Source organism: Triturus cristatus, chromosome 5_1, assembly GCF_964204655.1.
Source record: "Triturus cristatus chromosome 5_1, aTriCri1.1, whole genome shotgun sequence".
Classification (NCBI taxonomy): domain Eukaryota; kingdom Metazoa; phylum Chordata; class Amphibia; order Caudata; family Salamandridae; genus Triturus; species Triturus cristatus.
This window is the reverse complement of record NC_140587.1, coordinates 345199362-345271450: the sequence shown is the minus strand read 5'-3', so window position 1 is coordinate 345271450 and position 72089 is coordinate 345199362.

The following is a 72089-nucleotide window of genomic DNA, read 5'->3' as shown; positions in this document are numbered from 1 at the left end:
CAGGTTCCGTGGAATACATTTCAGTTCTCCATGACTACGGTACCAATATTCATTAGTCCCACGCTGACATGCCATCAGATTAATCAACTGAGATTCTAAATGATCATCTCTATAATGCACTTTATCCATAAAATCCTTTACAGTAACATTTTGCAGATGCATTCCAGTTTTTAAAATGTGATTTACTGCATATGAAAGTCCAGACAAGTCACTTTCAAACAGAAGATGAAACATATAAGGGATACATTGTTGAAATCTTGGATCTTCTGCATATAATCTTGTTGTCCGATATTCAGATTCTTATTCTTAGTAGGAACACCATTAACTAGAATGACTAGTGGCTTATTTTCTGCATGGTCTACACCAATAGTTTCAATATTTTTCCTTAAATCTAACGGTAAATACACAACTCTTCCTTTCAATCCTTTTTGCAACTCTGATGGAGGTAATTTACCTGTTTTAGGCTCCATATGAACAATAGCCTGAAACGGATGAACACATTGAATGAGAATAGACTCATACGTATTTAAATCTATCAGCTCTGGAGGAATAGCAACCAACTCTAGATTATTATGAACAGCTCTAGCAGGCATTTTATTCTCATCTAATTTGTTATAACAATATTTGCAAATACGCTGCTCAGATCCCAAATCAAAACAATCCTCTACCAACAAATAAGTTGCAAATTCCATCCACTTATCATTATCTTCTATTTCACTTTTTAAATACAGATTGACACCCCTAGTCTGATTTTTATAGTGAGTTCGCCGACAACACATACAAGAAACATTTGGTCTTTCACCTGAAATTACCTTAAACTTTGTGATTTCATCCTCAAATTTTTTTGTAATTACGGTTTCTACATTGCCTTCAACATTTTGTTCTACTAATGTGTCAGTTTCTGCACTCTCTTGCTGAGGACCAAAGTAACAAAACTCAATATCATCACAAACCTTCTTCACATCTGATATTGAGCCACGCAAAAGAGCACTGTTCAACTCATTTAACTTTAGTGCTGGACTTTTCGGATAATACAATCTTCTCACTAACTTCCGCATTTGAGTATGATGTACTGCCAGCATCCTGAAATGGTGAAAAGCACTTTGACAAACTTTCCTAGAAAGACAAGCCAGAGAATGACCTTGCAAACCAGTATTTTTTCTCACTCTGCAAGGGTCTAGTCCTTGCAACACCTTAATCTTTTGTTTAACACTTTTTTTACTATATGCTCGTAAAAAACTACATAATTTATCAATAGATTCCTGTCGTACACTACAAATACTACTGCAATCCCAAGTATACACAGGGTGTTTAGGGCGTCTCCCTAGAACTTCATCAGCTATCACTTCTTCTGCATTTCTTTCAACCATTTTCTCTTTCTCAATTAGACAACCATCTCTAACTTCATAAACTCTACCACTGGTGTCAACTGCAAACATTAATTGTTTGCTCTATAAATAACTCTCTTCATTAAAGAAAGGCTCTGAACTGGAATTGTGTTTCCATTCTCCCAAAAAAACATCCCACATTTTTTTTCTATTAATTACTCTTTTCCTCCTACTTTTGGCATTCATTAAATGGATTGGTTTATCTAGTGATCTCTTTTTATATTTCTTCACATCTTTCAGCAAATTATGTACTACTCTCTTGCAAAATATTTTTTGCGAAATTCGCTTTTACTGATTTTGCCTTCTTTTAGTATACTTTGTCTCCTTTGACTGAACATTTGTTTTTTTGCTTTTCCTCCTATTTTGAATGTTTTTTCTAGTTGAAACATTCTCTGTGGTTTCAGCATTCTGTACATTCTGTTTGGTCCTACAAACATTTTTAATAAATTGTTTTGTGATCTTACAGAAGATTTTTTCTTTTTAGCCACATTATCTTGTACATTCAATACTTGTGGTTGATGTTTCTTCAAGTAATTCTCCTGTCTCTGTTCTTTTCTTTTTCTTTTTTTTTCTGGCATGACTTCTCTATTTCAACGTTGAAAAACAGTATCTGTAAAAAAGAATCACAAATAAAAGTATATTAATAACTTTCAAATTTATACTACTCTATTACTGTAGAAACACATTTTATATAAAAACTGACTAAGAAACTATAGCCCTGAAGCACAAATGTGACTATGGTTAAAACACTACATGCATAGTGCATACTACTTTGAAGTAGTTCATGCCCTTATGCCTACCTCACTAAAAGACTACATGCTAACTGACTAAATGATTACAATACTATAAGGAGACACACTGGGTGAGTGACAGGGTGTTTCCTAGAAGTGTATGAATACTGACATGGATATTGATGGTGCGAAAGACAAGTGTGTAGGTGATTAGAGACCTACATGCATACTGGACACATGTTTGAATCCATCCATATGTTAAGGCCTGTCTCAGTCCAATAGTACTTGGATACTGACTGAATGATTAGACTACTGCAAGGAGAGTGCCTGGGTGAATTTATAAGTGTTCGGGTTTTGGCACAGTGAACGGATTAGTCCATGGTGCTGAATGGGTCACTAGTGGACTGCAAGGGGAGTGACAGGGTGTTTGCTAGAAGTGTATGAATACTGACTAGGGAATTGAAGGTGTGAAAGACAAGTGTGTAGGTGGTTAGAGGACTGCATGCATAGTGGATAGGCATTTGAAGCAACTCATGTGCTAAGGCCTGGCTCACTGCATGAGTACTTGGGTACTGACTGAATGATTAGAGTACTGCAAGCAGAGAGCCTGGGTGAATTTATAAATGGTTGACTTTCTGCGCAGTGAATGGATTAGTAAATGGTGCTGAATGGGTCACTTGCGGAGTGCAAGGGGAGTGATAGGGTGTTTGCTGCAGTGTATGTATACTGACTGGGGAATTGAAGATGTGAAAGACAAGTGTGTAGGTGGTTAGAGGACTGCATGCATACTGGATAGGCGTTTGAAGCAATTCATGTGCTAAGGCCTGGCTCACTGCATGAGTACTTGGGTACTGACTGAATGATTAGAGTACTACAAGGAGAGTGCCTGGGTGAATGTATAGGTGGTTGGCTTTCGGCACAGTGAATGGATTAGTACATGGTGCTGAATGGGTCACTGGAGAAGTATAAGGAGAGTGACAGAGTGTTTGCGGGAACTGTATGAATACTGTCTGGGATATTGAAGGTGTGAAAGACAAGTATTTCGGTGGCTAGAGACCTACATCCATAGTGGATAGACGTTTGAAACAGTACATAGAGTAACACTTGGATCACTGCAAAACTACCTGAGTACTGACTGAATCATTAGAGTACTACAAAAAAGTGACTCGGTGAATCTTTTTAAGATTTTGCATTCTAGTGCAGTGAATAGGTTAGTACTTACTGCCAAATGAGTCAGTGGAGGTGTGCAATTAAAGTGACAGAGTGTTTATTGGAGTTTATAGATACTGACAGAGAAATTGAAGGTCTGAAAGGCAATTGTGTTGGTAGTTAGAGGCCTCCATGCATACTACAAACACGTTTGAATCAATCCATATGCTAAGGCCTGCCTCACTCCATTAGTACTTAGGTACTGACTGAATGATTAGACTATTGCAAGAAGCGTACCTGGGTGAATTTACAAGTGTTTCAGTTTTGGCGCAGTGAATGCATTACTACATGGTGCTGAATAAGTCACTGGAACACTGCAAGGGGAGTGACAGGATGTTTGCTGAAAGTACATGGATACTGACTGGGGAATTGAAGCTGTTAAAGACAAGTGTATAGTATGTTAGAAGACTGCATGCATACTGCATAGACATGTGTAGCCCTCTATGTGGTAATGCATGGTTCACTACATGAGTACCTGGAAACTGACTGAATCATTAGACTACTGCTAGGAGAGTGCCTGGGTAAAACGTTTAAGTTTTTCAGTGTTGGCGCAGTAAAAATATTAGTACATGGTACTGGATCAGTCACTGGATGAGTGCAAGATGAGTGACAGGATGTTTATTGAAGTATATAGATACTGACTAGTTAATTAAAGAAGTGAAAGACAAGTGTGTAGGTGACTAGAGGCCTGTATGCATACTGGATAGTCGTTTGAAGCAGTCCATGTTGTAAGGCCTGGCTCGCTGCATGAGTACTTGGATACTGACTGAATGATAAGAGTCCTGCAAAGAGAGTGCCTGAGTGAATTTATAAGTGTTTGGGTTTTGGCGAAGTGAATGGTTTAGTATATGCTGCTGATGGGTCACTAGAGGAGTACATGGGGAGTGACAGGGTGTTTGCTTGAAGTGTATGGATACTGACTGTTGAATTAAAGGTGTGAAAGAGAACTGTGTAGATGGTTAGAGAACTGCATGCATAGTGGATAAGAATTTGAATCAATGCATGTGCTAAGGCGTGCCTCACTCCATTACTACTTGAACATTAACTGAATGTTTACAGTATTGCAAGGACAGTTCCTGGGTGAATCCATAAGCAATGACTGCCTTCTAATTCTACCAAAACTAGAGAACAGGAAAGTTTTTAAGCAGTTATGCGTATTCAAAGATATGAAGTACCCAAATGCTTCTCTCACAGTGGTTCCCAAATGCACACAGACTCACAGTGTGATTCTAGACAAGCAACACTATCCCTAGGAGTTTACCAAAACTCATTCACTACTGTGCAAGGGGTAAGGGGACTGCACACAATCTACATGTTTCAGTACTGCACTTTACTGTCAAAGCCTGACTCAGGCTATCAATGCATAAGCAAAGACTGGCTTCTAATGCCACTAAAACTTGACAATATGACAGGTTTTAAAACAGTTATCTGTCAGAAAATACACAATGTTACCAAATGCTTCTCTCACAATCCTTTCCCAAAAGGAACACAGAATCACAGTGTGATTTTAGACAAGCAACACTATCCTAGGAGTTTACCAAAACTCATTCACTAGTCTGGAAGGGGTAACGGTACTGCACACAATCCACATATTAAAGTACTGCACTTTAGTGTGAAACCTGACTCATTTTATCAATGCATAACCAAAGACTGGCTTCTAATGCTACTAAACCTTAACAAAATGAGAGATTTTAAAAAAGTTATCTGTCAGCTAATACATGATGTTACCAAATGCTTCTCTCGCAGTGGTTCCCAAATGCACACAGACTCACAGTGTGATTCTAGACAAACAACACTATCACTAGGAGTTTACCAAAACTCATTCACTACTATGGAAGGGGTAAGGGGACTGCACACAATCTACATATTTAAGTACTGCACTTTAGTGTCAAAGCCTAACTCATTTTGTCAAAGCATAAGCAAAGACTGGCTTCTAATGCTACTAAAACTTGACAACAAGACAGGTTTTAAAACAGTCATCTGTCAGCAAATGCACAATGTTACCAAATGCTTCTCTCACAATCCTTTCACAAATACACACATACTCACAGTGTGATTTTAGACAAGCAACACTATCCTAGAAGTTTACCAAAACTCATTCACTACTATGGAAGGGGTAAGGGTACTGCACACAATCTACATATTTAAGTACTGCACTTTAGTGTCAAACCCTGACTCATTTTATTAATGCATAAGCAAAGACTGGCTTTTAATGCTACTAAAACTTGACAACATGAGAGATTTTAAAACAGTTATCTGTCAGCTAATACATGATGTTACCAAATGCTTCTCTCACAGTGGTTCCCAAATGCACACAGACTCACAGTGTGATTCTAGACAAACAACACTATCACTAGGAGTTTACCAAAACTCATTCACTACTATGGAAGGGGTAAGGGGACTGCACACAATCTACATATTTAAGTACTGCACTTTAGTGTCAAAGCCTAACTCATTTTGTCAATGCATAAGCAAAGACTGGCTTCAAATGCTACTAAAACTTGACAACAAGACAGGTTTTAAAACAGTTATCTGTCAGCAAATGCACGATGTTACCAAATGCTTCTCTCGCAATCCTTTCCCAAAAGGAACACAGAATCACAGTGTGATTTTAGACAAGCAACACTATCCTAGGAGTTTACCAAAACTCATTCACTAGTCTGGAAGGGGTAACGGTACTGCACACAATCTACATATTAAAGTACTGCACTTTAGTGTGAAACCTGACTCATTTTATCAATCCATAAGCAAAGACTTGCTTCTAATGCTACTAAAACTTGACAAAATTAGAGCTTTTAAAACAGTTATCTGTCAGTAAATACATGATGTTACCAAATGCTTCTCTCACACTGGTTCCCAAATGCACACAGACTCACAGTGTGATTCTAGACAAGCAACACTATCACTAGGAGTTTACCAAAACTCATTCACGACTATGGAAGGGGTAAGGGACATGCACACTATCTACATATTTAAGTACTGCACTTAAGTGTCAAAGCCTGACTCGTTTTATCAATGCACAAGCAAAGACTGGCTTCTAATGCTACTAAAACTTGACAACATGACAGGTTTTAAAACAATTGTCTGTCAGCAAATACATAATTTTACCAAATGCTTCTCTCACAATGCTTACCCAAATACACACAGACTCACAGTGTGATTGTAGACAGGCAACTATCCCTTGTACAAAACACATTTACTAGTCTACAAGATCTAAGGTGATTGGACACATTGCAGAAAATCTACTACTACATATTAGTACCAAAATGTTTCTCTCAAAATGATTCCTAAATGCACACAGACCCACTGTGTGATCCTAGACAAACAAAACTATCCCTTGCACTATACCAAAACACATTTCTTAATCTACAAATACTACATTTTAGTGTAGAAACATGACTAATTTTGCAAATGTATAAACAATGACTGATTTCTAATTGTACCAAAATATAAAAACAGCACAGTTATCTTTCTGCAAACACATGAAAAACACAAATGCTTATCACAGAATGATTTCTACATGCACACACACTGTCAATAAGATTGTAGACAAAAAAAAGTACTCCCTGCACTTTACCAGGAGAAATACATTAGTCTGATTAAAATCAAAATACAGGACATACATTCCCTCACAATTAAATAACTCACCTTTCAAGTTGTTTAGTAGATTAAGAAGTATATCAGTCACTCACCAGATTTTCTTATTCAGAATCTCTGCACTGTGCACATGTCAGCAAAACCAAAGAATGGCAAAGTTTCCCTCTCATTTTCCACACATATACATGTAAACATCAAATCACATTCCTTCCCACATAAATTCAAAAGCAAGCACACATTTCTATTGGTTAAACATTTCAACCCTTTCCAAATGACATAAATTTGAACCCTACCCCCAATCTGCCTTCTGCCTGTTACCATAGGAACAGGTCATGGAACACTGAACTGAGCACACAGGTCACAAGTTCAGCACACAATGTTGCTAATCAAACAGCAAGTGTGCTTGACTTTTCAACATATCAGCTTATCATATATAATGTTCCTTCCGCTCTCTTTTTGTTAACCAATTAGAATCATGTGTTTAAAAAACAAAAAAACATGCACCCTACCTTTTAGTGTAGAAGGTTGTCAAACAACCAATAATTTCTTGTCTTTTTTCAAAACTGCATCTTAGCCACCATTTTAGAAAAATCTTACTTTTCAAACTGCCATTTCACTTACAGAGACCATCTGAGTGCATCCAGACCTCCCTTCAAGATGCTTAGAGTGTGGATTGTGGGACAAAGCTATATTTTCTGGAGCCAAAGGTATGCAGAAAACAAAGGCATTCACAAAGACCTAGGTTTGCGTAATGTAGACATTAAATGGATTGGACAGAGAGGGTTAAAGTGGCACCAATTGATGCCATTGGTAAAATCCTTTATGCATATCCAACACCCTGACCTCATAATAGTGCACTGTGGTGGCAATGACCTAGGCACTTTGACTGGGGTAGGTCTGGAAATGCTTATGAAGGATACCTTTGCAGAATTGATTGAACTTTTTCCCAAAACTGCCTTTGTGTATTCTAACATATGCCAAAGGCAGACATTGAACTGGTCCAATCATTGTTGTCCACAGATTGAGAAAGCTAGGAAACATGTGAATAAATCTGTTTCTGCTTTTCTCCGAGACTATATAATGGGGTCCATTTACAATAACAATCTGCGCTTTCACATGCAAGAGATGTATAGGAGAGATGGAGTACACTTTACTGATGAAGAAAACAGAGTCTTCCTCAACAACTTTAGACTCTGTATAGGTACTTACTTATAAGTACCAAAAACTCTCAATGAACACAACGGCTCTTTTTAGAGCCACTCAAGAACAAAACAATTAAACGAAGAGACTCCTGCCCTCTCATAGCAAATAACAGTGTCCTGGGGGTGGGCACCCCAGGACACTGTAGGAGCCGGCCCTGGGGGGTGGCGGTCCCCAGGGCCCTCGAGGGCTCCAGGAGGGGGACCCCCTCCCCCTATTAATTTTCCAACATTTTGCCCACGGGATTTGGCCCACCCGGGGGCTAATTAACAACGAAGTTCGAAGCCCGCGCTTTGGGGGTTTTTTTCCCGGCCGGATCCGCGCACCCTGCGCGCATTACGCCGATTTTTTTTTTTAAAAAAGGGGCCCCAGGGGGTCCTTCTGGGACCCCCTAAGCAACACTAGAGGGTCAGAGTATTTTTACCCTGCCCCCTTTATATGTTTTAAACACTTATTCCCCTTACTTCTTCAGCCTCGCTTCTACCGAGGCACAAAATGGCTGCCAACAGTTCCTGGTTTCGAATGTAGACAGACACTTCACAGCCAATTAGCATTCAGCACGTGATCGGGAGGGTGCGCGCTCGGTTCGGGGAGGGTGCGCTTAGTGTGTGCACAGGATGCGCGGATCCTCCAAGGCTATAGATATATCTATGTTTTTTAGTCTAATTTTCTCAGGAACTACTGAACAGATTTACACCATTTATGCAAAAGGCACAAGTCTGAACTAAGGACTACCTCTTTGCCAAATTTGGTGTAATTCGGGCTGTAGCTGCGTCAACAGGTCCTCTGGGAAATTGCATGGGGAAAACGCATTTTGGGACCCCGCTTTTTTCTCGTCCCCCGCTTGACGAATCACCACAAAACTTTCAGGATAGGAGTGGACCAGAGCTGGCCAAAAGTTTGGAAAATTTCGCGAAGATTTGTCAACCGGCGCCAGACTTATTGGGAATAGAATGTTGCGGATTTCCTATGGAAAATAGTTCCTAACTATAACTACCTACTGGCGACCGCCAGTAGGTAATATAATATATTTATATATATATATATATATATATATATATGTATATATATATATATATATCCAATACTCGTCCACTAAGGCTAATAAGGATTGTTATTGCAAACTATGTACCTGACCTTCCCAAAGGAAATAGTTCCTCTCGTATGGTAGGACTCAATGTCCCAGAAGACAATGGATAAACACGCCCAATGGGGGCGGTCATACCGATGAAGTAATTAAAAGGAAACAACATTACCACGAGAGCTTCAGTTGCTTTTTTGCTGCCCATGAAGAAGGGATTTGATATCCTGAAACGCGTCGGCATTGAATACAATTTTAAGGGAAACAAGACGGCATGCTGCATTCTACAGCGAACCAATGTCGAGTGACCTCCTATGCGCAAAGGCACATTGGTTAAAAGATTTTACACGGCGGCCAGCCGTGGGGAGGAGCACCATCACAGGCTGGGGGAGACGTGCAAACCAGCTTGTGAGACTGCAGTTCTGAACTTTCAGGGCTTTGACAGTACAGCGCTTCATATGCAAATTGAGCCTGCAATCATGGTTCCACCTACTAAGGATAATAAGGATTGTTATTGCAAACTATGTACCTGACCTTACCAAAGTAAATAGTTCCTCTCGTATGGTAGGACTCAATGTCCCAGAAGGCAATGGATAAACACGCCCACTGGGGGCGGTCATACCGATGAAGTAATTAAAAGGAAACAACATTACCACGAGAGCTTCAGTTGCTTTTTTGCTGCCCATGAAGAAGGGATTTGATATCCTGAAACGCGTCTGCATTGAATACAATTTTAAGGGAAACAAGACGGCATGCTGCATTCTACAGCGAAGCAATGTCGAGTGACCTCCTATGCGCAAAGGCACATTGGTTAAAAGATTTTACACGGCGGCCAGCCGTGGGGAGGAGCACCATCACAGGCTGGGGGAGACGTGCAAACCAGCTTGTGAGACTGCAGTTCTGAACTTTCAGGGCTTTGACAGTACAGCGCTTCATATGCAAATTAAGCCTGCAATCATGGTTCCACCTACTAAGGCTAATAAGGATTGTTATTGCAAACTATGTACCTGACCTTACCAAAGGAAATAGTTCCTCTCGTATGGTAGGACTCAATGTCCCAGAAGGCAATGGATAAACACGCCCACTGGGGGCGGTCATACCGATGAAGTAGTTAAAAGGAAACAACATTACCACAAGAGCTTCAGTTGCTTTTTTGCTGCCCATCAAGAAGGGATTTGATATCCTGAAACGCGTCGGCATTGAATACAATTTTAAGGGAAACAAGACGGCATGCTGCATTCAACAGCGAAGCAATGTCGTGTGACCTCCTATGCGCAAAGGCACATTGGTTAAAAGATTTTACACGACGGCCAGCCGTGGGGAGGAGCACCATCACAGGCTGGGGGAGACGTGCAAACCAGCTTGTGAGACTGCAGTTCTGAACTTTCAGGGCTTTGACAGTACAGCGCTTCATATGCAAATTAAGCCTGCAATCATGGTTCCACCTACTAAGGCTAATAAGGATTGTTATTGCAAACTATGTACCTGACCTTACCAAAGGAAATAGTTCCTCTCGTATGGTAGGACTCAATGTCCCAGAAGGCAATGGATAAACACGCCCACTGGGGGCGGTCATACCGATGAAGTAATTAAAAGGAAACAACATTACCACGAGAGCTTCAGTTGCTTTTTTGCTGCCCATGAAGAAGGGATTTGATATCCTGAAACGCGTCGGCATTGAATACAATTTTAAGGGAAACAAGACGGCATGCTGCATTCTACAGTGAAGCAATGTCGAGTGACCTCCTATGCGCAAAGGCACATTGGTTAAAAGATTTTACACGGCAGCCAGCCGTGGGGAGGAGCACCATCACAGGCTGGGGGAGACGTGCAAACCAGCTTGTGAGACTGCAGTTCTGAACTTTCAGGGCTTTGACAGTACAGCGCTTCATATGCAAATTAAGCCTGCAATCATGGTTCCACCTACTAAGGCTAATAAGGATTGTTATTGCAAACTATGTACCTGACCTTACCAAAGGAAATAGTTCCTCTCGTATCGTAGGACTCAATGTCCCAGAAGGCAATGGATAAACACGCCCACTGGGGGCGGTCATACCGATGAAGTAATTAAAAGGAAACAACATTACCACGAGAGCTTCAGTTGCTTTTTTGCTGCCCATGAAGAAGGGATTTGATATCCTGAAACGCGTCGGCATTGAATACAATTTTAAGGGAAACAAGACGGCATGCTGCATTCTACAGCGAAGCAATGTCGAGTGACCTCCTATGCGCAAAGGCACATTGGTTAAAAGATTTTACACAGCGGCCAGCCGTGGGGAGGAGCACCATCACAGGCTGGGGGAGACGTGCAAACCAGCTTGTGAGACTGCAGTTCTGAACTTTCAGGGCTTTGACAGTACAGCGCTTCATATGCAAATTAAGCCTGCAATCATGGTTCCACCTACTAAGGCTAATAAGGATTGTTATTGCAAACTATGTACCTGACCTTACCAAAGGAAATAGTTCCTCTCGTATGGTAGGACTCAATGTCCCAGAAGGCAATGGATAAACACGCCCACTGGGGGCGGTCATACCGATGAAGTAATTAAAAGGAAACAACATTACCACGAGAGCTTCAGTTGCTTTTTTGCTGCCCATGAAGAAGGGATTTGATATCCTGAAACGCGTCGGCATGGAATACAATTTTAAGGGAAACAAGATGGCATGCTGCATTCTACAGCGAAGTAATGTCGAGTGACCTCCTATGTGCAAAGGCACATTGGTTAAAAGATTTTACACGGCGGCCAGCCGTGGGGAGGAGCACCATCACAGGCTGGGGGAGACGTGCAAACCAGCTTGTGAGACTGCAGTTCTGAACTTTCAGGGCTTTGACAGTACAGCGCTTCATATGCAAATTAAGCCTGCAATCATGGTTCCACCTACTAAGGCTAATAAGGATTGTTATTGGAAACTATGTACCTGACCTTACCAAAGGAAATAGTTCCTCTCGTATGGTAGGACTCAATGTCCCAGAAGGCAATGGATAAACACGCCCACTGGGGGCGGTCATACCGATGAAGTAATTAAAAGGAAACAACATTACCACGAGAGCTTCAGTTGCTTTTTTGCTGCCCATGAAGAAGGGATTTGATATCCTGAAACGCGTCGGCATTGAATACAATTTTAAGGGAAACAAGACGGCATGCTGCATTCTACAGCGAAGCAATGTCGAGTGACCTCCTATGCGCAAAGGCACATTGGTTAAAATATATATATATATATATATATTACCTACTGGCGGTCGCCAGTAGGTAGTTATAGTTAGGACCACGTTTCCATAGGAAATCCGCAACATTCTATTTTGAATAACTTTGGCGCCGGTCGACGAATCCTCGCGAATTTTTCAAAATAGGTGGGGCGCTACGCTCCGCTCCTACCCTGAAAGTCTCGGGGGGATTCGTCAAGCGGGGGCTGAGATAAAAGGGGGGTCCCAAAACGCGTTTTTCCCATGCATTTTTCCATAGGACCTTTAGACAGGGCTACACATCGAACGGCTGAACAGAATTACTAGAAATTTGGCAGAGAGGTAGTCCTCAGGTCAAGGAAGTGCCTTTTGTAGGTTTGGTGTAAATCTGTTCAGTAGATTCTGAGAAAATAGCCTTTAAATCAATATATATATCTGAGCCAGCTTACGGTGCGCTTACGGTACGCTTACCGTACGCGTACGGTGGCGTGCGCGAGCGCGATTATGATTGGCTCTTAGATCTTAGTAAACATTCGAATCGGCCGAAACCAGGAAGCGGCGGCCGCCATTTTCTCTCTCGCACTGAGAGAGATGATTAACAAACAAAGCACAAAAACATTTAAAGGGGCTGTTTTGACAGCTCCCACACACATAGCCATGTACAGGGAGTCCCCAAAGATCCCCCAAGGCCAAAAACGGAATTTTTATTTTTTCGCTAATTTCGCCGATTACGCTTACCGTACGCGTACGGTAAAAAAATATAAAAAAAAATAAAATATCCACACTAACCCCACCCCGTGTGCAATTGGTGACCGAAGGTCACCAATTGTGCATGGCTTATCACATAAGTAAAAAACGAAAAGATTAAAAAAAAAAATATTAAAAAAAAAAATTATCCACACTCTCTCCACCCCGTGTGCAAATGGTGCCCGAAGGGCTTATAACTACTGCGAAAAATTAAAATATTACCTTTAAAAACGAAGTGCATCATATGTCCTCCATGTGCGCACGGTGCGCGAAGCGCATCGTGCGTACATGGCCCATCTAGCGTAACGTGCGCGCACGGAACAAACTGCGTTAAGTGGGCCCGCACGCCACGAATGGCGTAAAGTAACTTAGCATTTAAAAAACCGTACAAATTCACTGAAAAAACCATAGGTTTCACACACGTTATAGTTAGGAATTAGCATTTAAAAAACCTTGCAAATTCACTGAAAAAACCATAGGTTTCACACATGTTATAGTTAGCGGAAATTTTACTGATAAAAAACCAATGAAATTTCCCCGTTATAGTTAGTGCAGGCAACTATAACTCACGCGACCGCAATCTTCTGCTGATGACATATGTGTCTTTATGAAAAGAAAATATTTGTAATATATGTATAGCTAAAAATGTATGGAAGAAGACATGGGTAAATAAGTGTCTAAATACAGTATTAGCATCAGCAGAGGATTGCGGTCGCGTGAGTTATAGTTGCCTGCACTAACTATAACGGGGGAATTTCATTGGTTTTTTATCAGTAAAATTTCCGCTAACTATAACATGTGTGAAACCTATGGTTTTTTCAGTGAATATATATATATATATATATATATATATATATATATATATATATATATATTACCTACTGGCGGTCGCCAGTAGGTAGTTATAGTTAGGACCCCTTTTCCATAGGAAATCCGCAACATTCTATTTTGAATAACTTTGGCGCCGGTCGATGAATCCTCGCAAATTTCTCAAAATAGGTGGGGCGCTACGCTCCGCTCCTACCCTGAAAGTCTCGGGGGGATACGTCAAGCGGGGGCTGAGATAAAAGGGGGGTCCCAAAACGCGTTTTTCCCATGCATTTTTCCATAGGACCTTTAGAACGAGCTACAGCCCGAATGGCTGAACAGAATTACTAGAAATTTGGCAGAGAGGTAGTCCCTATGTCAAGGAAGTGCCTTTTGTAGGTTTGGTGTAAATCTGTTCAGTAGATTCTGAGAAAATAGCCTTTAAATCAATATATATATCTGAGCCCGCTTACGGTACGCTTACCGTACGCTTACGGTAAGCTTACGGTACGCGTACGGTGGCGTGCGCGAGCGCGATTCTGATTGGCTGTTAGATCTTAGTAAACATTCGAATCGGCCGAAACCAGGAAGCGGCGGCCGCCATTTTGTGTGTTTCACTCAGAAAAAAAAGAGTGAAAACAAGAAAAGGGGGCAATGAGGAGAGTTACAGACCCCCTTACATTTGTGAGGGGGTCAAAGAAGGACAGAAAAGTACAAAGAAAACATTTATGGATTTAAAAAAAAATCACGGGGTACGCGTACGGTAAGCTTACGGTAAGCGTACGGTAGAAAAAAAAAATAAAAAAAGAAATGAAAATCAGATTTAAGTGTTTAGATATTAGGGGGCTCTAAAAAGAGCCGTTGTGTTTATTAAGTGATTTTTTTAGTGGTACCTACAAGTAAGTACCGATGCAGAGTCTAAGGTTCAAGAGGAAGACTCTGTTCCCTTCATCATTGAAGTGTACACCATCTCCTCTATAAATGTCTTGCATGTCATAACGCAAGTTGTTGTGGTAAATGGCACCCATACCATAGTCACGGAGGAAAGCAGAAACAGATTTGTTGACGTGCTTTCTTGCTTTGTCAATCTGCGGACAGAAATGATTGGACCAGTTCCATTTTTGCCTTTGGCATATGTTGGAAAACACAAAGGCAGTTTTAGGGAAAAGTGAAAACAGTTGTGCAAAGGTGTCCTTCATAAGCATTTCCAGACCTACCCCAGTCAAAGTGCCTAGGTCATTGCCACCACAGTGCACTATTATGAGGTCAGGGTGTTGGATTTGCATGAAGGATTTCACCAATGGCATCAATTGGTGCCATTTTAACCCTCTCTGACCAATCCATTTAATGTCTACATTTGGCAAAGCAAGGTCTCTCACCATATCTGTTTTCTCTGCAAACTTTTCACTCCAGAAGACATAGCTGTGCCCTACAATCCACACTGTGAACATCTTCAAAGGAGAACTGGATGCACTCAGGAGGTGTCTTTCAGTAGAATGGCAATATGAAAAGAAAGACAGTTTGGAAATGGAGGCATACATATTTTTTACAAAACAAAAAGAACTGATTGGCTGTTTCATACCATTCTAGAATAAAAACTAGGCTGTATGTGTAAATTAATAGAAGCATGTTTTGTATTGGTACAAAAAAATGTGTTACCAAAGAACAGTACTATGGATTTGCTGTTAGGTTTGAAAAGTCAAGCACTCTTGCTCTGTGGAATTGAAACATTGTGTGGCGAACTTCTGACCTAACTCCACACAGCAGTGTTCCATGAGCTGTTGCTATGGTAGCAGGCAGAAGTCAAGTTGGGGGAAGGGTACTAGGCAGAAGTCAAGTTGGGGGCAGGGTACTTTTGGAAAAGGGTTGGTTTTCAACCAATAGAAATGTGTGATTACATTTGAAAAAAAGGGGGAAGCACTGAGATTTGAAACTTACATGTTTATGTGTGGAAAAATAGAGGGAAAGTTTGCCATTATCTGGTTCTGCTGAGAGGAGAGAGGTGAACAGAACAGAGATCCTGGCTCTGATAATCTGCTGTTTGAGTGCCACATTTCTTTCACAACTAACTAATTTTAAAGGTGAGGATAGAGTTTGAGAGGAGATGTATATGGTAAATTAAGAAATGAATAATAGAAATGGAAATTCTTTTTGTTGAAGTTGCGTTTATCATTTTCTGTTTTGGGAGAAATTTAAATGTGAGGAACATGTAAAATAATATGGACTATGTTTTCACGATAAATTAAGGTGTACTGGAAAAAAAAAAGAATAGTTTAAGGGTTTGAGGTTGGACTCAGTAATGCAAATACATTCAGCATCACTAAGGCTGGTTGCCCTTGCTGGAATGTAGGCAGCCACCCAGGTTACACATGGTGGTGGTCTGAAAAAGCAGTTTGGACATGTGCATTTAAAAAAATCAAAAAAGTGGTTTCATAATGTGTCAGTCTGTAAAAGTGATTTTCACTTGTCAAAAAAAAAGAGCAGTAAGTGTGCATTCAAATTGGCAAAGAAATTTCGTTTTGGGACTAATGTGAAAACATGACTCTGTGTGGAAATAGGAATTACAGGCAGAGATTTATTGCGTTTTTTTCTGGTGATTTCACAGTTGCATTAGTAGGAAAAGGGGGGAGCGATTTTTTTGGGGAAGAAGCAGACTCTTAGCACACACCCATCTGCTTGCCATGTGGAATCATGCACAGTATTTACAAGCGAGTGGGGTTTTCAGGTTTCAGTCTGTAATGCAAATACATTCAGCATCACTAAGGCTGGTTGCCCTTGCTGGAATGTAGGCAGCCACCCAGGTTACACATGGTGGTGGTCTGAAAAAGCAGTTTGGACATGTGCATTTAAAAAAATCAAAAAAGTGGTTTCATAATGTGTCAGTCTTTAAAAGTGATTTTCACTTGCCAAAAAAAAAGAGCAGTAAGTGTGCATTCAAATTGGCAAAGAAATTTCGTTTTGGGACTAATGTGAAAACATGACTCTGTGTGGAAATAGGAATTACAGGCAGAGATTTATTGCGTTTTTTTCTGGTGATTTCACAGTTGCATTAGTAGGAAAAAGGGGGAGCGATTTTTTGGGGGAAGAAGCAGACTCTTAGCACACACCCATCTGCTTGCCATGTATAATCATGCACAGTATTTACAAGCGAGTGGGGTTTTCAGGTTTCAGTCTGTAATGCAAATACATTCAGCATCACTAAGGCTGGTTGCCCTTGCTGGAATGTAGGCAGCCACCCAGGTTACACATGGTGGTGGTCTGAAAAAGCAGTTTGGACATGGGCTTTTTAAAAAAACTGAAAAGTGGTTTCATAATGTGTCAGTCTGTAAAAGTGATTTTCACTTGCCAAAAAAAAAGAGCAGTAAGTGTGCATTTAAATTGGCAAAGAAATTTCGTTTTGGGACTAATGTGAAAACATGACTCTGTGTGGAAATAGGAATTACAGGCAGATATTTATTGCGTTTTTTTCTGGTGATTTCACAGTTGCATTAGTAGGAAAAAGGGGGAGCGATTTTTTGGTGCAGAAGCTGACTCTTAGCACACACCCATCTGCTTACCCTGTGGAATCATGCACAGTATTTACAAGCGAGTGGGGTTTTCAGGTTTCAGTCTGTAATGCAAATACATTCAGCATCACTAAGGCTGGTTGCCCTTGCTGGAATGTAGGCAGCCACCCAGGTTACACATGGTGGTGGTCTGAAAAAGTAGTTTGGACATGGGCTTTTTAAAAAAACTGAAAAGTGGTTTCATAATGTGTCAGTCTGTAAAAGTGATTTTCACTTGCCAAAAAAAAAGAGCAGTAAGTGTGCATTCAAATTGGCAAAGAAATTTCGTTTTGGGACTAATGTGAAAACATGACTCTGTGTGGAAATAGGAATTACAGGCAGAGATTTAATGCGTTTTGCTCTGGTGATTTCACAGTTGCATTAGTAGGAAAAAGGGGGAGCGATTTTTTGGGGGAAGAAGCAGACTCTTAGCACACACCCAGCTCCTTTCCATGTATAATCATGCACAGTATTTACAAGCGAGTGGGGTTTTCAGGTTTCAGTCTGTAATGCAAATACATTCAGCATCACTAAGGCTGGTTGCCCTTGCTGGAATGTAGGCAGCCACCCAGGTTACACATGGTGGTGGTCTGAAAAAGCAGTTTGGACATGGGCTTTTTAAAAAAACTGAAAAGTGGTTTCATAATGTGTCAGTCTGTAAAAGTGATTTTCACTTGCCAAAAAAAAAGAGCAGTAAGTGTGCTTTCAAATTGGCAAAGAAATTTCGTTTTGGGACTAATGTGAAAACATGACTCTGTGTGGAAATAGGAATTACAGGCAGAGATTTATTGCGTTTTTTTCTGGTGATTTCACAGTTGCATTAGTAGGAAAAAGGGGGAGCGATTTTTTGGGGGAAGAAGCAGACTCTTAGCACACACCCATCTGCTTACCCTGTGGAATCATGCACAGTATTTACAAGCGAGTGGGGTTTTCAGGTTTCAGTCTGTAATGCAAATACATTCAGCATCACTAAGGCTGGTTGCCCTTGCTGGAATGTAGGCAGCCACCCAGGTTACACATGGTGGTGGTCTGAAAAAGCAGTTTGGACATGTGCATTTAAAAAAATCAAAAAAGTGGTTTCATAATGTGTCAGTCTGTAAAACTGATTTTCACTTGCCAAAAAAAAAGAGCAGTAAGTGTGCATTCAAATTGGCAAAGAAATTTCGTTTTGGGACTAATGTGAAAACATGACTCTGTGTGGAAATAGGAATTACAGGCAGAGATTTAATGCGTTTTGCTCTGGTGATTTCACAGTTGCATTAGTAGGAAAAAGGGGGAGCGATTTTTTGGGGGAAGAAGCAGACTCTTAGCACACACCCAGCTCCTTTCCATGTATAATCATGCACAGTATTTACAAGCGAGTGGGGTTTTCAGGTTTCAGTCTGTAATGCAAATACATTCAGCATCACTAAGGCTGGTTGCCCTTGCTGGAATGTAGGCAGCCACCCAGGTTACACATGGTGGTGGTCTGAAAAAGCAGTTTGTACATGTGCATTTAAAAAAATCAAAAAAGTGGTTTCATAATGTGTCAGTCTGTAAAAGTGATATTCACTTGCCAAAAAAAAGAGCAGTAAGTGTGCATTTAAATTGGCAAAGAAATTTCGTTTTGGGACTAATGTAAAAACATGACTCTGTGTGGAAATAGGAATTACAGGCAGAGATTTATTGCGTTTTTTTCTGGTGATTTCACAGTTGCATTAGTAGGAAAAAGGGGGAGCGATTTTTTGGTGCAGAAGCTGACTCTTAGCACACACCCATCTGCTTACCCTGTGGATTCATGCACAGTATTTACAAGCGAGTGGGGTTTTCAGGTTTCAGTCTGTAATGCAAATACATTCAGCATCACTAAGGCTGGTTGCCCTTGCTGGAATGTAGGCAGCCACCCAGGTTACACATGGTGGTGGTCTGAAAAAGCAGTTTGGACATGTGCATTTAAAAAAATCAAAAAAGTGGTTTCATAATGTGTCAGTCTGTAAAAGTGATTTTCACTTGCCAAAAAAAAAGAGCAGTAAGTGTGCATTTAAATTGGCAAAGAAATTTCGTTTTGGGACTAATGTGAAAACATGACTCTGTGTGGAAATAGGAATTACAGGCAGAGATTTATTGCGTTTTTTTCTGGTGATTTCACAGTTGCATTAGTAGGAAAAAGGGGGAGCGATTTTTTGGTGCAGAAGCTGACTCTTAGCACACACCCATCTGCTTTCCCTGTGGAATCATGCACAGTATTTACAAGCGAGTGGGGTTTTCAGGTTTCAGTCTGTAATGCAAATACATTCAGCATCACTAAGGCTGGTTGCCCTTGCTGGAATGTAGGCAGCCACCCAGGTTACACATGGTGGTGGTCTGAAAAAGCAGTTTGGACATGTGCATTTAAAAAAATCAAAAAAGTGGTTTCATAATGTGTCAGTCTGTAAAAGTGATTTTCACTTGCCAAAAAAAAAGAGCAGTAAGTGTGCATTCAAATTGGCAAAGAAATTTCGTTTTGTGACTATTGTGAAAAGAAATGTAGTAATATATTTAAATAAAATAAAGGAATTTTTTTTTTAGTTTTTTTCAGGTATTGCTGAAGAGCAGTGAACAAAATTTAAGATGCCTACAAAATCCAGAGTTCAAAAAACGCTAAAAAAAAACCTATATTTGAAGACAACTAGAGGACCAAAGTTAGTAGAAGATGCTGATGTTGGGAAAAAGAAAAAATCTTCTGGTAAACAAAAAAAACAATTTCTTAAAAATATATTCAAAAGAATGAAAAATGTACAAAATGTCTGTACTCGAAAGGATGTTTTTAAAAAAAAAGAAGAGGAAACAATTGACAATTTAGTTAATGCAAATATACCTTCAGCAACTGAAAAGATTTATATAAATAGAAAAACAGCGTTTAAAGAGATACGTAGAAAAATGTTTCAGAGAAGAGTTATGTCTAATTTGATGAAGGATGTGAAGAAATATAAGAAAAAGACAAAGTTTTATAAAAGAAAAAAAGAAATAGAAGCCATTGCAGCAAAGGCATTAGAATTAAAAAGGAAACTATTCATATTAATTTTGAATAGGATGCGTACATTAGACAAAATGGTTAATGTACTGAAATCACATAGCAAAAGGAAAAGAGTAGTGAACAGAACAAACTTTTGTAAAGTGTTTTTAGGCAAGTGGATGCATAGTTCAAGTAGTGAACCTTTTTTTAATGAAGAAAGCTATTTTCAAAGTAATAGTTTGCTGCATGCAGTTGACACCAGAGGTCGTTCTTACGAAGTAAAAAATGGTTGCATAATGGAGAAGGAGATAATGGTTCCAAGAGATGAGGTACAAGTGATGGCAGATGAGGCAATGGGGAGACGTCCTAAAGCCCCAGTGTACACTTGGAATTGTAGTAGTATTTGCACTGTGCGTCAGGAATCTATTGACAAATTTCGAGAGTTTCTAAGAGAATATAGTAAAAAAAGTATAAAACAGAAGATTAAGGTGCTTCAAAGTCTGGATCCATGCAGAGTGAGAGAGAATACTGGTTTGCAGGGTCATTCTCTGGCTTGTCTATCTAGAACAGTGTGCAATAGTGTTTTTCATCATTTTAGGATGCTGGCTGTTCATCATACTGAAATGAGAAAGTTTGTGAGACGGTTGTATTTTACTAAAAGTCCAGCAATAAAGTTAGATGAATTGAATAGGGCTCTGTTCCGAGGAACGGTATCAGATGTAGAGAAGGTTGTTGATGAAATTCAGTTTTGTTACTTTGGTCCTGAACAAAACAGTGCAGAGAAGGACACACTAAATGAGGAAGAAGTGGAAGAGAATGTAGAACCATTTGTAAGTAAGACATTTAATGATCACATAACAAAATTTGAAAAAATCTCTAATGAAAGACCAAATATTACTTGTATTTGTTGCCGCAGAACTCATTATAGAAAACAAACCAGGTATGTTGATCTGTACAGAAAGAGTGAAAATGAAGATAATTATAAGTGGAAGGATTTTGCCACATATATATTTCTTGAAAATTGTTTTGAATTGGGTGAAGTTCAGCGTATTTGTAAATACTGTTACAACAAGTTAGAGGAAAATAGAATGCCGACCAGAGCTGTACATAATAATTTAGAAATGGATGCTATTCCTGCTGAACTTTCTGAATTAAATACTTATGAGTCTATACTCATTCAATGTGTTCATCCGTTCCAGACCATAGTACGTATGGAGCCCAAAACTGGTAAATTGCCTCCTTTTGATTTACTGAGAGGTTTAAAAGGTAGAGTGGTGTATTTGCCCTTGGATTTGAAAAAAAATATGGAAACTATTGATGCGGATACTTTGGAAACTGAACCATTAGTTATTCTGGTTAATGGTGTACCTACAAAGAATAAGAAGATTTGGCAGGAGCTGGTAGATGTACGGAAAGTACAAAGAGCAAATTTGTATTTGAAAAGGAATAACAAATGGTATGAATCAATTTATATAGAAGAAGAAGAAGAAGAAGATTTACAAGAAGACACAGAAACACCAACTGGACAAATTGAAAAAGTGGACAAGTCAAAGGAAGAAGAAATTTATGAACATTTTAGCATACATCCTCTTCATTCAAAAGAAGTTATGGGAGACAATATTGATCTCTTTCAGATGAAGAAAGCAAAAGGAACTCCCGTGAGTGTATGGGAGGAGAGTTTGGAAGCTCGATGTTTTCCCCAGCTGTTTCCTAAAGGAAAAGGAGGACGATACGATGAACGTCCAGAACAGATTCCAGCTTCTGAATATCGGACTACAAGACTATATGCTGAAGATCCCAGATTTCGACAAAGTATTCCTTATTTGTTCCATCTTTTATTTGAAAGCGACTTGTCTGCACTGTCTTATGCAGTAAATCACATTTTAAAAAGTGGAGTACATTTGCAAAATGTGTCTGCTAAGGATTTTATGGAGAAAGTGCAGCACCGAGATGATCATTTGGAAACACAACTGATCAATCTGATGGCTTGTCAGCGTGGGACAAATGAATATTGGTACCGACGTCATGGTGAATTAAAATGCATGTTACGGAATTTAGGAACTCCAACATGGTTCCTTACCCTAAGCTGTGCCGAGTACGCTTGGGATGATTTACTGGATTTTCTACGAGAGGCAAATTCAAACATTAAAAACATCGAATACAAGACAGCAGGAGAACTGTGCTCATTGGATCCGGTTAATGTTTGCAGATATTTCAATCATAGATTTGAGGCTATGATGTCCTTCATCTGCAATAAAAAAAATCCACCTCTTGGAGAAGTAGTGGATTTCTTTTGGAGAAAAGAGTACCAGGCAAGAGGTGCTCCTCATATTCATATGCTGTTGTGGATCAAGGATGCCCCAAAGTTTGGAACAGATACTGATGAAGCAGTGTTATCTTACATTGAAGAATATGCAACATGTGCTATACCAAAAAGCACAGAAGAGAAAAAGTTAAAGGAGCAAGTTTTACGTTTCCAAAGTCATCGGTGTGGAAAATACTGTCGACGGAAATACAAGAGCAAAGAAAAATACTACACTAAATGTCGATTTGGATTTCCTAGACCTGTTCTTTCAAATGGAAGAGTTAACAGTTTTATGTCAGCTGTGAGACATACTATCACAAGAAAATCACCTAAGAATACCTACAACCTTAAAAGAAAAGAAGAATCAAAAAATATAAATGACTACAACCCAGTCATTTTATCCATGTGGAACGCTAACATGGATATACAGTATGTAGCTGACAATTCCATTGCTGTTGCTCGATATGTAACGTCTTACATTACGAAATCAGAAAAAACAGAATTGAAGGAAATGTGGGAAGAGATTTCTCACGAGAAGACTGTCAGTAAGAAGCTGTACAGTTTCAGTTTGAAGATGTTATCGCATCGAGAAATTGGATCCTACGAATGTTCAGATAGGTTATCTTCTGCAAGTCTCTACTCGAAGTCAAGAAGAATAATTTGGGCAAGTTTAGGCCTTGCAGCAATGAGAAATCGGGTACTGAAATCTGTAGGAGAAATTGAATATTTGGCCGAGAATGACCCAGAAAGTACAGATATTTTGAAAACAAACATGTTGGACACTTATTATCCCAAGAGAAGTCATCATCTGGAGAACATGTGCCTCTATGAAGTGCTGCAGAACTACATTTATTCACGGAAAGCCGCAGAAGACATCAACAATGGAAAATATAAAGTCGTTGGTGAAGTAGGATGTTTGGTGAAGCAAACAAAAGGAAGTTTGATAAATCACCGGAAGCTGAGTTGTGACACTACTGACAAGAAGGAATTTTACTACTTGGCTCTTTTACAGTTGTTTAAACCATGGCGTACAGAGGATGAACTACTGGGAGAATTTCAAAGCTATGAAGATTCTTTTAATGCTTGCAAAGACAGCATACAATGCAGTACATTCTCAACTTATCTGCAAATGTTAAATGAAGAAATTGAACAGGAAACTACAATTGCAGCAGAAATAGCTAGAGACAGTTCTCAGGACAGCCAAAGTTCAGGAACACTCAGTCAAGATCCCCTAGGACAACCAATCGTTGAAAATGAAGCATCAATAGCCATGAATGAAGTGGAAACGGCTATGAATCAAGCTCAAGAAGAATTTATAGACTTAGAAAATTTGGAAAGACAACTGAATCAAGAGCAGCAACAAATTTATGAAGAGATCAAAAACAAAATTGATCACGGATTTCTACATGAAAAAAAAGAGTGCTCATGCACATCATTTCATCCAATCAGGATGTATGTAAGCGGACAAGCTGGAACTGGAAAAAGTTTCCTAATAAAAGTCATCAGAAGCTACCTACAGCAAAAAACGGATTCTACTTTGTCTTGTGTGGTTACTGCTCCAACTGGGTTAGCAGCATATAACATAAAAGGAATCACTTTACATCGTTTGCTAATGTTACCAGTGGAGCATGAGAACAAAATACAATACAACAAGCTAACTGGAGAAGCATCCTTGGAAGTTTCAAGAGTATTGAAGAAGATGCAAGTTCTCATTATTGATGAGGTGAGCATGGTATCAAACTTAATGCTTGCCTTTGTGCATTTAATAATGCAGCAAATTTTGAAGACAGACTATGACATGTTATTTGGTGGAAAACACGTCATAGTTTTTGGAGATCTTCTGCAGCTTACTCCAGTTAAAGGACAACCAGTATTTAATACTGTCACACATGAAGACACGAAGAAGTCATTGGGAAGCATCGGAAATACAAATATTTGGTCCTTCTTTGAGTACAAGGAACTTACTACTAATATGAGGCAAGCAAGCGATGAAGAATATGGAAGTATTCTGAAAGATATCAGAATTGGACTACTCACAGAAGTTGGCAAAAAAGCATTACAGAGTCGGCTGCTACATAATTTATTTCCAAAGGAAGAAATAGTTGCAGAGAAAATATACAAGAATATTGCAGAAAACAAAAGTGTCATCTGCTTAATGCCAACTCTACGTGAATGCTCAATATTTAATGAGGAGCTTTTGAAATTGGAAAAGGAAGAGATCAGGAAATTGGAAGCAGTGGACAAAATTGAGGATGGAAGAATTACTGTCACAGTAACAGGCAAACTGAAAAATAAATTGGACTCACTAGAGAAGAACATCTCCAAAACAGCTGGATTAGAAAAAAATCTATATGTTTGCATGAACTGTAGAGTATTTTTAAGAAGAAATTTGGATGTTGAAAAAGGTTTAGTTAATGGAGCTATGGGAAGAGTTGTGGGTTTTATTAATTATCAGAAAAAAGAAGGAATTGAATGTTTAAAAATAAAATTTGATCAGATAGAAGAAGTTAAAGATATTTGTCGTTGTACAGTTCGTTTCATGCTTGTGAAAGACTTATATGTACGTAGGAAGCAGTTTCCGTTTTCTCTAGCATATGCTGTAACTATTCACAAGTCTCAAGGATTGACTGTAGATTGTGCTTTTGTGAACATTGGTTCAATTGTGTTCAAAGAAGGTATGGCATATGTTGCTTTGTCACGAGTGAAAACATTATCAGGTTTATTCATGATAGACTTTGATGATTCAAAAGTTAGTGCTGATACAAACTGTGTAAAGGAGTATAATAGATTAAGAAGAAGCTATGCTCCTCATTTAGGTCAGTATCCTGTGTTGGAGAAACGTGTAGTTTCTCGTAAAAGAAAAAATGAGAATATCTGTAATGAAGATGTAGAGAAGAGGAAAAAAAAGAGGAGTGATGTAATTGCAAGCAAAAAGAAAAAGGAAAATGAAGAACAGGTTGTAGGATGTCATTTTGAAAATAGCTCTGGTGTCAACTGCTACGCAAATGTAGTGCTGAATGTTGCATTTTATCTGGAAAGTTTGCAAGAGCAGATAATAGTAAATCAGGGAAAAAGATTCTGTTCAGAGCTGAGTCTCCTTTTTCAAAAGCTGAGTAAAGATAAAACTCAAATAGAAAGTGCTACTGAAATTAGAAAACTTTTAGATATATGTTCAGGACGAACACAGTTTTCTCAAAATGAACAGCAAGATGCACACGAATTTTTGATGTATTTTCTTCAGGTAGTGGAAGAAGAAGGAGTTCCCATTGAAATTTTTTTTGGTCTCTCTTATAAATGGGAACATAGTTGTGAAAATTGTTATAATATATGTGGCTGTAATGTTGATAATGAAAGGTTTATTTATTTGACATTGCCAGAGAGTAAAACAGTCACTTTTGCAAAATTAGTTAAAGATGCTAATCATAGCATAAAATGTGGTGAGTGTAAATCTGACATGTTTTCAACGTTAATTTTAAAGGAATACGGACAGTATGTAATTTTAATGATGCAACGATGTAGAGCTGATGGTTCAAAATTGGATACTTTAATAAAGAAGTTTACAGGACAGCAATTATCAATTTCAGGAAAAACTTTTGTAACTGTTGCAATAATTTTCCATGATGGACCTACTGTTACTTCTGGACATTACACAGTTTATCTAAAGTGTGAAAAAGGCTGGACACTGTGTAATGATTCCCAATTGATTTTCAAGCAACGTTTGCCTTTTGATTTAGCAAATTCCTATCTAATCTTCCTGAAACCTAAATTTTAGAGAGATTTGGCAAGATCTGGACAAAATAATTTTACCATTTTACTGGATTACCATTGCAATTTTGTAAAAAAAAGATTTTTTAAATTATCATTTGGCCTAATGGAAAGATAACCAATTGTAATGTGGACTTTTTTAATTTTTAATGAAACTTTCAAAAACCAATAATTTAGAGATAATCGGTAACATCTGCACAATTTAAATTTTGGAATGTTATTGGACTGCCATTGGAAATTTTTTCAAAAATGATTTAAAAAATTACTATTTGGCCATGTGGAAAAGTAACCAATTCTATTGTGGACTTAATAAATTATTCAAAAAATTTTCGTGAACCAAAATGTTACAGAGAATCAGTGAGATCTGAACAAATTAAACTTTAGAATTTTATTGGATTACCGTTGGAAATTTATTCCCCAAAAAAATTTAAAATTACTATTTGGCCTAAAGGAAATGGAATCAGATGTATTGTGGAGTTATTTGAGATATAATATTGTGATTATACTTCTGAAACAAAAATATCAGACGGTATTTTAAAGAAATAAGTATTGGTATTAGATGATATTTTTTTAGATAATTATGCATTTCTATAATGTTAAGTTTAAGTAAAAAGAGATTCTGGTTTTTTTTTAATACAATCTTTGTGATTGTTATTTTTTTTTGCCCGCTGTAAAATGATGAATGCAATTGCTTTCACAATTTATAGTGAAATGCAATATATTCTGAAAACAGCAAAAATAAGGCAAAAATATTTTTTGAAAAATATGTAAATATGTGTACTGTATTATAAAATGTTTTAAAAATATTAATACTTTTTTCTTTTTTTCAGATTGATATAGAAAAATTTTGAAAACTAGAACCATTTTTAAAGCTATTTTTTTAAAAAACAAATGAATAAATATTTTTTGGAGTGGGTATGGTAAGTCAATAATAATAATTGTAGTCTCTCAAGGACCTTGTAATGTGAATATTGATTTTTAGTGTTTTTAAAAAAAAAATAAAAAAAAAGTACGCGCACCGTACGCGTACGGTAAAAAAAAAAAAAAAAAAGTTTTTAAAAACATATGTAAAAAAAAGATGAAAGATAAGGTTGGCTCTTAAAAGAACCGTTGTGTTCATGCAGGGACAGAGGAAAGAAAGAATGGGAAAATTATTCAAAGCGACAAGTGTGCTGATCTATTTTGTTGTTCACTAGGGAAACACTGGTCTCCCTATGGCAAATTAGATCTTGACAAAAGGCGCATCGAATATCAACCCTCCGAAATCGAGGGTTCATTTCCAGAGGGCCAGCAAAAGGAGATGCTCCCCCCACAGATGAAGGGCTCACCTGACCTGCAGAAGAAGGAGTCAGCTCTGCAGATGATGGTCCAGGCTGAGCTGCTGTGGATGTACTTGCTTGTCTTTCTGAAGAGTTACCTCCAAAAAGATGACCATGTGTCCTTTTGTGTACATCCTTGAGGTGTCTCTTCATGGTATGATTCCCAAAGGAATACTTCCTGTCAGGATTACCTCTTGAAAGTACACGCTGACACAGCTTGCAAGTTACTAAGGGTGCATTCACCTTTTGCTGGCCTTCAGGAAAAGTAAAATAATCCCATACATAAGAGGGCTTTTGTTTCCTCGCTCTCTGCCTCAAAACAGTGCTGCTAGTGCTAGCCTCACTCTCAGAAGAGCTCTGCTGTTCTGCCATCGTATCACAAAGACAACCCAGCTCCTTCTCCTAAGGGATCACAAGCAGAAATGAGGGGAATGGGTGTGGTGTAGGAGAGTTCTAGAACTGAAAGTAGTTTCAACCAATCAAAAGTTGTGTTTCATGATCACATGACCTACCGTACGCTTACGGTGTGCTTACGGTACGCTTACGTCAAAAGTGCGCATGCGCGTAAAAAAGACACGCGCTTGCGCGCATGCGCATAACAGACACTACCCGACACTTCCGCGTAACGTGCGCGTGTAGCGTACGCGCGCACGCGTCCCACGCGGAGTACGCGCGGCTACGCAAGCAGCGTAGAAAAATTACGAGCGTTGCGAAAACCGTACGCTTACCGTAAGCTTACGGTACGCGTACTGAAAAAAAAATTAAAAAAAAAAAAAAAGTACTGCAAATAAATTTTACATGTTTATTTTAAAAAATATATTAAAAAAAAACATATTAAAGAATTTTAAAAATTTAGCCATAGTCTTTATAAAAGGTAAGAAAAATTAAAAAAAAATAAGTTAAAAAAAATAGAATTAAAAAAAAACAATTAGCATTTAAAAAACCTTGCAAATTCACTGAAAAAACTATGGGTTTCACACACGTTATAGTTAGGAATTAGCATTTAAAAAACCTTAGAAATTCAGTGAAAAAACCATAGGTTTCACACACGTTATAGTTAGGAATTAGCATTTAAAAAACCTTAGAAATTCAGTGAAAAAACCATAGGTTTCACACATGTTATAGTTAGCTGGACATTTTACTCGTAAAAAACCAATGAAATTCCCCCGTTATAGTTAGTTCAGCTAACTATAACTCGCGCGCCCGCAATGCACTGCTGATGACGTCACATATTACATCACTCATGACATGGTCAGTGACATCACTCATGACATCACTGATGACATCTCAAATGACATCACTGATGACATCACTGATGACATCATCCAGTGAATGTGTGTTTTTCTGAAAATTAAATATGTTTTATATATGTATATCTCAAGGTTGATAGAAGAATAAATGGGTATATTACTGTCTAAATGGATGATTTCTTTTTGAAAAATTGATTGTGTAACTGACTGATTAAGTGTATCATAGTGAATACATGGCTTAGTGAGTAATATTTAAATATGTAAATATCTGTTTCATTTTTTCACTTTGTGTATAAGTGGCTGCATGGGTTGGTGAGTAGCTACATGGGTGTCTATATAGGTTATTAGTTGGTTTTTTGAGTATTAGTCTGAGTGTCTGCATGGTTCGGTGGGGGGTATGACGTAGTGCATAGGTGCATGAATGAGTGACTCACTGTTTGTATGTGTTGAACAGAGCATGTGTGCAGGACTGCATGGGTGGATGCGTGTGTGTATGGGTGTGTTAGTGAGTGAATGACTGTCTCAATAGTGTCTTTATGAGTAACTACATATGTTTAAAACTAGTATATGTGACTATTGGTTTGTATATGTGAGTATATGTGAGAGTGAGAGATTGAAAGAGTTCCTGTATGAATAAGTATGTATTTCTATAAGTGATTGTTTAAAAGACTAAGTATGTGTAAGTTTCCGTAGAAGTAAGTGTGGTGGTGTGTGTATAACTGTATATGCAAGTAAATGTATGTTTGATTCTTTATTAGCATGAGTGACTATGTTTGTGAGTAGCTCTATGGATGAGTGGCATTGTGTAACAGGATGTATAGGTGTATGAGTACATATGATAAGTGAGTACATGTATGAGTGACTGTATAGGACTGTTGGTGAAGGAGTGGATGTGTATGTGGATCTTAGAATTACTGAAGAGGTTGTTGTAACTGTTATTGGTATGTCCTTTGTTTTGAAAATTGTAGTCTCTATTTTTGAATGCGTGTATCAAAGGTTTTATTAGGGTGAGAGGAGGTCTGCCACTCTATCACAAGGATGATGTCATCAGTGATGTCATTTGAGATGTCATCAGTGATGTCATGAGTGATGTCACTGACCATGTCATGAGTGATGTAATATGTGACGTCATCAGCAGTGCATTGCGGGCGCGCGAGTTATAGTTAGCTGAACTAACTATAACGGGGGAATTTCATTGGTTTTTTACGAGTAAAATGTCCAGCTAACTATAACATGTGTGAAACCTATGGTTTTTTCACTGAATATATATATATATATATATATTTTCCCCATGCATTTTCCCATAGGACCTTTAGTCGAAGGTACAGCCCGAACGGCTGAACAGAATTACTTGAAATTTGGCAAAGAGGTAGTCCTCAGGTCAGGCATGTGCCTTTTGCTTAAATGGTGTAAATCCGTTCAGTAGTTCCTGAGAAAATCAAAAGTAAAATCACATATATATCTGGGCGGAGCCTAACCACACATCTCATCGTGAGATCTGATTGGCTGTCAGCACTTCATCCAAGAAGTGTTGGCAGCCATCTTGGGACCAATATACATGATAGCACCTCATTAAAAAGCATTGCAGTTAATAGAAGGTTTTAATACTTTAGTTACATTATAAATCATTTGTTGATGGTACCATACTCATTTTAGGAATTGTGGTGTGTTCTAAGGTGATTTTACCATGTGAAAAAGCCTTCTGCTGTGATATCATGAATCATGTTTGAGAGAAAACAATTTTCTCATGCTTTTCCCACAGAGGTTTGGAAGGTGATCTATAAGCTAACTGAGAGCGTATTTTCTGTAAATTCACATTATCTTTCTCAGTCATGTGAGAATGAAGTCTGACATTCTCAGTAAAACATGTACATCCAACAAGGGCAGAGACTGTCAGTTGATTCCTTTGTGTTCTACTGCAGCTTCCCAGAGTGTTCTAAAGAACAACTAGAGCGCTAACAGTCCTACTTATGACAAACATATGGCACACCTGAAGCCACCTTGGTTGGAATAAAGTGGTAATTCTTAAAACATTTAATTTAAAAAGGAACAAAATGAGGGGGTTCATTTTGCCATAGAAAGTATGATTAGTGCTGCAGAAAGAAAAATTAGGGCACATTTTGAGTGACTTCTCAAATCCTCTTCTATTTCATTAAACAATTCTGACATGCAGACTGAAACATGCACTTTCAATGCCAACAGAAGACTTCCCTGGTGAGCAGTAGCTTTACTCCAGTGATCTAATAAGCAAATAGAGTGCTAACATTCTGAATTTATGGCAAATTTGTGACACATCTGAATGCCTTCTTGATGGAATCAAAGTAAAAAACTTAAAGTATTTCCTACTGAGGAGACTGTAGTAAATGAGGAAATTAGGAAACATCATAACAAATAAGTCTCCCAAAATGGCCACCAGAGACAAAAGAGCGCAAATGTAGCACAAATATCACCCAGATGTAGCCCAAGTATAGCCCAATGACAGAATGTCCCAGAGTGCTCTAATGAACAACTAGAGCGCTAACAGTCTTACTTATGACAAAAGTATGGCACACCTGAAGCCATCTTGAATGGAATAAAGTGGTAACACTTAAAACATTTAATTTACAAAGGAACACAATGAGGGGATTCATTTTGCCATAGAAATTATGATTAGTGCTGCAGAAAGAAATATTAAGGGCACATTTTGACTTCTCAAATCCTCTTCTATGTCATAAAAAAATTCTGACATGCAGACTGAAACATGCACTTTGAATACCAGCAGCAGATTTCCCTGGTGAGCAGTAGCTTTACTACAGTGATCTAATGAGCAACTAGAGTGCTAACATTCAGAATTTATGGCAAATGTGTGACACATCTGAATGCCTTCTTGATGGAACCAAGTAAAAAACCTGAAAGTATTTCCTACTGAGGAGACTGCAGTAAATGAGGAAATTAGGAAACTTCATAACAAATAAATCTCCCAAGATGGCCACCAGAGACAAAAGAGCCCAAATGTAGCCCAAGTATCACCCAGATGTAGCCCAAGTATAGCCTAATGACAGAATGTCCCAGAGTGTTCTTAAGAACAACTAGAGCGCTTACTGTCTTACTTATGACAAAAGTATGGCACACGTGAAGCCATCTTGATTGGAATAAACTGGTAACACTTAAAACATTTAATTTAAAAAGGAACACAATGAGGGGGTTCATTTTGCCATAGAAATTATGATTAGTGCTGAAGAAAGAAAAATTAGGGCACATTTTGAGTGACTTCTCAAATCCTCTTCTATTTCATTAAAAAATTCTGATATGCAGACTGAAACATGCACTTTTAATACCAGCAGCAGACTTCCGTGGTGAGCAGTAGCTTTACTACAGTGATCTAATGAGCAACTAGAGTGCTAACATTCAGAATTTATGGCAAATGTGTGACATATCTGAATACCTTCTTGATGGAATCAAAGTAAAAAACTGAAAGCATTTCCTACTGAGGAGACTGCAGTACATGAGGAAATTAGGAAACTTCATAACAAATAAATCTCCCAAGATGGCCACCAGACACAAAAGAGCCTAAATGCAGCACAAATATCACCCACATGTAGCCCACATGTAGCCCAATGACAGAAGTGTGCAAAACACTTATTTTTTGTGTATTTGCAGTTTTATATAGTGCAGACTTGTCAGGTATTGGAATGCTTTACAAGAGCATTGGTTACATCACACAAGATCAAATTCATTTTGGTTGTAGACATGGGGAGATTAAGTGATTTGACCACAATCACAGAATGTTGAGCTGAAGCAGAAACTCCAACCTGGTTCCCCAGTTGCAAAGTCTGCAGCTCTGGAAGTAACACCACATCCTCTCGCCAAGGTGCAACATTTAATCAAGTGGTCAACTGGATAAAAAAACATAAAGATTACAAATAATTTAAAAGTTCTTTGTCGCTATTTGAAAACTCAGAAAATATGTCCTCATTTTAGTTTTTTAGAGCACTAACCATAATTTTGATGCAAATAAGACCCTCTCATATATGTAATTTCTTGAGGAAATACTCTAGGTATTACAGTTTTGATTACATCAAGATGATGTCAGGCGTTCCACACTTTTGTAATAAATATAGAATGTTAGCAATCTAGTTGTTCATTGGGATACTGTTGAGAGGCAGAGGCCAGGGGCACGGACTCTGAAAATTGAAGGCAGGTAGGAGAGTGCAGAGGCAACAATTTGACCACACTGGGCAGGCAGGAAGGGCAGTGGCAGCACAAAAGACTATGGAGGGCAGTGGAAAGGGGGGCAGGGGCAACAAACCAACAATACAGGACTGGCAAGAGAGGCTGTGGCAATATAATAGACCATTGTGGGCAGAAGGAAGAGGAAGTGGTAGTACAACCATATATGCCAACAGACCCGTTTCAGCCAGGAAACATCCAATGTTTTTAAGCTCAAATGGGCTTTATTTGATCTGTCTCCTGTCTACAATCTCCTCTTTTTCAATGTAACTCAAAGGGGAAAATCAATACCCCAGTTTTTTTTCAAAATCTCCCTCTTACCAAGTTCAAAATGTTCGCAAGTATGCTACATTGAATCATGGTAGGCAGGAGGAATTGGGGTAGGGACATGGACTCGGATAACAGAGGACAGGAGGGACATGGAGAGGTGCACCAAACTGACCCTACAGGGCAGGCATCAGGGTTTGCAGCAGCACAATACACCACACAGCACATGCGGGACGGGAGTACAGCACAACAATCCATAGAAAGCAATATGGAGGGGACAGGACCATGCACATGGACAACAGAGAACAGATGGGAAAGAGGCAATGGTAGCTAGCTGACCATAATGGACAGACAGGAGAGAAAGCTGCAGCATAACAGACCATAAAGGGCAGGAGGGAAGGATCAGGGGCATTACAATGGAACAGACAAGCCAGGAGGGAGGGAATAGGGGGTCTGCACATGGAAACAGAGGGCTGGGGCAAGGTGGCAGGGCAGGAGCCGCAAGATGACCATGGAGGTCTGGCAGGATGGGCACTAGAAACAAGACACACCATGGAGAGCAACAATGAGACTTTGGTGGCATACACACAGACCATGGAGGGAAGGTGGGAGGGGGTCAGGGGCCGCTAGCTGACCACACAGGGAGGGGCCATGGCAGCACAGAAGACCATGCATGGCAAGCGGGAGGGTTAGTGGCAGCACAATGGCTATGATGGGCAAGAAGGAGGGTGCAGGGGCATGCACAAAGGACCATGGAGGATAGAAGGGAGGGTTAGGACCTGGGCACAGACAAGAGAGTTCAGCGGAAGGGGCCTCACAACAGACCGCACGGGGCAGGCAGGAGGAGCAGTTGCAGCACAACAGATCAGGGAGGGCAGAAGGGTGTGGCAGTAAAATGGACCATGGAGGACAGGAGGAAGGGGATAGGGGCATGGCATGTGGACAGGCAGGGTGGAGGTGGCAGGGACAGGTTACAGTCATCTGACAATGCTAGGCAGGTGGGAGAGGAGTGGCAGCTCAACAGAACACTCAGAGTAGATAGGAGTGGCAGGTCCATGGAACATAGTGGCAAAAAGGATGGAGCAGGGGCATGCACAAAGACATCGGAGGGCAGGGGGAAGGAGAATAGGGGCAGCAAGCTGAGCACAGAGGCTAAGCAGGAGGTCAATGATGGGCCATAGAATTGGGCAATGGAGGGCAGGAGGAGTGGACTGGTACATCATGCTAAATGGAGGGCAGTGGCAGCACATCACACCATGCATGGCAGGAGGGAAGAGGCTAGTCCATGGATTCAGACAACAGAGGATAGGGAGGAGGTGGATGGGGCAGCAAGCTAACTGTTCAGAGAAGGTGGGTATTAGGAATTTTATTGTTTTTAAAATGTGTGTCTGTCGAATTACTTAAAATATGAACAAGTATGCAGCATAATCTCTCTTTTATTCAGCAAGAAGAGGACGTTTGTGACTGTGACTCCGGGCTCACTTGGCAGAAACACCCCCTGACCCTCCACCCCATCTCAAAATGTAATGCCCGTGAAAAGGGTAGGTGGACGCAGTGTTATATAGAACATAGTCCTGAGAGCACGATTGAAAATGAAAACTAGATGTAGTATATGGTATAAACTATGCACCAAAAAGTGTGATATAAGATGAACCCTGGGCGTGAAATATAATATGCAATACATTGTGCGCAATGACAGATTCATTGGAGAGCGCGAGATAGCACAGGCACTAGCGCGTGCTATGCGATATGCGCCTTGGAATGTAATATGCACAGGGCAGTGTTGTGTAACATAACTAGTCTCTAAAGTTGTAATATAAAATATGTGCTGGGGAGTGTAACGTTGCATATGCACTGTGACAAAGATATGGATCCCACCTTGTAATATGTATGGCAGAGCACTGTGCGTTATAACATACACATCGAGGAAGGCACGTTAGATGGGGCAATATAACCCGTGCGAAGGCAAGTGTGGCATGACATATTCACGGGGTGGTGTTACAGTGCACATGGGCTAGAGAGTGTCATAGCATACGCACTAGCTGGTGGAATACAACACAGAGGTGTGAGGCAATCGGCGGGCACTGGTGGGTGTAACACAGCATTGGGCTCAGCCAGGAGCACGCTGTGACTCTCAAGTGAGGTTCGTCTCCTTTCCAGAGAGTAAAATAAAAAGTATTACACATCCGGCGGTGGATGTGTTTTTTATTAACCGTGAGGGGGGTTTCTTGCATAGTTTGGTCGAATTTTTGTCGAATCCCCTTTCAATGGCTTGGTGTGCGTGTATATTAAATGTGCCCGTCAATAGCTACCTATGTTTGTATAAATAAACGACAAGGGTGTCTACTTGGAAAGCACCCACCGGCGGGGGCGCCGGGATTAGGCACGGTAGGGCGTCAGACACGTCAGAGCTTCACTAGCGGTGTAAATACATTCCATGTGGATTCATTCTATGCATAGTCGCCTTTTAATGAATATCACGCAAATCGTCATGGTGATAGGTACATACGGTTTGTCGAGCATGTCCTAGGTGTTTCTATAAATATATATATATTTTTTAAATAATAAAAAACAAAGGCCGGCCCCGGGGGATGGGGTCCCCGGAGCCATAAGTGGCCTGAGGAGGGGGGCAACGCAGCCCCCTCCTAAAGAATATAAATTAAATAAAGGCCATGACCCGGGGGTTGGGGTCCACGGGGCCGATTAAGGCCTTGGGAGGGCCAAATTTATTTTTTTCAACCAAAAAAATTAGGGTGCAGGCCCTTGGGGATGGGGTCCCCAGGGCCAGTAAATTAGAAAAAGAAGGGGGGCCACACAGCCCTCCTTCTTAAAAAAATTAAATAAATAAAAGACCGGCATCGCGCTGGAGGCCACGCCCTCTCCTTGCAGCACTCTGTAAATGCACCCCCTGGCCAGTTGTAAGTTGGGGAATTAAGTCCCCTTCAATACTAAGGGTCCCTGAGGGCCAACTAGCCCAACAGGTATCTCCAGTGTGCGCCAGGGAGCTGCGTTGCAGACAGGTGTTCTGAGGCCACGCCCCTTTTTACACCTCTATGCAACGCAGCTCTGTGGCGCTTACTGGAGGTACCTAGTGGGCTAGTTTGACCCTAGGGCCCCTTAGGATTCAAGGGGACTTAATCTCTCAACGTAGAACGGCCACAGGGCGCGTTTACACAGTGGTGAAGGGAGGGGACGGGGCCTGAGGTGACGTGTGCAAACACACCCTGTGGCGCGTTTTAAGTTGGGGAAATAATTCCCTTTCAATCCTGAGGGACCCTGGGGGCCAACTAGCCCACCAGGTGCTTCCAGTAAGTGCCACTGCTCTGCGTTGCAGAGAGGTGGTGCAGGCCGTGCCCTTTTTACACCTCTCTGCAATGGTGCTTACTGGACGTACCTAGTGGGCTATTTTGCCCCTAGGGATCCTCAGGATTCAAGGGGACTTAATCTCTCAACTCAGAACGGCCACAGGGCGCGTTTACACAGTGGTGAAGGGAGGGGACGGTGCCTGAGGTGACGTGTGCAAACACGCCGTATGGCGCGTTTTAAGTTGGGGAAATAATTCCCCTTCAATCCTGAGGGACCCTGGGGGCTAACTAGCCCACCAGGTGCTTCCAGTAAGCGCCACTGAGCTGCGTTGCAGAGAGGTGGTCCTGGCCGTGCCACTTTTTACACCTCTCTGCAACGCAGCTCTGTGGCGCATACTGGAGGTACTTTGTGGGCTAGATGGACCCTAGGGACCCTCAGGATTCAAATGAACTTTTTCTCCCAACTAAAAATGGCCACAGGGCTTGTTTACACAGTGGTGAAGGGAGGCGACGGGGCCTGAGTTAACGTGTGCAAACAAGCCCTGTGGCGCGTTTTAAGTTGGGAAAATAATTCCCCTTCAATCCTGAGGGACCCTGGGGGCCAACTAGTCCACCAGGTGCTTCCAGTGAGCACCACTCCGCTGCGTTGCAGAGAGGTGGTCTAGGCCGTGCCCCTTTTTACATCTCTCTGCAACGCAGCCCTGTGGCACTTACTGGAGGTACCTAGTGGTCTAGTTGGACCCTAGGGACCCTCAGGATTCAAGGAGACTTAATCTCCCAACTTAAAACGGCCACAGGGCGTGTTTACACAGTGGGGAAGTGAGGGGACGGGGCCTGAGGTGACGTGTGCAAACACGCCCTGTGGCGCGTTTTAAGAGGTAGTTTTAATCCCCTGCCCTATTATATACTAGGGGCATACAGAGGAGGTCATGCTGATCACAGGGGGACCCCAACGCATAGTGTTCCCTAGTGTATGTAGGTGTTTTCACTGTATTCCGAGTGTCTTTTAACATAGCACTGGCTCTAGGACTGGATAGTCAGACTCACCACCAGTATCCATCTGAAAAAGTTGAGGGTACAGGATTATTTTGCAACAAGGCTTCTTTCTGCTCGTCTGTTTGTTCTTTCTGCACGTTATCCTTCATCCTGCACTTTTCTTCGTCTTTGAGGACTTCTGTTGCTTCTTTCTGCATTTCTTTTTTTTCTTTCTGTGCGTTTTTTCTTCTTTCTTCACATGTCCTATCTATGTAGGCATAGTTAGAAATTAGCATTTAAAAAACCTTTGATATTCACTGAAAAAACCATAGGTTTCAGGCACATTATAGTTAGGAACTAGCATTTAAAAAACCTTAGAAATTCACTGAAAAAACCATAGGGGCGTTATAGTTAGCTGGTCTTTTCACTCGTACAAAACCATTGAAATTCCCCCGTTATAGTTAGTTCAGCTAACTATAACTCGCGCGCCCGCAATGCACTGCTGATGACGTCACATATTACATCACTCATGACATGGTCAGTGACATCACTCATGACATCACTGATGACACCTCAAATGACATCACTAATGACATCACTGATGACATCATCCTTGTGATAGAGTGGCAGAACTCCTCTTCCCCTAATATAACCTTTGATACACACATTCAAAAATAGAAACTACAATGTTCAAAACAATGGACATACCAATACCAGTTACAACAACCTATTCAGTAATTCTAAGATCCACATACACATCCACTCATTCACCAGCAGTCCTATACAGTCACTCATACATGTACTCACTCATCATATGTACTCACACACCTATACATCCTGTTACACAACGCCACTCATTCATAGAGTTACTCACACACATAGTCACTCATGCTAATAAAGAATCAAACATCCATTTACTTGCATATACAGTTATACACACACCACCACATTTACTTCTACAGAAACTTACAGATACTTAGTCTTTTAAACAATCACTTATAGAAACACATACTTATTCATACAGGAACTCTTTCAATCTCTCACTCTCACATATACTCACTTATATACACCAATAGTCACACATACTAGTTTAAAACATATGTAGTTACTCATAAAGACACTATTGAGATAGTCTATCACTCACTAACACACCCATGCACACACTCATCCACCCATACAGCCCTGCACACATGCTGTCTTCAACACATACAAACAGTGAGTCACTCATTCATGCACCTATGCACTACGTAATACCCCCCACCGAACCATACAGACACTCAGACACTCATACTGATACTCAAAAAACCAACTAATAACCTATATAGACACTCATGTAGCTACTCACCAACCCATTCAGCCACTTGTACACAAAGTGAGAGACTGATACAGATATTTACACATTTAAACATTACTCACTAAGCCATGTATTCACTAAGATACACTTAATCAGTCAGTTATACAATCAATTTTTCAAAAACAAATCATCCATTTAGACACTTATATACCCATTTATTCTTCCATCGACCGTGAGATATACATATATAAAACATATGTAATTTTCAGAAAAACACACATTTACTGGATGATGTCATCAGTGATGTCATTTGAGATGTCATCAGTGATGTCATGAGTGATGTCACTGACCATGTGATGTAATATGTGATGTCATCAGCAGTGCATTGCGGGCGCGCGAGTTATAGTTAGCTGAACTAACTATAACGGGGGAATTTCAATGGTTTTGTACGAGTGAAAAGTCCAGCTAACTATAACGCCCCTGAAACCTATGGTTTTTTCAGTGAATTTCTAAGGTTTTTTCAATGCTAATTCCTAACTATAACGTGCCTGAAACCTATGGTTTTTTCAGTGAATATATATATATATATATATATATATATATATATATATATATGGAATAGAACTATACTGTCAGTACCTGACACCTGGCACCTAAACAATCATATTGGCTAAACACCTTGCTCAATGCATGATTATTAACAGCCAGGTATCCAGTGTATCGCATCTGCTGTACCTGGGAGCTAGAGAATACTCTTTTTATTACAAACTACACTAGTGGCCCACCAGAATGGATCTTTTCTATCGTAGTTCAGAGGTAGGTTTGAGGGTGGAGGATGCTGAACATTTGGGTTGTCCGACTAAAAACCCCTCAAATTTGTTCTTAAATTAGGTGGAACGCTACTGAAGATACCATCATGGCATGAAGTGCTCCATGGCCCAGCATTTCAGGCCACAATAAAAGATAAGGTCGTCAGTATTTCAAGGAAACACAGGGTCAGCGTTCAATGCTACAATTGAATGGGATACCTTCAAAAAAAATGAGGTGGTTCTGCATTAAATCAGAATATAGGGCCAAATAAGAGGAATCACTGACAATGGAGGACTGGATAGGTAGGTCAGAAATCAATGTGGTCATAGATGTTGCCAGTGTTCCACAGCTAATGAAGTCAAATCTAGAATACAGGGCGACACTCAATAGACTGACTGCGTTTGACTACAGGGAATATTTAGCTCGCCATCACACAGAGGGCATTAACACCAGTAGGTTTCTTGTCTGGCTCCTGGAACACCAATTGGTGCTGTTCACAACCAGCAATGAGTACTAATGAACACACAGGAAGGTATTAATTAAACGTTCCTGTATTATTACACAACCTGTTCCACTGTGTCAGTAAGTACCACTCAGCCAACTATCTCAAGCTACTTTGACTGGATCCAGATGCCAGCAATTAAAACATTCTTTTGTGCAGAGCTCGAACCACCATAGGCGCAGGAAGAGATACCACTGACCATCAAACAAATGTTGCAGTGGAGATTTGACACCATGAGATATCTGGGAGTGAATGTATATCCTTCAAAAACTAGTTTGTTGAAGAATTCCATATTTGGTTAGGGGTACGTATGCTGAACCTACAAGCAACCCAGGCCCCCTCTTTTTATGACAACAAGTGAATATTTCAGACCTTGAGAAAAACCCGGTGAATGGTAACTTGGGACTAGCACTGACTTCAGTGAGGCAATCTATGTCGTTCTGGTGTGCACTCCCTCCACCCCTTTGGGCAGTATCGCTATATTAAAAATGTTTGTTCTCCCCTGCCTTTTGTATTTTGTTGCAGCAATTCCAATGATAATCAGAAAGGTTTTGTTTCAGGAACTTCAGTCACAATTGATAGCTCTGGTAAGGGGTACTGAAAGACATAGAGTCGGCCTCTCAAAGCTGCATGCTTCCATGGTGAATGGTGGGTTGAGGGCCCTAAACTATGAACTCTACTATGTGGATGCTCAGTTGCAGTGGCTAATGAGGTGAAGACACAGTGATTATAGTTAGGAGTTGTAAGACTCCCCTACAGGTATACTGGGCTACAATAAGCAGGAATGGATAAGAGAGACAGTTACACAGCAGGCATCAATAGGAAACATGCTTATGAGGGTAGCCAAGCGGTGCTGGACAACAGAGAGCCACCTGAGAAGCATGGGGACCCCTTACACACTAGATCATTTCTAATGGGCATGCATTACCGGACTGTGAAACACAATAAGAGCGGCACACAATGTAGCCTCAATGGTAGCAGAAGGGCTCGTTCCATAGGGTTACCTATTAGAGAATGAGACGCTACACCCTCATGATAATTTGATGGAGGCATTTAAACTGGGTCCTGGGGTTATCTTCTGCACTGGTGCATTAACACTCCCTTATATTGGCTACCACATGTGCTACCTCTAACCCCCTCAAGGTTTCACCTTTATTCCAGGTCCTTTTATCACACTTAGATAACAGGGGGGCGTTTAGGTGTTTATACTTCATGGTGGGAGGGAGCAAATCTGCACTCACAGAAAGGGTAATGGAAGGCCCATTCTCAATGTTTACTTTTGGATACAGATTGGGAGAATTTTCTATGGAATATCAAAGGTATTTCTAGAAATCCAAGACACAGATTCAATCAATTTAATTATCTGTACCACACTTACATGAAGCCCAAATGATTGGACATATGTACCCTTATACATTGTACCTCTGCCCGATGTGCACAGAATAAGAAGCAGACTTTTGCCACATGATATGGCAGTGCCAAGGGATTGTTAGATATTTGGATGAGGTGTTGGCAAATGTCACCGATATCAGGGAACCAAATAGGAAAATGACAAAGCATGTTTGTCAGTTTATCAATGAAGCTCTGGTACTAACCATAAGGTGTATCGTTCTGTCCTAGAAATCTACTTCAGCACAGGCAGTGGGAGTGTGACTGAAAGATCTGAAAAAGTGGGTCAATGCTGAATTAGATGCGTTGTCCAATGCTTGTATCACATATTCAAGCTACACAATACCTGCAATAGGATTGCTATCTAGAAAAAATGGAAGTAAAGACTGTTGAGCTTCCGCCCTGAAGGGTGGAAGGTATTATTGTAAGAGATTACTTTTCCATGGTTTGCAATGTTTATGCTAATTAGAGGGGGTACATGTTCTTTCAACTATTCCAGATCCAACAAAGAGAAGTCATTGTCTTTCAAGGTGATGGGTATCTACAGCAACATATTTTCATGCCAACATGTATGCTTTGGATGGTCATTTGCCCAAGGGGTTAATCAATAGTCTCTTTTTCTTATTTTGTAATGCCAATTGTTTTTCATTTCTTATAATAAGATGTTATGTATCTTTCTGCATCTAAGTCCACCAGTGCTACTGCAACAATTTGTGCATGCTGTTGAATTCAAACTTGATTGGCGCACTTGATACCTGCAAGTGCTCCTAATCTTGCAAAATCTTAATAAAGACTTACATGACACAAAAAAGCATGTTCACCCTTGGGCCACCAGGTCCTAAAATGAAGTTTATTTTTACTCAACTCAATGGTACCAACTTTATCGACCTCAGAAGGATAACTGTCTGAGTGGACTGCTGGGATACCACCCACCCTGAGGCTGCCCTATGCTTTGTGAGTGTTCACTTGCACGACCACAGAAAATTATTGCAAAAAAGATGTGGTGACCCGCAGTGGCTTGGCCTGCCCCGGGGCAAATTCCTCAAAGTATGGCGCACACAAGTTTCTTTTTTTTTTTAAAGGGACATTGCCCAATGGGCATAGCTCTAGCCCGTAAAGATGATTTTCTTTATCTTAGTTTTATTTTGCTCCTGGTTGCGCTGCCTAACAACCAGGAGCATTTTCATTACACTTGTGATGTTCCTCTCCTGCTGGTGGGGAAATCTTGTTCAACCCTTCTGTAACCAGCCACCAGGACATCCTCCGTGTTACACTTGCCAGGCCCAAGAGTATCAAGGCCACTTGATGGGCATACAGAGGAAGCAGTGGATTACAGGCTCTTTCCTCCTACAGGTCCTGAGGGGCATAATTGGGCTAGCACTATTGACTTTAGAGAGACCCATCCTACTCCTGAAGATCAGCTAGAGTCAAAGTCCTTAGTCCATCCTTACGGAGCATCAGGTGGCATCCCCGTCCAGTAGGTCATCCTTCCTCTGTCATCGCCTCCCAGGTCCAGTGTCTTCTCAACTGTATCACACTTTGGCAGGATTTTTTTAAGTGGAGGTGGAATGTTTTATAGGGCATGAGATTCTGGCCCATCCTGCAATGCAACATCATCCCTCTACTCCTGACCTAACCATCCTGCACAGCATTCTGGGATAATCCAAACTGGTGTGTTGTCTCTGGGAAGAACACCTCTGAGGGCCTCTGCTCCACCTTTAGCTGACATAGCTGTCTCATCCTGTCACGGGTCACACAGGCAATTGTGCCATCTGTCAACATCGCCTGGGATGCTTGTTAAATCATATAGATATTGTGGCCCCTCCCACCTTGGGTTGATTAATTATGCATCTGACAAATCTGCACCAGTCTAGGTATTCTACATTCAGTGCTCAGCATGTGGAAGTGCTGCATTGTATCATAAGCATTGTGTTTGCCATGAACGTTATGTGATGCAGGGCATTGTTGCCATGAACAAACCCTATGGCCCTGAACAATGTATCCTGTGAAAACATTGTTGCCTTGAACATTGTACAGTACTCGAGGGAATGTTATTCCATCCGCTTGTTCACCTGCTCAAACTCTAGTTTGTTGCAGGCTGGGACCGCCCTGCCAGGATTCATCTGTTGGCAGTGTACATCAGGAAATCAGCATATGGAGACACTCTACGCTATACCATGTGATCAAACAGTGGCCATCTTGCCTTCTGAGTGGTATAAAACCACACTCTAGCCGCAGCCCTTTTGCTCAGCTTCTGCTGTTCCCACCCACTCCAAACTCTCTGTGCTTAGAGTGCCTACACTCACTTGTTCCTGTTCGACTTTCTTTTTGGGACCCACATCTTTTGGAAAAGAAACTCCTTGACTCAGGCAGCCTTCAAGAATTCCTGCAAGAAAAAGTCACAAAAGGAGAAAACAAGATAAGTACTTGCATAATTTACTGTGCGGCCGACCCAGCAAGTTAGAAAGAAAAAATACTAACAGTTATCTAAGCATCCTTTGGAAACACGGATGCCACAGCCCACAACATGACTTTAGATTCATTTCACTTTTGTTTGGACTTATCGTTTATGTGTAGATTCATAGTGTTAGCGATTTGGCTCCAGCGCTGTGTGCCACTCCTCATTGCACCTTCCCAGGACTAATGTACAAAAGTGTTGAAGTTCATTTTAACCCTCTCATCAATCTCCCGAAAGGAAGAGAGCTGATAAATGCCGAGAGTTACTATGAAGGCCTTCAGGTGATTGGTGGATGTTTATTGCAAATTCCCACTATTGTACATGATGTATGCTCTGCATTATTGGCATTTGTGTTGCTCATCATTCATATCTTTCTTGTTATCATTATACCAACACAATCTCAGAGGGATACTATTGGCCGCGGCTGCTGCAGATGTGGAATATATCTCATTAATTAAAAGAAATGTCAGAGACTTTCTCCAAGAAAACGAAGGTTATGCATCTCCCCCTTAAAGTTTGGGATACAATAAAGGATTATATATGGGGCATTACCCAACAATACATTTTTAGACAGAAAAGGAGCAAATACGTTGCTCTTAGAGCAGCCTGTCATACGATCTTCCAGGTTGAAATTATTTATGCTGAAGAGGCTCGGCAGAGGGGCCACATGCAAATGCAGACAGACCTCTCGTAAAGAAACGCTCCATTTTGGGAAGGGTGCTAAAAGAAAAGAATGCGGCTAGATAAAATAAACATCTCTCGCTGCAATATGAATAGGGGGAATGGGTCGGGAAAGTTCTAGTGCATCAATTTACCGATAAAAAATGCAAAAGTCTGATAAAGGCTATTAGAGGTTAGAACAGAGTTTTATATACACAACCTCAGCAAATAGGTGAACACTTTGCCTAGTTCTATCAAAAGGTATATAGTCAATCTAATACTTTTGATGCTGAAAAGTACACTGAGTACATAGAGGGGTGTCAACTTCCAAGGCTCAATGAGGAGCAGATAAACTCTCTTCATCAGAGATTACACATGGTGAGATTCAAGAGGCACTAATCGCTTTGCCTTCTGGCAAAGCAGCAGGTGAGGATGCTAAACCATCCAAATTTGATAAAACTGTTAAAGATTGTATTGTCTCTCCAATGAGTAAGCTTATACAATATATAGATGCCAGCAGGGAATTGCCTGACTCATGAGATATAACAAATATTGTCTTCTTTCGGAAAAAGAACAAACTCCCAGAAGAGTGTGGTTCTTACCACCCTATATCTCTCATAAACGCAGACCCCAACATTTTCTCAAAAATCTTGGCAACTCGATTAGCACCTTTGATGTCTGACGTTGTATCAAGTCAGTAGCATGGGTTCATATTAGGCAGGGATACTACAGCTCATGTAAATTCTTCAACAGTGGCCTTCGATGTAGCGAAAAAGCTAGGGTTAGAAATGGGAATGGTACTGCTCGACATCAAATTGGCGTTCAATCAAGTTGCCTGGAAATGCCTATGGGCCATTCTCACAAAGTTTGGCTTGCATGGTCACTTTTGTAAATGGGTACATGCCCTATATACTCAACCAAGGGCAAAACTGACTTACTTACAATCGCAGTCTGCTACTTTTCTGATTTATTGGGGCACCCGTCAGGTTTGATCCCTTTCCCCTCTTCTTTTCACATGATAAATTGAACCATTCATAAGATCATTACTTTTAAATATACATATACTGGTTCAATCAAGGTTCAGTGAATTAAAAGTAACGGCTTATGCCGATGACATAGCGTTTTTTTCTGTGGATCCAGCATCTGCAATAGGCATTATCCAAAACGAGGCTTATAACTTCGCCACCGTTTATGGCTATAGGCAGAACATAAGTAAGACACAGGTCCTTCTTAATCATCAACCTAATATGGCAATTTTGGGAACCTGTTCAGTAGCTACTTATCTAGGGGTACAGATCTCTTCAAATAGGGAACATGTCGTAAGACTCAACTATGATCCTTTGCTACAAGAAGCCATTAAAAATCCAAAGAACTGGAACAAATTGCCTATTAGTATCATGGGGAGATGTAACATCATCAAAGTTAACCCTGGGCGTCGTGCTCCGCTTCGCCCACGGAGTGCACGTAGCGCTGCCTGCTTCGCCGTTTACGAAGTAGGTGTAGCAGGCAGCGCTACGCACACACCATAGCGAAGCAGAGCTGCCCGCTACCTGCCTCCCGCCCGCCCTAATTTTAAAATATTTAAAGAAGGTTAAAGGTAAATAAACCACCTTACCTTCAGCGCGGCGTCACGGGGCTCCCTCTTCTTGCTGACGGTGACTTCTTCACGCAAATGCGCATGCGTGGGCATCCGCGCATGCGCATTTCTCGCGAGAAATGCGCATGCGCGGGCTTCCGCGCATGCGCATTTGTGTGAAGAAGTTACTGTCAGCAAGAAGAGGGAGCCCCGGGACGCCACGCTGAAGGTAAGGAGGTGTATTTACTTTTTTTAGCCTTCTTTAAATTATTTCAAAATTAGGGCGGGCGGCGCGTAGTGGGGCTATGCGGAGCGCGCAAGTGTGCGTAGATTTTGCCACACTACGCGCTGCTCCACGTAGCCCCACTACGCCCACTACGCCCAGGCCTGATCAAAATGATTGTTCTACCTAAACTCCTTTATCTAGTTCGACCAATATCATCACAGGTCCCAAATTCTTTTTTTTTTTTAATTGGAAGGAGCAATCAGAATTTTTATCTGGGGGTATAGACAACTGCTCTGGGCAATAAAACATATTAAATTCCCCTATAAACAAGGGGGGCTTCAGCTCCCTGATTGTAAGCTATATTAAAGGGACTCCTTTGCGGGACGCCTACGTGGTCTGCTCTCTATGGCCAGCCACGATTATTGCTACACTTTTGCGTTAGGACCGGATAGAAGACTTTTTTTGTGTAGAACGAATGGCCCTAATTATTTCAAAAGAGTACCTTTTAAGACAGTACAGGAAATTGTCTAAATATGGCAGGAAATATCATATAAGTGTTCCTTCCTCTTATCCATACTAGTCTCCCTTTCTGGGAAAACCCCTCACTTCCGGATATTTTTTCATGACTGGGCAGGTAGAATATGGGAAGACAATGGGATTAGCGAGCTTGGGCACTTATATGACTCAAATGGGTTTCAAGCATTTAAAGACCTACAGAGTGTATTGAGAAAACTATCTGAAAGAGAGATGGCCTTAGCTAGGACCAGAGGAATTCGCTATATGAGAAAAGTGTTTGTATATGGAGGGGGGGGGGGATCATGGAAAAAGGAGGTCAATAGGACCTAACGCTGAATTTCTGGTCCTTTAGTCATTTTCATCTCACGCTCAGGCGTGTTTTTTTTTCTTTTTAAATTTTTTGTGTATTGCTGTAGTAATTCTAATAATGCATCTGTATATATATATATATATATATATATATATATTCGACTCTTCCTTTCCTCGGTACAGCCGCCGCTCGCCAAACCAACGGGTGCGTCGTCTCAGGGGACCACCAAGGTAAGGTCCGTAGTATTGCCTTTTTTCTCCTTCTCGAACCGACAAAGATTGACGACGCGATGTTCTGACCAAAAAGTTTATTTGAACAACTTAGGAGGACGCGTTTCGCCTGCCAAGCAGGCTTGTTCACCAATAGTTCAACCATTTTGGAATCAGACAATTTAAATCACAATGCATGAGTCACTAGTCACATGATTAAACCACAGATTGAGTGTATTGGAAGACAGACTGGTAGTTCATTAACAATTACCGTTTTTTGCCGCTAAATTCATATTTCGGCACGCAAAAACCTGTCATTCTATTATTAAAATAACGCTGATTTTGCAAATAAGTTGATTTGAGCCTTGAGCAGATATACGATTGCATCAAACATTTTCATCAACGATTTCAATAAAACTTTATCCAAATTGTTGTTTGGCATTTTGTTCATAAAGTTAATGTGGGATTGTCTTAAAATAAGTACGCCCCAGACATGGAAATACTTGATCTTATGAGTTAAATGTCTTTGTATGAAGTTTAATGGTAATAAACTTAATGCGGCTAAATTTAGCCTGACGGGTTGTGTTCCCGTTAGTAAATATAATTACATGTATGAATATGCGCTGTATTCGCTTGATTACGGTGCAACCCAAGTGGGTGAAAAATTACTCATTAGGTCAAGTATAATGCTGAGTTTGGTTTGTGCCCAAGTGGGCAAACATTCATTTTCGACAATCCTTAGAATAATGCTCCTAATACAAGTGACAGAGTTGTTACATTGCATGGACAGTCACATTAAACTGCTTAATTGTATAAGCACCCCTAGTGTGTGAATTTTTCAAGATTGTCTCCCACTCTATAGCCATTCATATGCTAAAAGAATACTCCCTAAAGATAAAGACAAAGAAATAAAAAGAAACAAAAGAAAAATGGTTAAAACTTGAAATTGAGAGAGGTGTAACAGGCATGACTTGCATCTTTGTTTTCATCTTAAAGTAATACTAAGCTTTACAGATGTGTTAGTAAATCCTCTTCCATATTGAGACCCATAGGTGTTTTAGTATTTAACTCGATAATGTAGCGCGATTCTAGTCTTCTAAGCTTTTTCTCTCGATTGCCGCCTCTAATACTGGGAGGCACGCAGTCGATGACGAAATAGCTTAGTTCCTGCGTATTCATGGAACTCATGTATGAACTAGAAACTATGGATAATGAATCCGTGACAACCAGAGTAACACCGGAGGACACAATGAATATGGACTTTGAACATGCTGGCCTGCTATCTAACAGTCAAGCAATACAATTGGCAAAAGACCAAGATCTTAACATTGAGGGAACTGTATCCACCTGTTTCCGGCCAAGCTCAAAATTTATCCCCACCTCTGCAAAAGATGCAATTGACGTATTTAACGAGTTAGTCATTAATGACTTAAAAAATCTTGAAAAATGTACTAGTGTGAAGTATAAAAAATTCACCAAGCATGAAAAAGATTACTCTGCATTAATTTCAAAGTTAAAGCGTAAAGATAATTGCATTGTGAGAAATGCAGATAAAGGCGGGAACGTTGTCCTCTGGGATAAAACTAAATACATGAATGAAGCATATATTCACCTTAACAACTGTACCAATTATGTGAAAATAACTCAGGCAGAAATGCAAAATAGCTTTGACATGTTTAATTCACAACTTGATGAATGGTACACCAAATGTCTAATATCTAGAGAAGAGAAACAATTCTTGAAGGTTTCTAACCCAACTACACCGGTATTTTATCTGATACCAAAAGTCCACAAGAATGCAGACAATCCCCCAGGGCGACCAATTATATCCGCAATTGGGGGAGCATTAGAAAACACCTCGAAATACGTAGATTCTTTTCTCTGTCCGTTAACAAAGTCTTTGCCTTCTTATATCCAAGATACAGGCGACTTCTTAAAAAGAATTTATGATATACCCTGGGAAGACGACATGTTATTGGTCACTATTGATGTGACCACGCTGTACACCAGCATTAGACATGAAGATGGACTGAGGGCCATCAAACATTTTTTGAGTGCACGCCCAATAAATCTTTGGGCCCACACTCAAATGCTAATCAAAATGACTTGGTTCTGTTTGAAAAATAATTTCTTTCTTTTCAAGAATGATTTATATCATCAGATCTGCGGCACGGCGATGGGCACCTGCTTCGCCCCCAGCTATGCCAATTTGCATATGGGCTGGTGGGAGGAGCAGGTGGTCAGAGTCCAGTTCAGTCAAGAATGGGAGAATAATATTCTACACTGGAGTCGATTTATCGACGATCTATTTATTATCTGGAAAGGGACGGAGAAATCCATAAAGAGTTTTATTGAAAAAATCCAGGACAACTCTTTAAACTTAAAATTCACCAGCAGTATTAGTAACAGCTCAGTCAATTTTCTTGACTTAACTGTCTATATACAAAATTCCAAAGTCCACACAAAATTGTACCGCAAACCCACAGCAGGGAACACGCTACTGCACGCAACGTGCTTTCACCCGCAGAATTTAATCAGAAGCATCCCCTATGGGGAGAGTCTTAGAACCATCCGAAACTGTAGCGAACAACAGGTTTTGGATTCTGAATTAGCACAAATGGAACAACGATTCAAATCTCGGGGTTATAAACAAGAACATATTCAGGCATCGATTAAACGAGCCAAAAAAAGAACACGAGAAGACATTTTATTTCTTGAAAGTAAGAGCAAAACTAAACGATTGAGTACAGAGAATAACCAAGTAAGGATGATCACATCCTTCAATCGACAGCATGGCCAGGTGAGGAGTATTCTAAACAAACACTGGCACCTTATTAAAAACGATGCAATCCTGGGGAAGCTAGTACAAAAAAGGCCTGCAATTACATTCAGGAAAGCCAGATCTTTTAAACAAATGCTAGTCAGCAACATGATCTCTAACCAGCAAGCAACTAAGTCATCTACATGGCTAAAAAGGAAAGAGGGGTTTTTAAAGTGCACAAAATGTAAAGCCTGCAATCATGGGAAGAATACTTTATCCTATAAATCAGGACTTTCCAAAAGAGAAAAAAAGATTAAAGGTTTTCTATCATGTAAAACAGAATTTGCAGTCTACGTTTTGCAGTGCCCTTGTGGCCTGCGATACGTGGGCAGCACTATTCATCCAGTGCATGTAAGAATCCTTCAACATCTGAGAGCCATAAAGAATGGGGACAAAGCGTACCCCGTTGCACGACACTTTGACACATATCACGATAAGAATACGCAGGAACTAAGCTATTTCGTCATCGACTGCGTGCCTCCCAGTATTAGAGGCGGCAATCGAGAGAAAAAGCTTAGAAGACTAGAATCGCACTACATTATCGAGTTAAATACTAAAACACCTATGGGTCTCAATATGGAAGAGGATTTACTAACACATCTGTAAAGCTTAGTATTACTTTAAGATGAAAACAAAGATGCAAGTCATGCCTGTTACACCTCTCTCAATTTCAAGTTTTAACCATTTTTCTTTTGTTTCTTTTTATTTCTTTGTCTTTATCTTTAGGGAGTATTCTTTTAGCATATGAATGGCTATAGAGTGGGAGACAATCTTGAAAAATTCACACACTAGGGGTGCTTATACAATTAAGCAGTTTAATGTGACTGTCCATGCAATGTAACAACTCTGTCACTTGTATTAGGAGCATTATTCTAAGGATTGTCGAAAATGAATGTTTGCCCACTTGGGCACAAACCAAACTCAGCATTATACTTGACCTAATGAGTAATTTTTCACCCACTTGGGTTGCACCGTAATCAAGCGAATACAGCGCATATTCATACATGTAATTATATTTACTAACGGGAACACAACCCGTCAGGCTAAATTTAGCCGCATTAAGTTTATTACCATTAAACTTCATACAAAGACATTTAACTCATAAGATCAAGTATTTCCATGTCTGGGGCGTACTTATTTTAAGACAATCCCACATTAACTTTATGAACAAAATGCCAAACAACAATTTGGATAAAGTTTTATTGAAATCGTTGATGAAAATGTTTGATGCAATCGTATATCTGCTCAAGGCTCAAATCAACTTATTTGCAAAATCAGCGTTATTTTAATAATAGAATGACAGGTTTTTGCGTGCCGAAATATGAATTTAGCGGCAAAAAACGGTAATTGTTAATGAACTACCAGTCTGTCTTCCAATACACTCAATCTGTAGTTTAATCATGTGACTAGTGACTCATGCATTGTGATTTAAATTGTCTGATTCCAAAATGGTTGAACTATTGGTGAACAAGCCTGCTTGGCAGGCGAAACGCGTCCTCCTAAGTTGTTCAAATAAACTTTTTGGTCAGAACATCGCGTCGTCAATCTTTGTCGGTTCGAGAAGGAGAAAAAAGGCAATATATATATATATATATATGTATATATCCATCAACAAACAAAGTACCTAGCTTGGAGAGCCAACACCCGTCGTCACCTAGCTCGGTCCTCACGGCAATCCTGCATCGTGGTCCCCAGACGTGCAGCATTTGAAGCACCAACAAATCCCTACGCGTTTCAAGCGTCTCTGCGCCCTTGCTCACGGGTGCTGGCGAAGGTGATTAAAGCATATCATGACACCTGGCTCGCTAATTTATCCTCCCTTGTGGGCGTGTCAAAACATAATGCATGCTGGTCAGGTGAGTTTTTTGAAAGTTCTCTTTATTTACATTGATCGCCACAATCACTTTAAAATAATTACCCCAGTGGGTTGCTGTCATGTTAGGGGTTCACTTGCTGGACTGGAATGTCCCTGAAGACGTGACAACGCTCCGATAAAGCGCCAACTGAATAGCTGCGCCCGGATCCGCTCATCCGCAGGAGGGCTCCCCGCGACCCAGGCAAGGCCGCAAAATTGTCCATCAACAAACAAAGTACCTAGCTTGGAGAGCCACCACCCGTCGTCACCTAGCTCGGTCCTCACGGCAATCCTGCATCGTGGTCCCCAGACGTGCAGCATTTGAAGCACCAACAAATCCCTACGCGTTTCAAGCGTCTCTGCGCCCTTGCTCACGGGTGCTGGCGAAGGTGATTAAAGCATATCATGACACCTGGCTCGCTAATTTATCCTCCCTTGTGGGCGTGTCAAAACATAATGCATGCTGGTCAGGTGAGTTTTTTGAAAGTTCTCTTTATTTACATTGATCGCCACAATCACTTTAAAATAATTACCCCAGTGGGTTGCTGTCATGTTAGGGGTTCACTTGCTGGACTGGAATGTCCCTGAAGACGTGACAACGCTCCGATAAAGCGCCAACTGAATAGCTGCGCCCGGATCCGCTCATCCGCAGGAGGGCTCCCCGCGACCCAGGCAAGGCCGCAAAATTGTCCATCAACAAACAAAGTACCTAGCTTGGAGAGCCACCACCCGTCGTCACCTAGCTCGGTCCTCACGGCAATCCTGCATCGTGGTCCCCAGACGTGCAGCATTTGAAGCACCAACAAATCCCTACGCGTTTCAAGCGTCTCTGCGCCCTTGCTCACGGGTGCTGGCGAAGGTGATTAAAGCATATCATGACACCTGGCTCGCTAATTTATCCTCCCTTGTGGGCTTGTCAAAACATAATGCATGCTGGTCAGGTGAGTTTTTTGAAAGTTCTCTTTATTTACATTGATCGCCACAATCACTTTAAAATAATTACCCCAGTGGGTTGCTGTCATGTTAGGGGTTCACTTGCTGGACTGGAATGTCCCTGAAGACGTGACAACAAGACCTACAGAGTGTATTGAGAGAACTATCTGAAAGAGAGATGGCCTTAGCTAGGACCAGAGGAATTCGCTATATGAGAAAAGTGTTTGTATATGGAGGGGGGGGGGATCATGGAAAAAGGAGGTCAATAGGACCTAACGCTGAATTTCTGGTCCTTTAGTCATTTTCATCTCACGCTCAGGCGTGTTTTTTTTTCTTTTTAAATTTTTTGTGTATTGCTGTAGTAATTCTAATAATGCATCTGTATATATATATATATATATATATATATTCACTGAAAAAACCATAGGTTTCACACACGTTATAGTTAGGAATTAGCATTTAAAAAACCTTAGAAATTCAGTGAAAAAACCATAGGTTTCACACATGTTATAGTTAGCTGGACATTTTACTCGTAAAAAACCAATGAAATTGCCCCGTTATAGTTAGTTCAGCTAACTATAACTCACGCGCCCGCAATGCACTGCTGATGACGTCACATATTACATCACTCATGACATGGTCAGTGACATCACTCATGACATCACTGATGACATCTCAAATGACATCACTGATGACATCATCCAGTGAATGTGTGTTTTTCTGAAAATTAAATATGTTTTATATATGTATATCTCAAGGTCGATGGAAGAATAAATGGGTATATAAGTGTCTAAATGGATGATTTGTTTTTAAAAAATTGATTGTGTAACTGACTGATTAAGTGTATCTCTCACTTTGTGTATAAGTGGCTGCATGGGTTGGTGAGTAGCTACATGGGTGTCTATATAGGTTAGTAGTTGTTTTTTTGAGTATCAGTCTGAGTGTCTGTATGGTTCGGTGGGGGGTATTACGTAGTGCATAGGTGCATGAATGAGTGACTCACTGTTTGTATGTGTTGAAGACAGCATGTGTGCAGGACTGTATGGGTGGATGAGTGTGTGTATGGGTGTGTTAGTGAGTGAATGACTGTCCCAATAGTGTCTTCAGGAGTAACTACATATGTTTTAAACTAGTATATGTGACTATTGGTGTATATATGTGAGTATATGTGAGAGGGACAGATTGAAAGAGTTCCAGTATGAATAAGTATGTGTTTCTATAAGTGATTGTTTAAAAGACTAAGTATGTGTAAGTTTCCGTAGAAGTAAGTGTGGTGGTGTGTGTATAACTGTATATGCAGGTGAATGTATGTTTGATTCTTTATTAGCATGAGTGACTATGTGTGTGAGTAACTCTATGGATGAGTGGCATTATGTAACAGGATGTATAGGTGTATGAGTACATATGATGAGTGAGTACATGTATGAGTGACTGTATAGGACTGTTGGTGAATGAGTGGATGTGTATGTGGATCTTAGAATTACTGAAGAGGTTGTTGTAACTGGTATTGGTATGTCCATTGTTTTGAAAATTTTAGTCTCTATTTTTGAATGTGTGTATCAAAGCTTATATTAAGGTGAGAGGAGGTCTGCCACTCTATCACAAGGATGATGTCATCAGTGAGGTCATCAGTGATGTCATTTGAGATGTCATCAGTGATGTCATGAGTGATGTCACTGACCATGTCATGAGTGATGTAATATGTGACGTCATCAGCAGTGCATTGCGGGCGCGTGAGTTATAGTTAGCTGAACTAACTATAACGGGGCAATTTCATTGGTTTTTTACGAGTAAAATGTCCAGCTAACTATAACATGTGTGAAACCTATGGTTTTTTCACTGAATTTCTAAGGTTTTTTAAATGCTAATTCCTAACTATAACGTGTGTGAAACCTATGGTTTTTTCAGTGAATTTCTAAGGTTTTTTAAATGCTAATTCCTAACTATAACGTGTGTGAAACCCATGGTTTTTTCAGTGAATTTGCAAGGTTTTTTAAATGCTAATTCCTAACTATAACGTGTGTGTAACCCATGGTTTTTTCAGTGAATTTGCAAGGTTTTTTAAATGCTAATTTTTTTTTTTATTCTTCATTTTTTTCAAACATATATTTAATTTAATTTTCTTTCATTTTATAAAGACTATGCTTACATTTTTAAAATCCTTAAATATTTTTTTTTAATATATTTTTTAAAATAAACGTAAAATTTATTACCAGATTTTTTTTTTTTTTTTTTTTTAGTACGCGTACCGTAAGCTCACGGTAAGCGTACGGTTTACGCAACGTCCGTAATCTATCTACGCTGCTTATTTAAATGCACATGTCCAAACTGTTTTTTCAGACCACCACCATGTGTATTCTCGGTGACTGCCTACACTCCAGCAAGGGCAACCAGCCTTAGTGATGCTGAATGTATTTGCATTACAGACTTAAACCTGAAAACCCCACTGGCTTCTAAATACTGTGCATGACTATACACGGCAAGCACATGGGTGTGTGCTAAGCCTCTGCTTCTTCCCCAAAAAATTCGCTCCCCCTTTCCATCTAATGCAACTGTGAAATCACCAGAGCAAGACGCAATAAATCTCTGCCTATAATTCCTCTATGCACACAGAGTCATGTTTTCACATTAGTCCTAAAACGAAATTTCTTTGCCAATTTGAAAGCACACTTACTGCTCTTTTTTTTTAGGGCCAAGTGAAAATCTCTTTTTACAATTTGAAATCACTTTTACAGACTGACACATTATGAAACCACTATTTTTGATTTATTTAATTGCACGTGTCCAAGCTGTTTTTTTTTCAGACCAACACCATGTGTATTCTCTGTGTCTGCCTACACTCCAGCAGGGGCAACCAGTCTTAGTGATGCTGAATGTATTTGCATTACAGACTTAAACCTGAAAACCCCACTGGCTTCTAAATACTGTGCATGACTATACATGGCAAGCACATGGGTGTGTGCTAAGCCTCTGCTTCTTCCCCAAAAAATTCGCTCCCCCTTTCCATCTAATGCAACTGTGAAATCACCAGAGCAAGACGCAATAAATCTCTGCCTATAATTCCTCTATGCACACAGAGTCATGTTTTCACATTAGTCCTAAAACGAAATTTCTTTGCCAATTTGAAAGCACACTTACAGCTCTTTTTTTTTAGGGCCAAGTGAAAATCTCTTTTTACAATTTGAAATCACTTTTACAGACTGACACATTATGAAACCACTATTTTTGATTTATTTAATTGCACGTGTACAAACTGTTTTTTTTTCAGACCACCACCATGTGCATTCTCTGTGACTGCCTACACTCCACCAAGGGCAACCAGCCTTAGTGATGCTGAATGTATTTGCATTACAGACTTAAACCTGAAAACCCCAGTGGCTTCTAAATACTGTGCATGACTATACATGGCAAGCACATGGGTGTGTGCTAAGCCTCTGCTTCTTCCCCCAAAAATTCGTTCCCCCTTTTTCCATCTAATGCAACTGTGAAATCACCAGAGCAAGACGCAATAAATCTCTGCCTATAATTCCTCTATGCACACAGAGTCATGTTTTCACATTAGACCTAAAACGAAATTTCTTTGCCAATTTGAAAGCACACTTACTGCTCTTTTTTTTTAGGGCCAAGTGAAAATCTCTTTTTACAATTTGAAATCACTTTTACAGACTGACACATTATGAAACCACTATTTTTGATTTATTTAATTGCACGTGTACAAACTGTTTTTTTTTCAGACCACCACCATGTGCATTCTCTGTGACTGCCTACACTCCACCAAGGGCAACCAGCCTTAGTGATGCTGAATTTATTTGCATTACAGACTTAAACCTGAAAACCCCAGTGGCTTCTAAATACTGTGCATGACTATACACGGCAAGCACATGGGTGTGTGCTAAGCCTCTGCTTCTTCCCCCAAAAATTCGCTCCCCCTTTCCATCTAATGCAACTGTGAAATCACCAGAGCAAGACGCAATAAATCTCTGCCTATAATTCCTCTATGCACACAGAGTCATGTTTTCACATTAGTCCTAAAACGAAATTTCTTTGCCAATTTGAAAGCACACTTACTGCTCTTTTTTTTTCGGGCCAAGTGAAAATCTCTTTTTACAATTTGAAATCACTTTTACAGACTGACACATTATGAAACCACTATTTTTGATTTATTTAATTGCACGTGTCCAAGCTGTTTTTTTTTCAGACCACCACCATGTGCATTCTCTGTGTCTGCCTACACTCCAGCAAGGGCAACCAGCCTTAGTGATGCTGAATGTATTTGCATTACAGACTTAAACCTGAAAACCCCACTGGCTTCTAAATACTGTGCATGACTATACATGGCAAGCACATGGGTGTGTGCTAAGCCTCTGCTTCTTCCCCAAAAAATTCGCTCCCCCTTTCCATCTAATGCAACTGTGAAATCACCAGAGCAAGACGCAATAAATCTCTGCCTATAATTCCTCTATGCACACAGAGTCATGTTTTCACATTAGTCCTAAAACGAAATTTCTTTGCCAATTTGAAAGCACACTTACTGCTCTTTTTTTTTAGGGCCAAGTGAAAATCTCTTTTTACAATTTGAAATCACTTTTACAGACTGACACATTATGAAACCACTATTTTTGATTTATTTAATTGCACGTGTACAAACTGTTTTTTTTTCAGACCACCACCATGTGCATTCTCTGTGACTGCCTACACTCCACCAAGGGCAACCAGCCTTAGTGATGCTGAATGTATTTGCATTACAGACTTAAACCTGAAAACCCCAGTGGCTTCTAAATACTGTGCATGACTATACATGGCAAGCACATGGGTGTGTGCTAAGCCTCTGCTTCTTCCCCCAAAAATTCGCTCCCCCTTTCCATCTAATGCAACTGTGAAATCACCAGAGCAAGACGCAATAAATCTCTGCCTATAATTCCTCTATGCACACAGAGTCATGTTTTCACATTAGACCCAAAACGAAATTTCTTTGCCAATTTGAAAGCACACTTACTGCTCTTTTTTTTTCGGGCCAAGTGAAAATCTCTTTTTACAATTTGAAATCACTTTTACAGACTGACACATTATGAAACCACTATTTTTGATTTATTTAATTGCACGTGTCCAAGCTGTTTTTTTTTCAGACCACCACCATGTGCATTCTCTGTGACTGCCTACACTCCACCAAGGGCAACCAGCCTTAGTGATGCTGAATGTATTTGCATTACAGACTTAAACCTGAAAACCCCACTGGCTTCTAAATACTGTGCATGACTATACACGGCAAGCACATGGGTGTGTGCTAAGCCTCTGCTTCTTCCCCAAAAAATTCGCTCCCCCTTTCCATCTAATGCAACTGTGAAATCACCAGAGCAAGACGCAATAAATCTCTGCCTATAATTCTTCTATGCACACAGAGTCATGTTTTCACATTAGTCCCAAAACGAAATTTCTTTGCCAATTTGAAAGCACACTTACTGCTCTTTTTTTTTCGGGCCAAGTGAAAATCTCTTTTTACAATTTGAAATCACTTTTACAGACTGACACATTATGAAACCACTATTTTTGATTTATTTAATTGCACGTGTACAAACTGTTTTTTTTTCAGACCACCACCATGTGCATTCTCTGTGACTGCCTACACTCCACCAAGGGCAACCAGCCTTAGTGATGCTGAATGTATTTGCATTACAGACTTAAACCTGAAAACCCCAGTGGCTTCTAAATACTGTGCATGACTATACATGGCAAGCACATGGGTGTGTGCTAAGCCTCTGCTTCTTTCCCCAAAAATTCGCTCCCCCTTTCCATCTAATGCAACTGTGAAATCACCAGAGCAAGACGCAATAAATCTCTGCCTATAATTCCTCTATGCACACAGAGTCATGTTTTCACATTAGACCCAAAACGAAATTTCTTTGCCAATTTGAAAGCACACTTACTGCTCTTTTTTTTTCGGGCCAAGTGAAAATCTCTTTTTACAATTTGAAATCACTTTTACAGACTGACACATTATGAAACCACTATTTTTGATTTATTTAATTGCACGTGTCCAAGCTGTTTTTTTTTCAGACCACCACCATGTGCATTCTCTGTGACTGCCTACACTCCACCAAGGGCAACCAGCCTTAGTGATGCTGAATGTATTTGCATTACAGACTTAAACCTGAAAACCCCACTGGCTTCTAAATACTGTGCATGACTATACACGGCAAGCACATGGGTGTGTGCTAAGCCTCTGCTTCTTCCCCAAAAAATTCGCTCCCCCTTTCCATCTAATGCAACTGTGAAATCACCAGAGCAAGACGCAATAAATCTCTGCCTATAATTCTTCTATGCACACAGAGTCATGTTTTCACATTAGTCCCAAAACGAAATTTCTTTGCCAATTTGAAAGCACACTTACTGCTCTTTTTTTTTCGGGCCAAGTGAAAATCTCTTTTTACAATTTGAAATCACTTTTACAGACTGACACATTATGAAACCACTATTTTTGATTTATTTAATTGCACGTGTCCAAGCTGTTTTTTTTTCAGACCACCACCATGTGCATTCTCTGTGACTGCCTACACTCCACCAAGGGCAACCAGCCTTAGTGATGCTGAATGTATTTGCATTACAGACTTAAACCTGAAAACCCCACTGGCTTCTAAATACTGTGCATGACTATACATGGCAAGCACATGGGTGTGTGCTAAGCCTCTGCTTCTTCCCCAAAAAATTCGCTCCCCCTTTCCATCTAATGCAACTGTGAAATCACCAGAGCAAGACGCAATAAATCTCTGCCTATAATTCTTCTATGCACACAGAGTCATGTTTTCACATTAGTCCCAAAACGAAATTTCTTTGCCAATTTGAAAGCACACTTACTGCTCTTTTTTTTTTCGGGGCAAGTGTAAATCACTTTTACACACTGTCACATTATGAAACCACCATGTGTAACTACAACAAAAACAATTCCCATTTCTATTATTCATTTCTTAAGTTACCACATACATCCCCTCTCAAACTCTAAACTCACCTTTAAAATTAGTTAGTTGTGAAAGAAATGTGACACTCAAACAGCAGATTATCAGAGCCAGGATCTCTGTTGTGTTCACCTCTCTCCTCTCAGCAGAACCAGATAATGGCAAACTTTCCCTCTATTTTTCCACACATATACATGTAAGTTTCAAATCTCAGTGCTTCCCCCTTTTTTTCAAATGTAATCACACATTTCTATTGGTTGAAAACCAACCCTTTTCCAAAAGTACCCTGCCCCCAACTTGACTTCTGCCTAGTACCCTTCCCCCAACTTGACTTCTGCCTGCTACCATAGCAACAGCTCATGGAACACTGCTGTGTGCAGTTAGGTCAGAAGTTCGACACACAATGTTTCAATTCCACAGAGCAAGAGTGCTTGACTTTTCAAACCTTACAGCAAATCCATAGTACTGTTCTTTGGTTACACATTTTTTTGTACCAATACAAAACATGCTTCTATTAATTTTCACATACAGCCTAGTTTTTATTCTAGAATGGTATGAAACAGCCAATCAGTTCTTTTTGTTTTAAAAAAATATGTATGCCTCCATTTCCAAACTGTCTTTCTTTTCATATTGCCATTCTACTGAAAGACACCTCCTGAGTGCATCCAGTTCTCCTTTGAAGATGTTCACAGTGTGGATTGTAGGGCACAGCTATGTCTTCTGGAGTGAAAAGTTTGCAGAGAAAACAGATATGGTGAGAGACCTTGCTTTGCCAAATGTAGACATTAAATGGATTGGTCAGAGAGGGTTAAAGTGGCACCAATTGATGCCATTGGTGAAATCCTTCATTCAAATCCAACACCCTGACCTCATAATAGTGCACTGTGGTGGCAATGACCTAGGCACTTTGACTGGGGTAGGTCTGGAAATGCTTATGAAGGACACCTTTGCACAACTGTTTACACTTTTCCCTAAAACTGCCTTTGTGTTTTCCAACATATGCCAAAGGCAAAAATGGAACTGGTCCAATCATTTCTGTCCACAGATTGACAAAGCAAGAAAGCACGTCAACAAATCTGTTTCTGCTTTCCTCCGTGACTATGGTATGGGTGCCATTTACCACAACAACTTGCGTTATGACATGCAAGACATTTATAGAGGAGATGGTGTGCACTTCAATGATGAAGGGAACAGAGTCTTCCTCTTGAACCTTAGACTCTGCATCGGTACTTACTTGTAGGTACCACTAAAAAAATGACTTCATAAACACAACAGCTCTTTTTAGAGCTCCCTAATTTCTAAACTCTTAAATCTGCTTTTCATTTATCTATTTTTATTTTTTTACCGTACGCTTACCGTAAGCTTACCGTACGCGTACCCCGTGATTTTTTTTAAAATCAATAAATGTTTTTTTTGTACTTTTCTGTCCTTCTTTGACCCCCTTACAAATGTTAGGGGGTCTGTAACTCTCCTCATTGCCCCCTTTCCTTGTTTTCACTCTTTTTTTTCAGAGTGAAATACACAAAATGGCGGCCGCCGCTTCCTGGTTTCGGCCGATTCGAATGTTTACTAAGATCTAACAGCCAATCAGAATCGCGCTCGCGCACGCCGCCGTACGCTTACCGTAAGCGTACGGTAAGCGCACCGTAAGCGGGCTCAGATATATATATTGATTTAAAGGCTATTTTCTCAGAATCTACTGAACAGATTTACACCAAACCTACAAAAGGCACTTCCTTGACCTAGGGACTACCTCTCTGCCAAATTTTGAGTAATTCTGTTCAGCCGTTCGGGCTGTAGCTCGTTCTAAAGGTCCTATGGAAAAATGCATGGGAAAAACGCGTTTTGGGACCCCCCTTTTATCTCAGCCCCCGCTTGACGGATCCCCCCGAGACTTTCAGGGTAGGAGCGGAGCGTAGCGCCCCACCTATTTTGAGAAATTCACGAGGATTCGTCGACCGGCGCCAAAGTTATTCAAAATAGAATGTTGAGGTTTTCCTATGGAAACGTGGTCCTAACTATAACTACCTACTGGCGACCGCCAGTAGGTAATATATATATATATATATATATATACTCTGTTATGTATTGTTAAGCAAATTTAGTGATTACATTGCCATATACCTGTATTTGTACTTGCTGTTTATTCCCTAAGATGATAAGACATTTAAACAATTCAAAAAACAAGGGGGTTCCAGTTTACTGATTTTAAGCTGTATTACTGGGCCTCCTTTGAAGATGCCTACGTGGTCTGCTCTCTATCCGCAGTCAAGATTATTAATACACTTTTGCGTTAGGACCGGATAGCAGATTTTTTTTGTATATAACAAATGACCCTAATTATTTCAAAAGAGTACGTTTTAAGACAGTCAGGGATATTGTTTACATATTGCTGAAATATCATCTAAGTGTTCCCTTCCTCTTATCCATACTTGTCTCCCTTTATGGGGGAACCTTTCACTTCCGGACATTTTTCATGACCGGGCAGGTAGAATATGGAAAGACAATGGGATTAGCCAGCTTGGTCACTTATATGACTCACATGGGTTTCGAGCATTTAAAGACCTACAGACTTTATTTGGCCTCCCTCAGAGGATGTTTTTTTACATACTCACAGATTAGAGATTTCTTTTAGGGGTGGAAGGATATAAGAGCACTCAAGAATTCTGACTGGATGAAATGCCTACAACCTTTCTCCCAGAAGCCATCACTTAACAGTATCTATCAGATACTTTGTCTATACAGAATCCACATCATCTCAAATTTAGCAAAGGATATTATTCCCGCAGACATCACTGACGCACTAGGAACTTTGGATGAGGCAGTACACTCCATTAGTTTATGATTGCAACAATTCCGAATCATATGCATGCTATACTATACCCCTAACCAAATAAGTAATTGGATCTGGAACAAGGGAAAAAATGAAGGGGACAAGGGCACATGTCCTAAATACTGGTTAGCTGCTGTGGATAGTTTACATATTTTCGCCACCTGCCCAGGATTAAATATGTTTTGGAAAGAGGTGAGTCAGATAGCTACAACCTGCTTTTGTTTGGATTTACAATTAACACAAGGGGAAATCATGCTCGGCTATCAGCTAACATCAGATCTGGGTCTAAGATCTTTTTTTTCCATTATTATAGTTACTGCCCCACTCTGTATCGCTCGGTTATGGATATCCGCAACACCTCCAAGGGCATCAGAGTGGTAGGTAACTCTGAGTGAACTATATGAAAGAGAGATGACCTTAGCTAAGACCAGAGAAATTTGCTCTATGAAAAACTGTGTACTTATATGGGTGGTCAAGGAAAAAGGAGGTCAATAGGACCTAACGCTGACTTTCTGGTCCTTTAGTCATTTTCATTTTTTTCTGGCTTTTGCTCAGGCGTGTGTTTTTTGTGTGTGTTTTTTGTCTTTTTACTTTTTTGGGTGTATTGCTGTAGTATTTCTAATAATGTATCTGTCTATATATTTATATATACTCTGTTGCGTATTGTTAAGCAAATTTAGTGATTTCATTGCCATATACCTGTATTTGTACTTGCTGATTATTCCCTAAGATGATTAGAAATAAAAAAAAGTAAAACAGTTAACAATTTTTAACATTTTACATAATGCTTTCCAGAATATGCCCTTTTAAGCACCTTACCTAAATTACAACACAGTTGTGACTTGGCATGAAAAGGTTTGTGGATCACTGCCCTAGATGCAATTCAGTCAAGTTAATCCCAGCATAACACCACCAAATATTCACAGCTACCACCGCTGCTTACAAAAACCTCTAGATACTAACACAAACTATCACACAATCATGTAATCCCACGTTTAATAACAGCATGACACCCCCCAAATCTAGCACCATGACACCCTTAGAATCTAACATTCACCCACCACACACATTACCATAGCTTTCACCTCATCCACATTTGAGGGTGTCACATGTTAGGAATTATTTTCATATTCCTCGTATGTCAAATACTTCTGGCTTACATAGTGTAGATCACCTTGCACAGGTTTATTAGCAAAAAATAGTTTACCAGCATTGATTTCAATGGAATCACCAGTAACAAATACTTTCACCCTTCACACAGGGCAATTATTTCAGAAGATACAGCTGACCTGTCAGATCTGAGAACGTGACAACAACCTTGCATGGAGGCGGGGAGAACATGGCGGCAGCTAGTTGAGCTGCTGCTGCACCCGGAGGTCCCGCTTTCCTTCATGCATTTGCGCTGAATATGAAGGGAGTTTTCTTCACTTGATCGGCGTGCTGGGTTGCCCCGCTCGTTCCTGGGTGGTGTTGGAGATGTTTTTTCCCTTTGCATGTTGCCTGTTTTGATTTTCTTTTTCGGCTCCATAGCTGGCTTCTACGCTCCATTAGGGATGTGTTTTGGTCCTGGTTTCGGTTCCAGCCCGGTCCCGGCTTCCCCCCGCTCGATGCGTTGGGAGGCGGCAGCACTGGAGCTGAGGAGGAGCCGCAGAGGAGCGGCCCGCAGTTTACTCCGGGTCACCTGGGGAAGTGCAGTACTAGCTGTACACTGTCCAAGCTGGAGAGTGTTGAGGAAATCGACAGGAGCAACAAAGAGGAAGACTCCGGAGCGCTGCTGCAAGGGAGCCCGGAGTTGTTTGAAACCCAGGCGCAGGTGTTGGAGCAGGAGCAGCTCCAGGCTAGAGGTGGCTTTTCGGTTTGTGGGGGGCCGCAGACTCAGGTAGGATGCACTGCTGCTGCTAACACCCCAGCCTCTGTCCAAGCTTACAGTAAAACCACCAAGAAGGGGAGAAAACGTGGCGGGGGAGGCCTTGCCAAGGTGAAATCTGTCAGAAAGGATATTAAACTAGACTACGAGTATAGTCTGGATGTAAGCACGGACAGCATTGATAACAGTACTAATAACAGCACTAAGAAGCGTCACGGTAGTAGAAGCACTACATCCACAGTAAAGAGTACTCCCACCTTTCTTTGTGGGGAAGTGAAAAAAATCCTTCAGAAGCTAGGCTTAAGACTAATCCTTCCTTAAGGTCTTACTTTAAAGTTCTTCCAGAGGTCCTGAGTCTAGTGAGACAGGGAGAGACCGGAAGGTCAGGCATAGGGGGAATAACTGAACCCATAGAGGGTTCTGTTAATACAAAAGTATTAGAAGAGATAAAGTCAAGGGTCCCCCCACTCTTTGGAGAGTCTGGCACATCTGACATTGAAAGTCTTACTTTGGAGCAGAGGGAGAACGCAATGGAGGTGGAAGGTCAGGCTTTCCAAGTTGAATCCCAGGAGATATCTAAGGGTCCGGTTCAGGAGGCAGGAGATTCAGACGGAGGCAGGATTGCTAAAAATCCAGAAGAACCTTCGATTTCTTCCCTGGAGCTCCTTCTGGCCTCACTATCGGCAGATATTAAAAAGGGGTTTGAGGTCTCCGCTGCAAATCAAGGAGAAATCAGGAGTTTTTGCGAGTCACTGGATAAGAAAGTGGACCTTTTAAACACCAGGACGGAGACATTAGAATCTAATGTGGGGGCATTAACAGATCACCTCGATGTCCTGAAAGCAGATCTAGTCACTCTCAAAAGAGACGAAGGGGCCCTGCGAGATAGGCTCAAAATATTGGAAAATAATTCTCACAGGAGCAACCTGCGGATACTGAATGTCCCTGAGGGGAGCGAAGGTGAAGATCTTAAGTCCTTCGTGATTACACTCTTAAAAGAGTCACTTGAATTAGAAATTTCACAAGACGAACTGGGAGGGACATCCAGAGAATTCACAGAGACCACTTCAGAAGAAATCTGAATAGACCCAAACCGAGAAAGATCCTTATAAATGTTCATACTTACTCATTGAAAGAGAAGATTCTCAACCTATTTCTTAAGTATAAGTCATTGAAGGCTAAGGATTTTTAATTTCAGATCAGATCAGACCCCTGGCTAAAACAACGTTAGATAGACAATGGGAGCTGGGTAGGAAGCTGGAGGATTTCAAGAGGCTAGGAGCAGTGGCTCAACTTAAATTTCCTGCCTCTTTAAGGATCATGTTTATGAACAAAATGCATAACGTGATATCAGTACAGGAGGCAGAGGAACTGCTCGCCAGCATGGAGACGAGCAAGGCTTAGTAAACTGGTCGGAGATCCCCTATGTTAAACCTCTTTTAGCTTCTTCCAGTTTCCCCCTTCATAGCTTTCTTCCAAACTATAAATATTATGTTATGCAGTAAAAAAAAAAAAGAAAAAATATATAATCAAAATAAATAAATAAGAAAATGTGTGCATAGGATAAGGTTTTTCTTCTTCATCTTTATTTCCCTTACCTACTCTGCTGTAGTTAGGATGGGTCAGGATAAGTAAGGATTTTTTCTATTATCCCTTAGTATTTTCTGTTTTCTTTATAACAATGAGGGGGAGGAGGGGGTGGGCACCTCCGGGTGCAACTATCTGGACTCCATTTGTCCAGATGATTGGGGGAAGGGTTCTCCAAGGGAGGGGGGTGGAGTTGTGGGGGCACAAGGGATGGGGGAGAGTGCAGCAGGGGATACAAATAAAAATGATCCTCATTCCCATTGTTTTTGACTTGTCCAACTCTAAAGCTAAAGATAAGGGCGTTGGAAGGGGGTTGATCTGCTCGCTGGTGCTGATGTCGGTGCTTCAAACTTTTGCTCCGGTGGAATAGCGAAATTCTGTGCCACCATGAGCTCTTTTCAGATTCTCTCCTGGAACGTCAATGGCCTGCGCACTAGACCGAGAAGAGATAAGATCGTACAATATCTACGGGACTCCCCAGCGCAGGTCATTGTCCTCCAGGAAACTCATCTACTAGAAGAAGAGACGATTTCTCTGTTAAAGTGTCTAAGCTGGATAGGCTTTTTCGTATGCACAAGTCAGTCAGCAAACATTAGAGGGGTCTTAATCATATTTAATAAAACAGCCAGGGCTCATATTCTATCTCAGCTAAGAGACCCAAATGGCAGATGGGTCATCGTTATAGTTGTAATAATAGAGACCTTGCTAACTTTAATCGGATATTATGGTCCCAACCACGATGACCCCTCTAGTCTTAAGTCTATTTTTTCTTTTTTACTTGACTTCCCGGAACCGATGGTCCTGGCAGGAGGCTTAAACATCGTTTTGAACCCCTTACTGTAAAAATCTCCAAACAACAGAGCTGCAGTTTCTTCTAAATCTCGGGAGTATCTGCTTGGGGCAATGAGGCAGTTCACCTTATCGGATATATGGAGAGACAGATCAGGGCAGCAGTTAGGGGTATCATATCGAAACTATAAATATCGGCACCAGTCAAGAATTGACTTTGTTCTGGTCAGCTATTCATTAAGAAGCCAGGTTAAGAATATCTCATACCTGGCACCCCATCTCTCTGATCATTCTGAGGTTCTCCTGGGGCTGAAATGTCCAGTCTCTAGCTCAATTAGGAGATGGTCTTTTAACCGTGTTCTACTTTTGGAGGAGGAGGAAGTCTCCTTTCTCTCACAAGAAGTGAAATGGTTCTTGGAGGTGAATTCCGGCACAGCTCCAATAACCTAAGTTTGGGATTCTCTAAAAGCCTTTTTGCGAGGCCAAATCACCAGCAGGTCTTGGTATAGAAACAAAATGTACAAAAAAGGGATAACAGATATTGAAAATAGGCTGAAGGACACAGTAGTAGATCTATCAAGTCCAGTATCCACATAGTCCAGCAAGACAGACAAAATAAGGTTAACAGATTAAAAGCCCAGCTTGAAAATACCTTGAACACCAGGCTTACTTGAAGATGGGAAGCCAGTAAGATCTCCCACTTTGAGTATGGAGAAGGAGCGGGCAAACTCCTCGCATGGAAGAGTAAATCGGACCGAGCAAGGAGCTATATTAAGGAAATTAGGAATGATAATGGTACTCTTGCTACCGACGAGTAAATCTGTGATGCCTTCCAGACCTTTTTTCAAGCTATTTATCGGGAGGATGGCAGCGTAGACAGCCATAGTGCACAGAGGTGGCTTGGAGGCATTTCTCTCCCCTCCCTCAACTTAGAACAGCAGCAACATCTAGACAGGGCCATCTCCCACGCTGAGGTAAAGGATGCTATCTCTGGCTGCAAGAACGGAAAGGCTGAGGGTCCGGACGGGCTCCCAGCCGAGATCTACAGGGTGATAAGTGATAAGATCGTTCCCATCATGACTAACCTCTTCAATCAGATATTGCAAGGAGGACTAAATCCACCAGATTCATGGAATGATGCCACTATAGTTTTGATCTTGAAACCAGGGAAAGCGGCATCTAATTGTGGGTCTTATAGACCCATATCTCTCCTGAATGCTGACTATAAAATTTTCACCTCAATATTGCCAACAAGATTGGGACTGGTGGCAGGAGACATCTTGCATTCAGACCAGAAGGGCTTTGTTAAGGGCCGACAGCTTTCGCACCTTACATATGACTTAATTGGAGCGATAGACCTGGCTTCTACATACTCTATCCCCTTGGCAGCCATGACCCTGGATGCTACTAAGGCCTTCGACAGGGTGAACTGGATCTACCTGTCAGAGGTCCTGAAAAAAATTAATTTTGGAGATACATTTTGCTGCACAATACATTCTATCTACCAGAGACCAACGGCCAACCTTCTTGTAAATGGCAATATCAATATTAACATATCTAGGGGATCTAGACAGGGCTGCCTACTCCTCCTCTCCTCTTTGATTTATATATTGAGCCATTTGCTCAACGGCTCAGAGAGGACCCTAACATCCTGTCTTTCAAATATGGGGAGTGGGAGAGGAAGGTAGCCCTTTACGCTGATGATATTTTAATTCTTACAGCCAACCTAGATATGGCATTTTCAGCCATTATCAGCCTAGCTCAGGAATTTGGACTAGTTTCAGGCTACGAAATTAATGCTTCAAAGACAGAGGTCATGGTCTGGAATCAGGAGACTAACCAGTATCAGCACCAGATAAGCTCTAGAATGAGATATTTGGGGGTAAATATCCTGCAAGACATAACTAAGATAGCTGAAACCAATTTGACTATGGTGGCAAAGGAGTGTCTGAAGTTAATGAAATCTTGGGCTTCGCACCCTCTTTCTGTTATTGGCAAAGTTAACTTGGTCAAAATGTCAATACTCCCGAAAATTACCTTTGTTTTTAATAGTATTCCCCTCCACTTCGAGATATCGCTAATTGATAAAATTCAGAGGAATATCAACTCGTTTGTTTAGGGATACAAATTTTCCAGGATAGCTTGGAAAAAATTGAGACACCCGAGAGAGAAGGGAGGTCTTGCCTTGCCAGATGACCAGTTTTATGCTTGGGCCTTCCAACTCTCTCACGCATGTATTCTTCTGAAAATGCTGGTTAATACTGGTGCAGGAGGAATGTTTTTAGCTATGCTTTTTGGTGCACATTTACCGGTGGAGGGTTTTTTGTTTAAATTTGTCAATCCAAAGTTTCAAAAAAAAATTAAACTTAAGGTTTTACAGGGCCTAGGTAAAACATGGGCAAAGTTGAGGAGATCAGTCTCTCTTGGATACTACTCTAGCATGGCTCCTCTAAGGGACTCCCCCGGGGGCCCAGAATGTTTGAGGGACAGATTGGCAACCCCTCTGAGGGAAGCCGGCCTGGCAGTTTAGGGGGATCTGATCCCAGATGGCACTACTGTTTCATGGTAACAACTTAGGGAAAGGGTCGGTGCGGCTCTCTCCAAATTTAAATATCTCCAGCTGGTAAGCCGGGTCCAGTCACACTCACAAACAACTCATGGAAGCTTACTAAGTGGAGGCAACTCCATGGAACATCAGCTTGTGACTAGACCCCAAGGGAAGAAGGAAGTTTCCTTCTGGTATCAGGCTATATTGGAGGAAGGGGATGGCGACTTTAAACTTGCCGAGGAATTGTGGGGAAGTTCTCTACCAGCACAAGACTGTGATACATTGTGGCAGTGTTCGTTCAAGATCTTATATGAAAAAGGAATCACTTGTTCACCATTTACAGGGCCTATTTTACCCCAATGAAACTTTCAAAAATCAATAAAAAATTACCTGTATGTTGCAAGAAATGTGGGCTGGCTTCAGCCTCCGACATCAATATGTTTAAAAAGTGTCCAGCCCTGGCCCCTTTTTGGGACAGTATCGAATTTTTTTTGACTAATATACTGGGAAGCCCTGTTACTATTGATTTATCTTTGATTATCTTTTGCTTGAAGGATAATGTCAGAGGTCCTGCAAGGTCGCTACTCTTTTATGCTATCCTCCTAGCTAGGAGACAAATTTGCATAAAATGGACAGACCCTACCCCTTCCTCCTTTTTAGATTGGCAGTCCTCAGTCTTGGCAGTTTCTAGGTTAGATCTAATGAGATCTGGCAGCAAAAAGAAGAGAACATTTTGGAATATTTTGCAATCAAGATGGGGCCCGGAGTTGACTGTTTGAGGGGCCCCTTTTTTCTCTTTCTTTTTTTTTTTAGTGGGTCCTATCATTATGCTGCCTCAATACTCTAAGGGCCATGTCGGATACCTTCAGTCCGGGACTGGAAGATTTAAGACGAAGGTCATCTAGCTCTTGGAGCTTGGAAATAGAGTTATCTCAGTTGGTGTTTTCATTAGCACTCAAGCAAGTTCATGTACCGGTAGGCGGGTCTTTCCACTCCTAGACGCTTACGCCTCTCAGCTCGCTGAGTGTGGATACAGACAACTTGAGTGTGCATTGAAGTGAGATTTGTGGCGAATGAGGATAAAAAATTTAAAAAAAACAGCCTTGCATGGATACAGATCTAGATTCAGACACTGTTAGATGAGAGGCAACCAACTGATATACAGCACATACATACTGACTTCTGAAGGTGGAATTGCTGCTTCCAGTCCTAGGAACTGACTGGGCATTAGGGGATTATCACAGCAAAATGGTGGTGGGTAATGACTTCAATACTATATCTGACTCAAACTCAGTGCTTTCTTCAAAATGGAGAGCGGGAGTTGCCACTTGAATGGAAGTGTTAGGAGCCCTCCTGTGACTCTCTCTCTAGTAATGTGCTGCTGTAGATGGGAAGTCAGACATTACCTCATGCTGTAATATCTCCCTCTCCAAGCATGAAACATGAACCCAATCTGTAAATGGCCTGCATACATGACATTTGAGTGCTATAAAGATGCTTATGAAACATGTCCAGCCCCCGAGATATGCATCTGGGATTGTACATATTTGTTTCTAGAATACACATCCTCTGGTAGGTTGGTTGCATGGTATGCTGCTAGTGCAAAATGGGTGACTCTGGCAAAATGTGAAAGTTGTTACAAGGAATTGTTCTGTGCAGACGATGAGTAGTTTACGGAGGGTCACCACAAGTGTGAGCTGCTGAACGGTGGGTGTGTTGCATAGAGTGAGGCCTGTCTCATGTTTGTAGTACTTGGTGAGAGTGATGGCAGTGGTGGAGAGAGTGTCTACCTTTCACAGGAAATGCATCAATGTAACACTATGTAGTATGGAGAAAATACAATCCTCTTCTCAAAATGTTTCTGAGACAGTACTTGGGTTAACATATATGCTGATGGTAGAGTGCCCTTGTGATGTACTCATCCACAATAACTGCAAACAAGGCCCTGACTCAGACTAGAGATCACAGAAGCTTTTGTTTCCCATTGAGCAAATAAAAGTGGGCAGCACAGGACATATTTTATTTGCAGGAGTCTGAAACTTTTTCACGGTTCCTGAGGAAGCCTCCACACATCCACAGTTTCACACACTCATAATAT